This window comes from Lactuca saligna, chromosome 6 (assembly GCF_052625555.1).
Source record: "Lactuca saligna cultivar CGN05327 chromosome 6, ASM5262555v1, whole genome shotgun sequence".
Classification (NCBI taxonomy): domain Eukaryota; kingdom Viridiplantae; phylum Streptophyta; class Magnoliopsida; order Asterales; family Asteraceae; genus Lactuca; species Lactuca saligna.
This window is the reverse complement of record NC_136422.1, coordinates 35666313-35720318: the sequence shown is the minus strand read 5'-3', so window position 1 is coordinate 35720318 and position 54006 is coordinate 35666313. Positions and strand designations below refer to the sequence as shown.

Sequence of the window (54006 nt, the reverse complement as noted above, 5' to 3'; positions counted from 1 at the left end):
GGCGCGCCCTAGTATGCTGGGCGTACACTTGTGTACGCTGGGAGTACTCATGACAGAAGGAAACCTTAATACTTAGGGTTTGAGTGCTATATAAACAACCTTATGAGCTCATAAGCCTCCCTTACCTTAGCATCCACTGTTTAGAGCCAATTTCCCCAACCCCTAGCCATTTACTTGAGTGTTTGAGCTTATAGAGAGTATTTTGAGTGTTTTTAGGAGAAGGTGTTGCATCAAAGAGTTGGAGAAGAAGATCAAGCTTGTAGATATGAATTTGGTTGGTGCCCTAGAAGCTCCAGAAGGTAAAAAGCTTCAAACTTTATACATGCATTTTATAGATCTTGCTATTTTGGCTTTAAGGAACCATTTCTTGCCCCAAAAGTCCTAAAATGGTGCATGATGTGATTTGGATGAAATAAATTGTCCTTCTATACTCTTTAAGAGGCTTTGAGTGATAAAAATAAGGTCCCACTGGCTTAGATGTTCCATGCATGGAGTAGGAAGGTCTTAATGGATTAAGACCAAATATTAAGAGCTTTATGGAGGTCCAAAGTGATAAAGTTTGTGACTTTATGGGTCCTAGGTACATTTGGTCACTGGATTTGTAGTTTGGGCTTAAGTGCTTAAGCCATTAAGCACTTATTAGGGTTTTGGCAAAACCCTGCGTACATCCCGCGTAAATTCTGTATGCCCAGCATACTGGGTCAACCACCCCGATGGTGGTCAACTTCAGGAAGAGTACGCCCAGTGAACCAAAGGAGTACGCCCCGCATACGTCCTCTGTTGGGCTTTTGTTGAATTGGGTTTCGAGATTAGGCCACTTTTGGACTAGTTAGACTTAATGGGCTTTCCGAATAAGGGAGTTTTGGACCAGTTTTGGATATAGATATTAGAATAAGGTCCAAATAAGGATTTAGGCCCAATTTGGTAAACTATGCCAATAATGGGTTTTGCATGAGGACTTTCAAGATTATGGATTTGGCATTGGGCCTTGGCCAAGTAAAGATATTATGTAAATCAAGTTAAGAGTTGAATTTTAAGAACTTTAGACCACTACAATGCATAATAGTAGGTGTAAGACTCATGTATTAAATGAGTTAATTAAAAAAAAATTAAATATAAAAGTCTAAATATTTAAAAACTTTAGATATATAAGACAATAAGAAAAATAACGAATTAGTAAAATTGATTTTTTTATCTTTTAAATTTAAATAAATAAACAAAATAAACTAATGAACTTTAATTTGAGAATTTTAAAATAAGAAGGCAAGTTCATTAATGAAATTGATATTAATTTGTTACTATATTTATTGTAATTATTACATTAAAGTACTATATGAAATTTATTAAAATAGAAAAAACCTTAAAATAACATGTGAAAAAGAAATTAATTTAAAATAACCATAAAATGACATTTGGCAAATTGAATGAGAGTGTGACATGTGGCAAAAAAAAAAAACTTTATTTATTAGAGTAGAAGTATATACTAGGTGAATAAGCGTAAAATTTAACAATATATTTGAAATCTTTATAAATATATGGTTTTTAAATATATCAATGATATTATTGATAACTCTTATATAATAAATCTTATAATAAGTTGATATAAACGTTGTTTGTTTTGAATTATATTGTAAGGTAGACATATTTTAAAAATTATATAATCTCAATTGTCTCAATGACCTCTACGTGCATGTTATTCATTAATAAAATAAAATATAATATTTGGTTTAATGATATTTATAGTTGTTGTTATAATTAATTAATTTTAAAAAATTTATTTGACGAAGATTTTAATTTATATCATTATAATTATTTAAAACATTAAATATTTTTTTTTTGTTTTTAAAGGTAGTAATATAAATTTTATATATAATGTTACTTAAACTATTGTTGTTGTAAGTTATTTAAAATAAGATATTTAGAAACTTTAACTTATTTTAATTTGGTTTCAAAATTTTAAATTTTTTTAAAATTTATTTGAAAAATATTGTTAGTTTCATTGATTGTAATTATTTAAAACAATAAACACTATTTTTATTTTTAAAGAAAACATTATAATTTTTTATATAATACTACTTTTAACTATTTTTATTGTAAGTTATTTTAAACTGTTTATTTAAAAATTCTTAATGATTATAAAAAATAGTTTAATGGTTTTTTTTGTTAATTTAGGATTACAGTTTATGTTTAACACTATAATTTATAACTTTTAACTATCTATAAAATAGTCTCTCGATTTTTTTTTCAAAAGTTTAATTGAAATTTTGATTTAAGTTAAACGTTTAACATTATATTGAAATTAATAATTAATCTTATTTGCAAAAAAATCTTAATTATACAAAAGTTGTGATTTTAAAATGACAATGGCTCACATACGACAAACATATTTAAACTAATAAATTAAGTATAATATGTTAAAAAGTTAAAGTCATAATTTTATAAATAGAAGTAAAATATGATATTTTATATCATAGTTTAGTTAATTTATGATTAGAATTTAGTTTTATATTAATTTAACACTATTAACAAATTTATAATAATTATTAGAAAGAAACTGAAAAATCATGGAGGTTTCAAATGCATATGGTGGAAGTAAAAATGCCTTTTATATAAGTGTGTGTGTGTGTGTGTGTATATATATATATATATATATATACATACACACACATAGATATATATATAGATATAGATAGATAGATAGATGGATAAATAGATATATAAGTACAAGAATCTACCCGTGCGTCGCGCAAAACTAATATAACATGATATGATACTCGGTTTGCATCTAAAAAGAGTCTTACATATAAAATATTATATACATATAACTTTTAATTAATTATTTATTTGAAGCAATACAAAAACAAACAATCATATATAACAAATTTAATTCAATATTAACCACGTCGCATTATAATATGTATTTGATCTAATTTACAATAACGATTCATCTTTAAACAAATTGTTTTATTTATATATGACCAATCAAATTAATTCTAACATTTTATTAAATTTGTATAAAGTAATACATTTTGTGAGTTATATTTTTTTAGAGGTTAATGAACTTAGATTCATATGCACATAATAATATGTTTTAAATGTATAAATAATGAGAAATTAAATATCCTCTTACTTTTTGTTTTTAATTTTCTTCATACTTATTTAAGATGATGACAAGTGTACAAATTTAACATACCATTCAAATTTTAATTAAACTAGGTATAACACACGTACATTATACGGGTTGATTTAAAATATTAAATATTATCATTTAAAAAATAATTATTTTTTAAATAAAATTTTGAAATAAAAAAATAAAGAAACATATTAATTACAATTTAATACCATATTTATTACATTTAATACTATACATATATAAGTAAAAGTATTATGTGGTTTTTTAATTTTATAAATTAACAAAAAACCCATAAATTGACATATGTATATTATTTATTTAAAAAAATCATAAAATGATAAGTGTCAAAATTATTTTCATTTATTAGGAAGGATGTATATATATATATATATATATATATATATATATATATATATATATATATATATATATATATATATATATATATATATATATAGGGAAAAGTGAATACACCGTTAAGGGTATATAAGTTTAGTTACCAAACCCAGCATAATACGTCGTTTTATATTATATATGCATTATAATGTTTTTAAACTTGAACCCCTAACTTGATTACTTTCAAGATTTTTCGAAATTTCACTATTAATTTCCTCTTACATCATATTTTTCTACTGAAACTTTACCAAGCTATACATATTATTATCATCAATGAAAATTATGTAAGAGAAAGATATTAGTGAAATTCATAAAAATCTTTGAAGTAAATCAAGTTAAGAGTTGAATTTTAAGAACTTTAGACCACTACAAAGCATAATAGTAGGTGTAAGACTCATGTATTAAATGGGTTAATTAAAAAAAAAATTAAATATAAAAGTCTAAATATTTAAAAACTTTAGATGTATAAGACAATCAGAAAAATAACGAATTAGTAAAATTGATTTTTTTTATCTTTTAAGTTTAAATAAATAAATAAAATAAACTAATGAACTTTAATTTGAGAATTTTAAAATAAGAAGGCAAGTTCATTAATGAAATTGATATTTATTTGTTACTACATTTATTGTAATTATTACATTAAAGTATTATATAAAATTTATTATAATAGAAAAAGCCTTAAAATGACATGTGAAAAATAAATTAATTTAAAATAACCATAAAATGACATTTGACAAATTGAATGAGAGTGTGACATGTGGCAAAAAAAAAAAAAAAAAAACTTGATTTATTAGAGTAGATTAAATGACACTTTTCACTATCTAAAATATGTAGGAAGGTATTAAGCATAAAAAATAGAAAGATATTTAATTTCTCATAAATAAATTTTGTCAAAACTTACATTTTAATAAAATAAAAACATATTTCAAATCATATAATATATTTTGATCATTTGACATAAGATATCATCTTACATTAATATTTATTTATAAATCATTTTACTTGACCCATAACTATACTTTATCATAGATTGATGGTCAAATCAATATTAATGACTTGATCTTACGAATACATACAAAAAGTTGGAACTAAATTTGATAAATAGTCAAAGTGTGTTATTTATATAAGAAATAAATTACATAAAACAAAGAATCATTTACATAAGAAATAAATTACATAAAACAAATAATCATTACATAAGAAATAAATTACATAAAACAAAGAATCATTTACATAAGAAATATATTACATAAAACATATAATCATTTGCATAAGAAATAAATTACATAAAACAAATAATCATTTACATAAGAAATAAATATAACTTTTTTAAAAATTTATTTAATGAATATTGTTATTTTCTTTTATTGTAATTATTTAAAACAACAACCATTGTTTTTTCAAAGATAACATTACAACTATTTTATATAATATTACATTTAACTATTTTTATTGTAAGTTATTTTTTAACTACTTATTTGAAAATTCTTAATGATTATAAAAAATAGTTTCATGTTTTTTTTTTTTTATTAATTTAGGTTTAACACTATAATTTATAAATCTTAACTATTTATAAAATAGTCTCTCGATTGTTTTCAAGTTTAACTGAAATTTTGATTTAAGTTAACCGTTTAACATTAGATTGAAATTAATAATTTAACTATTTTGCATAAAATCATAAATTATACCAAAGTTGTGACTTAAAAATGATAATATGTTTAATACGACAACATATTTGAATTAATAAGTTAACTATAATATGTTAAAAAGTTAAAGTCATAATTTTACAAATTGAAGTCAAATATAATATTTTAATATTATAGTTTAGTTAATTTATGATCAGAATTTTGTTTTGGCATTAATTTAAAACTATTAACTAATTTCTAATAATTATTAGAAATAAATAAAAAAATGATAGAGGTTTCAAATGCACGTAGTGCAAGTAAAAATGTCTCTTTTATAAATTTATATACATATAAATATAGATAGATATAGATATATAGATATAGAAAATTCATTTGATTTTAATATTGATATAAATAATTGTATGTATTTTTAGTTTATTCGTTTTTACAAATAAATGATTATCAATGGAAATAATATATCACTTTATTCAGTAACCTTTTTAACTCGAAGTTTCTTTTAATAGCCACATGCGAAAAAAACTTTTCATGCATCAATCAATATCAAATATAAAAGTTATTTAACACAACTCATTAGCAATTTTAGACTCACCTTATGCATATTTTTAGTCCCCTGAGAACACGACAATGTACTATCCTCAAGTGAAAAATATATAACATGTTTAGTGGATTTAACTATATATTTCACCAAAAAATTGTGAAGTGAAGGATTCTTGTTTTTAAATAATAAAAGTTGTGATTCTTTTACTAATCATGTTGTCAAAGTTTATTCATTGGTTTGTTACTACTCTTGGATGATGCCCTATATTTTGTATCATATTATACATTTTCATGGAAAATGTTTTGAACATTGTAGCCAAACGTGATATGTTAATGCCAAGTTATCATAATTAATAACAATGTCGAAATTCAAACAAAATCATAAATATATAAATCAATTTTAATCATCTTAAGTAATTCAAAGTTAACCACTTAGGTTGTGGTGACTTTGTAAGATATGTGGAAGATATGTTGGATAATATATTAACTCATATTCAAATCCTATCACTACTTAGCACATGTGGTCATGAAGGTTCTTCTGGAGTGATTCCAAAACATAAGACATAGCCTCATGTTTGCAACAGATAATTAATCAGTGCATGAAACCCTGAAATCCTTGTGAAGGAAGTTTCATTTCTAGAAAAAAGAACACTTCAAAGTTATGTAAACCTAGTTGACATTAAATATATATTACCTTGTAATACGAGGTGATGTAAATTATACCGCTACATATCAACTATGCTCTTATAACATTTATATTAAAGCCATCAAAAGATACTTGTTAAATTTGTTTAAACTTATAAGCCAATTAATGTTGCTTCGAAATGTTCACAGTGACTTCAAATTATAATACAATACAACAATTAAAGTACATAAATCATTATCGTTCTAAGAAACTAATTGCACAAACTGCAATATGTTATGCTAATTTATATGACATGTTTTTTTTAATAATTTAAAATAAATATTCATCATAGATCATATTATGTGACATTTTATTGTATTTATGTTATGTATAAAGTTATTTGTTAATGAAACTTTTTATAAAAAAAAAAAAAGTCAGTGGATGCAAGTAGAAAAAATAGTTTATGAGGGTGGCAACGTGTAAATTTTGATGAACAGAGAGAGACAGTGTTGTAGTCAAAGACTGAAAATCAATTGCACTTTGCCCATATCAATCATCATCAATATATCATCATCATCATCATCAAAAGGACAACACAAAGTCTCAAATCTTCTGCTGCTGCGATCCCCTCCCCTTCATGACCCATCGCTTCAAGAATCGACTCGCTCAACTCTTTGCTTTCTCTCTCCTCACTAATTTTCTCTCTCTAAAAATCCTCCCAACCTTCCGCCAAATCCTAACAAAAACCCTAGATTTTCTCAGGATGGATTCACTTTTTTTCTCCGCTGATGGCGGCGATGACGACTCGATGTTCGGAAGCAGCAGCACCGTCCGTTCAATCCAGAGTCTGTCCGACCTCGATGATGAGCGGCTTTATCTCGTTGATCACATGTGAGTTTGATTGTGGTCCAATTGGTGTTTGATTTGGCAATGGAGTCGTTTTCTTAGTTCAATTTTGTCCTGAGATAAGCGTTGGTTTTTAAATAGGTATATGTGGATTGGTTCGTTGGATTTTCAGGTGGTGGAATGAGACGCGGGAGTCATTGTTTAGGGAAATCGATGGCGTTTTGTACGCCACAAGTTCTTTATTTTCTGATGATTTTGAATCGGAGATTATTCTGGACATGAGAAGAAGTGAAATCGATAGTGATGGTTGCAAGGGAGAAGAACAAGGGGTTTCGGGGCGTGAATATGCGTTGGTCTCGGAGTGGATGTTCTATCGAGCACTTAAATGGTTAGGGTTTTTTATTTTTATTTTTATTCAATGAATTGCTCTTCCGTTTGCCTGTTTGCATGAATTTATTAGCTTTCTGACATGACTGTGATAGTGTGATTCTTATAGAAGATTAGCTGTTGTTGGATTTGCATTATTATTAGCAAGTAGTTGCTATTTCCAATTTCAATTCCCTCTTATATGTAAATATAAGCAAACTTGGATCATTAGAATTCTGTTTTACATTAATAACGCATATAATTCTTAAGTTGCAGCAATGTATTTCAGTTGTTTCAACACTCATATCAAGGTTGGTGATTGAAGCTTATGAGCTGTAGCTCTTAAATAGTTATGGCATTGTAGTACTTGATATCATATGGTATTATCTGTTCAATTTGGTTGTACTTTTAACTTTGTAGTACTTTTATATTCAGTGTTCATGGATAGATGATCGAATAGTAAGTGGAAGATGCTGGCAAACAAGAACCAAGTGCAACTTTTAATTGGAAAAAAAAGGATAGAATATAATTGATGTGTACTACTATGCCAGTGCTTTAAAGATCTTTCCTATTGATAATGATAACAACCAATATTAACTAATGATAAGTAGTTTTAGCACTTCTCTTTACATCATTTCACAAAATAGAAAGATACTTGTTTATACTCGACACTCATCTATTCAAGTTTTGTTATATTTAGAAAGATATGCGACTTCTTTGATGATTGGTAGTACTTCCTTCCAATACTATGCTCTTTCTTTCAGGCATTATGATATGAAGAATGTTGGAAACTTTGTAGCAGTAGAAGATAACAAGGCAGACTTATTTCCTTTACAAATCAGTCTTTCAATTTCTGGAACAACAAATTCATTGGTTGTAAAGATTAGCCAAAAGGTAATATAACTATTTTCTTGCTCTTGTGAATATGACTATTTGTATCGTGTCTTCTAATCCGTGTTTTCATTTAGGGCAATGGGATTGGAGCTTTTGATAAATCCTGCCAAATATTCAATGTCAAGTCTGGCTTGGTGAGTGACTTTTGACTTTTTTTTCTTTGACCTTTGACTTTGTTCAGGTCTTGTGGATGTTATTAAATGATTCCATATGTTTTTCAGGTGAAGATTTGGGATTTTTCAGGGCAAATAACCAAGTTTTTTCTACAAGGCAGAATTCTACCTGATAAATCTGAACTAATGATTGCAGAGGTAGTTTACTTTTACTGAATACCCTTTTATGACGTTCCTATTAAAATTACTAAACCACCCTTATTTACTTCAATGCAGATTTTCTTGGAGTTACAAGTTTATGGTTTATCTTATGATATAATGCAAAAAGAAAACGATATGTCAGTTGAAGACACGAATACTAAAGATATTCCTTCCAGTAGCTCATTGAAGTTGAATGGTCACTCCGAAAAAGTCAACTCATATGTCAGGGTTGACCATCCATTAATTACTAATAACTCCAGTCAAACCTATAATTTGGGTTTGACTGGATTATACAATCTTGGAAACACTTGTTTTATGAACAGTGCTATCCAATGCTTAGGCCATACTTCACATCTTGTTGATTATTTCCTTGGAGACTTCAGAAAAGATCTCAACTTTGAAAACCCACTTGGCGTAAATGTATGTATAGTTTGCATTTAATAAATCTTCAGTTCTTGAAAAGTTGAAATTACTAAAATACCCTTACATTTTGACCAGGGGAAGCTTGCTCTAGCATTTGGAGACTTGCTCAGACAGCTATGGACACCAGGTGCTACTGCTGTGGCCCCAAGGGCATTTAAGTCAAGACTCGCCGGTTTTGCCCCTCAATTCAGTGGCTACAATCAGCATGATTCCCAGGTTGGTCATCCGTAACTTTTATAATCACGAAAATACCCTTATTGGTATAATAATAAATTTTTTGATACAGGAATTTCTTGCTTTTCTACTGGATGGACTCCATGAAGATTTAAACCGTGTTAAAATCAAGCCTTATAATGAGATAAAGGATGTGGATGGAATTTCAGACAAAGAAGTAGCAGATGAACACTGGAGGAATCATTTAGCTCGAAACGATTCCATAATAGTTGACATGTGCCAGGTCAGCTTTCGAATATATTATCTCCATAACATGTTTGAAAGAAGCAATAATATAATAATATTATTTCCATATTTCCACAGGGGCAATATCGGTCAACTTTAATATGTCCTCTTTGCAAGAAACATTCAGTGACATTTGATCCATTCATATATCTATCTCTACCCTTACCTTCAACATCAATGAGAACCATGACATTGACAGTGTTAAGCACTGATGGAACAACTTTACCAATTCCAGTTACTGTAAATGTTCCTAAATATGGAAAGTTTAAAGATCTTATTCAAGCATTAAGCATCGCATGTTCATTAAGAGATGACGAGACTTTGCTTGTTGCTGAGGTATCTAACATAATAATCACATCTAAAAAAAACAATAAGGTTAAAGCTCTTAATCTATATATAAACATTAATTTTTCGAAATGCTTTTCAGATATACAACAACTTCATTATTCGTTTCTTGGAGTTGGATACACATAATGACTCGTTAGAGCTGGTTAGGGATCGCGATTGTTTTGTTGCGTATAGGTTACTTAAAGAGGAAGATTCATTGCCCTTGGTTGTCTTTACTCATTGGCGCTATGAAAGGTAATTTTATTTTATTTTATTTTATTTGAGATAAAAGTACAATAATGCCCTTTGTTTGATGTACATTTATTTAGGTCATACGTTGAAGGGTTGCCTGTTTTGAGAAAGTTTGGGATGCCATTTGTCGCAAGGGTACCTGAATCCACCAATGGTTCAGATATCCACAACAAGTTCCTCAAATTACTCCACCCACTTGTAATGCCCGAGGAGTTTTCTTTAGATTATCCCGAAAATACCCCTGATCAACAACACACTACTGAAATGGATGTTGATGAAAAGGTAGCCGATAATGATGATGATGATGATTCAAAGAGTGAGGGTTTTCTATTCTATCTGCAACAGCAAGGGCATTATTCAGAGGGGCCCACGATTATAATGGATGAACAACCGTTGTTAATCCCGGAAACGCGTATACTTTCCGTTCGTGTCTCGTGGCCTGATGAAATGCTGAAACGATACGATACCTCCATTTTGAGTAATTTACCGGAAACAGGCGGGGTTGCGTTAATTACCAAAACGCCCCCGGAATCGGTCTCGTTGTATAAATGTCTTGAAGCCTTCTTGAAGGAAGAGCCGTTAGGACCCGAAGACATGTGGTAAGATGAATATATTAAATTTTTTCATGATGAGGACGAAATATGTAACGTTTGGTTAACCACAGGGACTGTTTATGTAAATTAATGATATTAGTTATGGTAAGATGAAAAGATGTAATTGGTTTGATAAAATTTCAGGTATTGTCCGAAGTGCAAGGAGCATAGACAAGCTAGCAAGAAGTTGGATTTGTGGAGATTGCCTGAAATCGTGATAATTCATTTGAAAAGATTTTCGTACAATCGGTTTTTGAAGGACAAATTGGAGACTTTTGTTGACTTTCCAATTGATGATTTTGATGTGTCGAGTTATACAGTGGAAAAAGATGAAGATAGCCAATTGGGTTTTCGTTACAAGCTGTACGCAGTGAGCAATCATTATGGTGGAATGGGTGGCGGTCACTACACCGCTTTTGCAAAGGTAATTTTTATTTTTTATTTTTTTTGGATTAATTTTAAAACAAGTTTATAAGAAAGAAAAAATTGTGAGTATATTACATTTTTGTTCCCTGAGTATACTGAGGGACCAAAAGTGTAAATTAGTTGTTTAATTATTTTGTTGGTGTGGTGTGGTGATGCAGTGTGGAGAGGAGTGGTATGAGTTTAATGACAGCCAGGTGTACCCGATTAGTGAAGACCAAATCAAGACATCTGCAGCTTATGTTCTTTTTTACAAGAGAGTTTAGGAAGTTATTGTGGGCCCAATCCCAGTGTAGATTTCTGGCCAATTAATTACATACAAAGAGAGAAAGAGAGAGAGATATAGATTAAATTTTTTTTTTTTTTTTCTTTAAAATGAGGGTGGTGGTGTGGTTGCTAGTACTTGTACATGGTACTTAGATTAGACTTTTTAAAGTTTTTGGAGGTGGCCACCACAATTTGTTTGGAGTCTAACAAGCTTTTTTGCTTGCTTTTTGACAGATGTTTTTTTTTTCTTATAGAAATTGCAACCTTTTGGTTTGGTTTGACTTTTTTTTTTTGTCGACCTTTATGATGGCAGATCGCTTTGAATTGCTGATGGTTATTGTTGTTGATTAGTATATATATTTTTAATTTGTTTTTGAAGTTTTGATCTTATTAGAAATTAGTGTATTTTTCGATTGATTTGAAAAGAAGTGCTCAATAGACCCTATTATTAGGAGAGGAGTATTTATGTTTTTTTACACACTCAATAAATCAATAGCGAAGTCTTGGTCTCACTTTATGGGTGAGAAAAATGTTTTGTATGAATCAAAATGTTAGTTGGTTAACATTGAACATGAAAGTTTTTATAAATAAGGATATTGTAGTGTACATGTGAATATATGATATAGGCTTTATTTATTTCTACCCTACCTCCAATTCTTCCTACCCTCTAATCATTGTTTTTACTAATTAGTTTAATGATTACATATTTTTACTAATCATCATTAGTTTAGTAATTAATTTATGATTAATAGTTTTTTTAATTCACAAATAAATCTATTTATTATAATATTATTTAGTTTATTATAGATAACTTACTAACACTATTTTTAATATAAAAAATATATAAATAATTTTATTTGATTAAAAAATACGACACAACAATAATAAATTAATATTTCACATAATAAATAATAAAAAAAAAGTTAAAAATTAATGTTATTTACAATTTATTTTTATATTTTAAAATTTAGATAACGTATTTAAAATCTATTTTAAAATTAAAGTTTATATTATAGAAAAAAAAACATGCATATGATTATATGATTATGAATAAAATGGTTAACGAGATATGAAAGAAAAAGGAATTGAGCAAACAAAAAACAAGTTAATAGTATTTAATAAGATTGTTACGAGGATACTTACATATAATATGAAATTAAAAAAAAATGTAAGTGTGAGGTTATAAAATGTAATATCATAAAACTAGATAGCCTGTTCAACGATTCCATCAAAGTTTTCTAGCAAGCTTCAGGCGATTTCGTCGACCTTCAGGCGATTTCATCAACCCTCAGACGACCTTCACTCGATTTTTGTCGCTAACAGTGCAATGGTTTCACTCTCATTCTCTTTTTCTCTGACGGTAATGGCTTCATGTGATTTCCGGCGAGCTCCACACTCTCTCTCTCTCTCTCTCTCTCTCTCTCTCTCACTGTTTTGTTTATGGCGACGCTGCTAGGTTGCCCAATGCTCGTTCTTATTCTCTAATTCTGTTTCCGATGACCTTCTTTTTTTTTTTCTCTCTCTCTCTATCTCTCTCTCTCTCTCTTTCTCTCTCTTTTCTCTCTCTCTCTCTCTCTCTCTCTCTCTCTCTCTCTCACACACACACACTATCTTGAATCCGATGGTGGTTAGTGGTGGCGAGCGAACGTTTCAGGTGATTTCTGGTGGTTGTTAGAGGTAGTAGTGAGATACCGGCAATGTTGAAGATGGTGGTTGGTGGACATAGAAATTTGTTAAATTTTTTATTAATTATAATCATTCTATTTTCATTGATTAGTTTATATAAAATGGATCGGTGGGGTTGGAACTCTTTGGGACTCTCCAAAGATGGAAGCACGTCGTAGATTGTCCGTGGCTTAAACAATGAATGTCGTAGATTGTTCGAGTTGAGGTCATACCAACAAAAATTAGAAATTTTGTATGTATAATTTTTAAAGTTTATGTAATCTATTAAAAAAACACCAAAAAATAATGACGTATAATTTTTAAAGTTTATGTAATCTATATAAATATAAATATAAGGGTAAACAATGTCATATTTTAAAAACAAAGGGGTTATTAATGTAAATTTATAAGGTATAAAAAAACATGTATTAACAAAAATTAAATATGTACAATTTCTAAAATTTATGTAATCTATTAAAAAACTAGGTATAAAATTGGTGTTTTTATTAAAAAATATAAAGAATACATAAATTATTAAACAACGTACAAAAAAAAACGATGTATTTTATTAAAACAAATATATGCATGCAGTAAGTATAAAAGATATAAAGCTAAAAGGTAAAAAAAATGAAATATCGACAAAATGCATAGACTTTTAATGGAACATATTTTTCAAAAATAAAAAATAGGGTATTCAATGAAAAAAAGCTGAAGCTATACAAACTTGACATGCATTGGTTAAACTTATGACACAAACAGTGGACTACTAATAAAGTCATTATTACAGGTGTAGGAAAATAAAATCAAGGGTAAGAATAACACGACCCATGATATAACATTGATGCGGTTAAGACATATCTATATGAAACTATTAATGGTTGCAGTTAGGTTAGTCATTGGTGGCATAAAATTAAAAAAACCATCTACCTCTTCTCATAAACAAATCAAAAAACTGTCACATGTCCATTTTCTAGCAAATCATTTTTTTATGTTTTCATCAATTTCTGATTTTGATTTAAAATTATAAGAAAAAAAATTAAATCCTACCCTAATATCATAACATTTTGAAAATTACTGAAGACTAAAAAAATCTCTTAGAGTGTAATGTATCCCACCAATTGAGGGATATATTATTTAAATTTATCTTATTTACCTGATTCTCTTTAATTTTCAAATTATATACATAACATTTTTTTTTTTTTTTTTTCATATTATATACATAACATTTTTTTAATATTTTTTCTATATTTTAATGCCGATCGTGATTTTCACGGGGATACAATCAGTTATAGTTATTTATAATTTTATACCAATCCAACAACTAAACGTTAAATTAAACGGTCTAAAAATAAGAAAAAAGAAAACAAAAAACAAAAACTACATCATAATAAAAAAACAAGTACACAGGGACCATTGTGTAGTTTAACCCTTTGTTTCCTTGTTCAGTAGTTTTCCCAGCCGCATAATTAAATCGCCGTTCTCATCCATCTTCTCCGTGAACGGAATCTTCCATCGCCGCCGTCCATCTTCCCTGAGCAAGTCAGGTAATAACTCGCACAAATCTCCCTCTTTCTCCCCTGAATTCGCTGCTCGACTATCGACAGTTGACCTCCATATTTGTATTTGGTTCTCAATGTTTTGAACCTATATCGAACTAGTCACATAAACCATGTGTAGATCTAGAAATCGAATATGGAAACAAAAAAACTACTCTACCATTCACTATGTGTGTTTTCTCTATAAAGATGTTGCATGCATGCATTGCATATAAGGTGTTTGATAAAATTCCTGACTGAACTCTTCACAATTTTGAAGTGTTAGTGTACAACATCTGCCTAATCTTACATTTTTTATTCTCAAAAGGACATGATCTTTCCCATTAATCACCAAAGTATATATCATATTATTCATCCTTTTGCTGTTTTATTGTTTTAAGATCCAGTTATACCCAAAAAAGATCGAGAAAAATGACATCAACCGAGGGAGACAAACTGTTACTAAGGGGGCTAATGTTCCATGGTTATCATGGTGTTCATCAAGAGGAAAAGAAACTCGGGCAGAAGTTCATAATAGATATAGACGCTTGGATGGATCTTCGGGCACCCGGGCAGTCTGACAACATGTCTGATACAGTCAGTTATACAGACATCTATAGGTATAGATATAATTACATTACATCTTTAACTTATTCCCAAATTTGAAAACAATTTATTTGTGTTTGAAGGATTGCAAAACATATTGTGGAAGGTCCTTCTCAGAATCTTCTAGAATCAGTGGCTCAACTGATTGCAACAACAACCTTAAACAATCTTTCTCGGATTACGGCTGTTCGTGTGGTGGTTAAAAAGCCGCATGTTGCTGTTCCTGGTCCTCTTGATTATTTAGGTGTTGAGATTATGAGATATAGAACCATTGATATGCCTCTTTAAGAATTAAGACTTCTTTAATCTTTCATATTATGAACATAAACTTTTGATGTTCCTTTGGTTTATGTAATATCGGAATGAAATAAGTGTTATGATTTGTGTACTTTTTTTTTTTATTTGATTTGATCAAGTTTTACATTACAATGTCATGTCATGTTAGCAAATTTATTGTTGGGCCTTTTGAAATTTAATGGCTTGTGACATTATATGGAAATTCCTACTTCTGACAAAAAATAACTTTTTTTCTCAAAATAAGCATTAATTTCACATGTGCCTACTATGGCCTTGGAGAACTGTCTTTCGGACTTTCCTATGTATGTATGTTTTTTTTTTTTTTTAAACATTTTTTGTTGTTACATCAGATATCTTTTTTTTAAATCTTTCAACCGGAAACTTTATTTTAACAGTAGAAATATATGTTTTGATGTGGAAATGATGTTTGAAATCTTGTACTACAAAAAGACTTGGAAAAATGTTTTATTGATTAAAAAACTAATCGAAAATAATATATTCTTATTAATTAAAAAAAATTAATGAATATAACTAATATAATTCATCATAAACAATCACAAGGTTTTGTCTTTATAAAATAATACCATCTTAAATATTATTTATTGAAGCTACGTGAATGATCCATTATTTCATTTTTCAAACTTTCGTTAGCTATCAGCCATGTGAATGACCCTACAATTTCATCGTATATTTAATATGCAAACTTTCGTTTGAATAAGGGTAAAGTACAATGTCAAAGAGTTAAATGGAAAGAAAACAGTAGCAATTTTTTAACATATAAGCTAATAAATTGTTTAGATATTTAATATTAATTCTTTTTTACTACTTTGTACTATGTTTCTAACTGTAATGACTAGCCATATATGATTTTTAATATTGTTCAACAACACAACACAACACAACGATAACATATTGTTATTATTTTGCTTAGATTTGTCTTTTTCTCATAAAAAACAGTTAATCCTTCAAAGTCGGTGATTCTTTTTTATTTGTTTGCTTACCTAGTTAACTAATTAACTATTTTTAATTGATGAATGCATGTTAAAATTTTCAATTTTGATTAGCTAGTAAATTGTAGTACATTGGTTTAGATAATTTATTTTAGATAGAGTTTATTTGTGGATTTAATAGTAATTACCCATTTAGAGGAACAAGAAAAGTAACTGATAAAGGTATTGCGTATAAGGAAAATAATACGAATACCACATGATTTACATGAACAAACATTATGCGGTGTCGCATACGACATTTCCTATATTTGGTTGAAAAAGTGATCTCGTAAATAAATAAATAATAATAATAATAATACGAATTTAATTCTTAAATTCACCCATTCATAACAATTATTAATTATATATTGGCTGTCAATATCAAAATGGCCCATCTCTTACCCATGTTAGTTACAACACATCGAATTTAAAATAATACGAATTCAATTCTTATGTTGTGGTATTCTTACCAAGTACACTGATAGGAAAACGACAATAATTATATTTTTATTAGATGTTGTTTGTTAGACCTTTTAATAAGATGAAGATTTGTGTTGGAATTGTTAGACCTTTTAATAAGATGAAGATTTATGTTGGAATTGTTGGGGGTAAAGGGAGGAATGCAGGGTGATTTTTGGAATCAAGAGGTTTTCAGATTCCTTGAAAGATTTTCCGTAATATGATTTTCTGGGATATTTTAAAAGAAAATGATTTATTAACCCTACAATGTTTTGCACATTTGTTTATTCAGTCCCTTAAGTGTTTTTTTTTTTGTGATTTATAGATCATTAGTGTTATTTTTGTCGGATCAATTTAGTCACTTTGGACAAAATGAAAGGTTGACATTGACCGATTTTTCCTTGCCAATGATTTTGAAAAGTCAAAAATTTCTTCCTCTACTTCTTCTTCTCTCTCAATCCGATTCAGGAATTATAAATATATGGAAGAATCAAAAATTTAATCTCAAGCACTGTGAGTCATATTACGGAAGAACACACACTAGCAGTTCGACGGGGGGACTTGTTTCATTGCAGGATGGCTCATGACCCCCCAAATCTATAACAACTGCCTCCACTTTGCAGGTTTGTTACACACTTAAATCTAAAGAAAAAATAAAAGAGAAAGAGAACAAAACAAAAACTTGTATCAAACAAAGCATCCCTCGGTAATCAGTATCACTCAAAGACACACTCGTAGATATCAAGGTATTACTACCACCTGCTGCTAAATGCACATCTACGTTTAAGCTGAACAATCCCTAATAGTAATCCAAACATAAAAATCCATAATTACATGATATATAAACAAAAAAGCTTCAAACAATCGAAATCATACTCAAAACATAACATATGACATCATTATCAAGACCGACTGAGCTTTTACGTTGTCAACGGTGTTGCTGGCATTGCTATTTGGGAGTCGGTCGTGGGATCATTTGGCGGAGTAGGACTGGCGGTGGGAGATGACGTTAGAGGAACATTAAATTGTCGATTGTAAAGATATAGAGAGACGTCGAATCAAGAACTGTGCTAGCAACATGCAAAGTGGAAAATCCATAATCAAGTGTGGCAGAGTCTTCGTCCATCTCACCGGTTATATCGTACTTTCCAGTGTTGTTCGTTGCAACTCGCAAGTGTGCTATTTGGATCCTTCATTGTCTTCAACAGGCCTTTTGGAGTATAAATAGCGAGAGTGTGGTATTGTAACAATGCAACACGCTATGCATTCGACTTTTTTAATTAATTAAAAGCCACAACTGGTAATGGTAGGTTAGATGGACCAATTAAATAGGTCACTAATAATTTTGTTCCTTCATAAAGCACGGAAATAACTTAAGGGACTGAATGGGTAAATGTGCAATACATAGTAAGCATAATATGTCATTTTCCAATATTTTAATTCTATGTTTAGGTATCATGAAATCCATATTAAGGGGATGATCCATTAAGGAACAATTTCAGATTAAAGCAATGATAGGAAATTACGAACTAGAAATTTATAGAAATTGGAATTCTTGATTACTAAAAATAATCGATATCAATATTAGGTGTTTATTATATCCTATAATTAGAATGGTTTACAATATATTTCATGTAACACCCTCTTTCGAGTCGTTTCATAAATCTGGGGTCGTGACCCAAAGATCAAGTATCATAAGGCTTCAGATTTAGGAAAGAGATGCTTTGTAACATCCATCACTTGAGGTAATAATCATTTAATATTTCTTTAATCAATTGTTGGGCTAAGAATTTAATAGATGGACTACTGAGTGGACCATCAGTAAGTAGGCCGTGTAGTTGGGTTGCCCAGAAGACGTACATTGGGCGTATGCGGAGCATAGAGGAGCATTGGATTCGGGGGGCGCATGCACGTATGCGCAACGTACCAAGCATTACACGCAGCGTACATGAGTAGACTCTAAACCCTAATTTTTAGGGTTTAATCCATATAAATACAACATTATGACTCAAACTTTAATCGTCTTAACAACATCTCAACCTCAGAAACCCTCGCCTTGAAGGAGAAAAAAGCAGTTAAAGAAGAAGAACTTGAGTATCTTCAGCTCAAGGATCCGAGATTACACCACCTTTTGACACTCATTTGAGGTAAAAAACCTCCATCTTGCCTCATGAATGCTTAGATCTTTGTTTATGGATTTTTGGACCTCTTTAGGTCCCAAGAATGGATTTTTATGGTTCAACTTCATCTCTAGGCTTAGGGTTGCCACCCTTAGTGATAAATGTGTCCCAATATCAGTAAAGTTTCGATTAGGGATGTCAACGGGACCAAACGGGAGATGGAATAGCTGCCCCCGGCCCTCGCCCCTGAAATAAGTTGTTGCCCCGGCCCCTGGATCCCCCGTTTACATAGTCCCCGATCCCACCCCCGGTTACCACCATCGCCCCTGGTCCCGCCCCCGGTTCCCCCGGTTTATAGGCTTAAAATTCGGATTTTTTTGATAAAAAACTACTTTGTTTTAGGCTAAAAAAACTATTTTTAATAACTTTAAAAGCTTAAAAACTAATCTTTTAGAAACTAAAAAATTAAAACTTTTTCAACACACTTAAAAACCATTTAATCATTACATAATTTGTTTTCAAAATAATAATCATCAGAGTATCCTAGTTTCCAATCATAAAACATAGCAGCAGGAGGAGCGGTACGGTCAGGCCTTCGCCTTCCCTCGATCACCAGAAGTACCTGAAACAACAAACTGAAACTATAAGCCTGAAAGCTTAGTGAGCTACCCCAAAATACCAACGCCATACCAATATAACCATAACATATAACAAATACAGAGCAACATGCATAATGAGCCTTTAGCCTGTCTGGACCGCCTCGCATGGCCTATAGCCTATCTGGACCGCTCCCAAGCCTTCGGTATGATTGGTCCGCCCCGTAGGGCCAACAGCCTATCGAAACCGTTCACCGGGTATGTTGGCCTACATCACAAAGCAGGACCGCCTCAACCCAACCCCAATCAAACAAACATATGCATATAAATATCATATGCTAGCTCATATCATATAACAGGTAAACCTATCTAACATATCATTAATCATAACAACATCCCAAAGATTGGGATACAGACCTAACCGATCACTAACATAACCATATCATCATCCTAACTACCAGGATGTAAACCAATAACATATCATGTCATAATCTAGATAAAATCATAAAGGGGCGACCTTGGTGCCTTAGACCCTATTGATATAGTGAGGATAACTCACCTCGCAACTGTCGACTCGTAAAATAAGCTCAAACTCTCGGATCACTGCCACGAACTCCACCACCTATATTCATTGTAAGCCATACTTGTAAATTTCCAATCTCCCAAAATGTCCCAGAAGTCAACTGGTCAACCCTTGGTTAAAGTCAAAGTCAACTATCAAGGTCAACAATCCATGTTAACCTTAACTCGTCGAGTACCCTCAGCTACTCGCCGAGTTCTATGCATAACTCACCAACTCGTTGAGTCACTAGAATGACTCGTCGAGTTCCTAAGGTTTGTGGCCATAAACTTGGCCAACTCGTTAAGTTTCCCATGCAACTCACCAAGTTCATATATGTCCAACAGTTGGGAAAACCCCATCCAACTCGCCGAGTCACTAATCCGACTAGCCGAGCCCACGACAATCTTCGTCGGACTCGTCGAGTTGACCATGCCACTCGTCGAGTCCCATTCGGTCCTTCATCCATACATATGCTTTTTAAGCCATGCAAATGCTCCATATTGCATATCCAGCTTCCCAAGGCATGCTTATCACGTAAAGTTGCAAAATTTACGTGCATGATGACAAAACTAAGCTTGCAAAGAAGTTTTGCACTAGAGAGAAGGCTCATACTTGCCAAAGCTGATAACTTTATGGATCTAGATGCCAAAGGGAGTCCAGATCTGAAGTTGCAACTTCAGATCTTGACTCAAAGATAAGAAACCTTTCCTAAAACCCACCCAAAAGACATTAAAGATGAAATGAGCCAAGGAGACAACCTAATACCTTCAAGAGAGTGTCATCTGAAGTAGATCTTTGCTTCCCACGAGTTACTAGCTTCAATTTACTTGTTTCCCCAAATGTTTCCTAAACAAGATCCCTCTTCCAAGCTGTAACACACCAAAGAAACACACACACACACACACACACGATTTAGGGTTTAAGGGTGCCAAGGAAATGTAAAGGGGAGGCTGGGGGAGGCCAATGATCATTTAAATAGGGTGCAATACCCTGTAATTTAGGGTTTCATCTACCAACTCCTACTCGTCGAGTCCCATCTTGGAATCGGCGAGTAGGTCACTAAAACAACTGGACCAACCCGCTGCTACTCGACAAGTAGGGCAACCAACTCGTCGAGTAGACCTTGAAATAAAGAAAAATTCTTATCTAAATCAATACCTGAGAATCGGGGGATTACAATTCTCCCATACTTAAACTAGACTTCGTCCTAGAAGTCTACTGAGGTGAACAACGCCGGGTAGCACTCTCGCATCTCTACCTCCGACTCCCACGTCCACTCGGATCCCCTCCAATGTTCCCACTGCACCTTCACCAAAGGTATCTCCTTGTTTCGCATAATTTTCTTCTTCCTTTCCAGAATGGCCACGGGTCTCTCCACGTAATTCAGGCGCTCGTCGACCTAAATATCATCCAACGACATCACTGCCTCCTGATCCATAATGCACTTTCGCAACTGCGAAACGTGGAAAGTGTTGTGAATCCGGCTAAGCTCCTCCGGTAGCTCTAGCCTATATGCCACCTTGCCCATCCTGGCAATGATCCTGATGTTGGATTATTGTCTAAGTCCGTAACTATATTTGGTATGTACTTGACCCGGTCACGCATGGTCCTTTTGGGTTGCCTTCACCATAGCAACTTGACAAGGTAATTTAAGGAGAGAGAGGATATTATGATTTGTTAATATATTATAAGATTGATATACTAAAATAGAAATCATATTATTTAATTAATATTGGTCATAAATCAATTAGGAATTAATTTGGTGACTAAAAGAGATTAATTAAATAAAGGGGTATAAACTGTCAAATGTATGATAGTTAAGTTTTGGGCTAAGGAAACCTAATGGACCAAGGGGGATGAAATTATGATGAAGGATCATCATATTTTCGTCCAAGGGACTTATTCCAGAAGGTTCCTTGGGCTGCTTGATGACTAAGTTATCCATTAGGGTTTTGACTGAAACCCTAGCATCTAGCAGTATAAATAGGGACCCCTAGCTCCCAAATTCGGCCACTTGCTTCCAAGGAAACCCTAGGGCTGAATTTAGCATCCTCCCACCTCTCTCATATAATTGCCTTCTTGCTTGTGGTGTTTGTAAGCCATTAGAGGAGTTAAAATTGTGACTCTAAGCTCCAAGAAAGAAGAATCACGCTTCCATTGAAGAGGTAAACATCTAGATCTGATTCTATATGTTAGTTTTTGTTATATGTATGCTAGATTAGGGTTTATAAGTCTTGGATTCATTGCATGAACAATAGAGAAACCTAAATCCAAGCATTAGGATTTATATGAGCACATAGGATTGTTCTTATGCATAAAACCCATCAGTGGTATCAGAGACTTGATTGGTTTCTGTTGTATATGATGCTTTAACTGTTTGCTTGCTGAAAATTGTTTTTTTGTGCTAACTGCTTGATGTACTCGACGAGTTCCAATGTGGACTCGACGAGTTTAGCTGTCAGACAGAGGATATTTCGGGATTTTGTTGTTGTTTTGTCATGGGATTAATGCCTAAATCGTTTTTTGAAGATAAAATATGAATGTTATAGTAATTGAATGATTATCCATGTCAAAACAATAGATAATTTCAAATATTTTGAATAATAGTTTATTTATATAATAAATATGGATTATTTATATTATTTGGTAATTATCTTGTAACTAAAATTGGATGAAGTCAAATATAGATAATTATGAAATTAATTGTTTAATTTAAATTATTTGTTATTTGATCCCTTTTGTTTTGAAAAGTTCAAAAATTGTCCTCAAGTTTTGAAGTTTAAATTTTATGATTAAAAGTTTAATTTTAAGTAATTTAAATTTCAAACCCTTAGAGTTTTACAAGTTTAAAAATCAACCCTATACTATTATATTATTACAAGATTAATATATATATATATATATATATATATATATATATATATATGTATGTATAAGATCAAAGCTAGTCTTATCGCTAGTAGACCTCATTCACGAAGCCGAACTATAAGGTGAGTATAAGGTTGCTGCCTATAAAATGGCGGTTAATGTGTGTACACTCACACCCACCGCTTGCTTGATTGGTGGAGGGTCATTTGCCGAATGGATAGGATAGGGCACTTAATACCTCATTACAAGTATATGTTGGATTAGTGTCTAAGTCCATAACTATTTTGGTATGTACTTGACCCGATGGTGCATGGTCCTTTTGGGTTGCCTTCACCAAAGCAACTTGATAGGATGAATTATGGAGAGAAAGAATTAAATATGATTTATTAATATATTATGAGAATATTATATTAAAGGAGAAATCATATTTTTTAATTAATATTAGTCAAGAATTAATAAGAATTAAGTTTGTGGCTAAAAGACATTAATTAAACTTAAGGGACTTGAACTGTTAATTGTATAATAGTTGAATATTAAGGTAATGGACTCCATATTAAAGGGGGTGGACGAATTCTATGGGCAAACCCATTAGAAATCATCCAAAGGCCTTTAAGTAAGGGGTTCATGGGTTGCTTAGGGCCTAAGCATCCAAATTAGGGTTTCCTTGTTAGATAACCCTGATAGCCTCACTATTTAAGGATCCCTTGGGCACCAAAAACGGGGGAACTGAATCCTTAGGGTTTCTACATGTTTTTGAGTGTATCCTTCCCTTCTCTTCTTCATCCTCTTGCTCTTGGTGTTTGTGAACCATTAGAGGAGTGATATTTGTGACTCTAAGCTTTCTAAAGTCTTTACAAGGAGGATTTGAGATTGTTATTGCTACATAACAATCAAGGTATGATCTAAACCCTAATTCATATGTTATATTGATTATCATATACCAGATCTAGGGTTTATAGTCTTGGATGAATTGCATGTACAATAGAGAAACCTAGATCCAAGCATTAGGGTTTGCATGAGCACATAGGATGTTCTTATGACCAAAACCCAACAGTATAATGAATATTGCAAAGTAACTAACATGTTTTTACAAATTCCCAATCTTAGTTACTTTAGGGAAAAATATGAAAATGATGCTATTCCATGGAATTACACTTTGTACCCTTGTCAAATGTTAGTGGAGCGTGTGTGGTTAACCAACACATTAATTTAGGATTGACATTGGTGGCAAAGGGTGGCTCGATGTTTATCATAGATCAATGGAGCGTGCATGGCTAACCGACACATTGATTAGATAGAGACATTGAGTGCACCATGTTGATTCGCGTGGTTATTCTCAACTTGTTTGTGATCCTCGGCATCTCAGTCGCAAATTTTAAGTGCATATCGATATTTAAACATGCTATTGAAAAGTTCAATGAATCTCAAAAGATCTAGGAGTTTTCAAATACATTTAAAACTTAATCTCTGTTTTGTTTTTAATTGTGAGAATTAGTGAATTGTCATTCACTTACCTTCAAATTATTTACTTTTAGAGTACGACATCCCTTTCTAAGTTGTAAATAATGTTGTTGGGTCCTAGCCCTAATTTCTCATTTGGGTGTTTAATTAGGGACTCATTTCTAATCAAAATTTGTTCCTTTTTCTTTTCAGATGTCTGGTAACAACAACAACAACGCTTCTGGGTCATTCTCGCTGATGAACCTATGTCAAAAGGTGACATTTGATGGCTCAAATTTCAATGAGTGGATGAGGTACATTCGCATGATCACTCGCTACGAGGACAAAGAATATGTCCTTGATGAAAAGCTTGAGAAGATCATCCCAGATATTGCTACTTCTGAAGAGTTGGCCGCCTTTGATGCCCACGAGCGTGATGCTACAAAAGTTCATTGCATCATGCTAGCCACCATGAACCTTGGACTCCAAAAGTCCTATGAGGACATGTATCCGTATGAAATGAATCAAGATTTGCTGGACAAGTACCACCAAAGTGCGAGGTAAGAACACTATGAGATCATTACTAACATGATCACCGCTAAGATGGGGAGTGGAGAATCCCTAACCTCTCATTTGCAGAAAATGCAGAGGTATGTTGATTGTCTTCTCAAACTTAATATTAAGTTTGATGAGGATTTGGCTATCGACATAATCCTCCACTCCTTGCCTTCATGCTACAACCAGTTCAGAATGACCTACCAGATGAATAAGGAAGAGTTCTCCTTGAGTAAGCTCCAAGGACTACTGAGGACTACTGAGAGCAACCTGAAAGACAAATCTGTTTCACCATCCCCTATTGTGGCTGCTCCCGTGTTGCCAATTGGTCAAGGAAAGGGAAAGAAGAGGAAGGCTCCATGTAAGAGCCGCCATAAGGGTAAGCCCCAAGATGGTTCCTCTTCTAGTGGAACCAAAGCTTGTTCGGTGAAACCCTCTTCCGACCCCAAAGAAATAGAGTGCTATTACTGCCACTGGAAATGAAGTTGCCCTAAATATCTGCAAGACATAAAGGATGGGAAGATTAAGCCCACCTTCGCAGGTATGTATTCTCTTAAATATAATAACTCGTCATTTGCTACTTCATGGGTTCTTGATATAGGGTGTGGTTACCATATTTGTTATGATTTGTAGGGCCTAAGAAGAAGTAGGGAGATGGAACATGGGAAGATAAACCTGATTATGGGAAACAGAAGATTGTCGCATGTGACGAGAGTCAGAGTTTATTCTTTAGTGTTGAGTAATGAGTTAGGGTTAGATTTAGAAATTTGCTGTTATTTGCCAGATATGGCAAGAAACATTATTTCATTTTATGGATTATTTAGACAAGGTTTCAGATATTCTTTTGATAATAGTAATGGTTCTATTAATGTTTATTTGAATGGTGTCTTTTATTTCAATGCATTACCTTGTAATGGGATTTATGAATCTGTGATGGTTGTTGATAATTTAGGAAATGATGTATTGAATATTGATTCGTCTACTAGCCTAGACAAAGCATGCTTTTGGCATTGTTGCCTTGGCCATGTCAACAAGAAACGCATAGCCCAAATCCAAAAGGATGGAGTGTTGGAGTCATTCAACCTTAGGGACGATGACACGTGTGAATCTTATTTGCTTGGAAAGATGACCAAGTTACCCTTTACTGGCACTTGTGAAAGGGTGAGGGTCTATTGGATCTCATACACACCGATGTGTATGGGCCCTTTAGATCAACCACAAGGGATGCTTACCGCTTTTACGTGACTTTTACGGATGATTATAGCAGATATGGATATATCTACTTAATCAAGCAAAAGTCAGAAACCTTTGAAAAGTTCAAAGAGTTTAAGAATGAAGTGGAGAATCAGCTGGGCAGGAAAATCAAGATGATTCGGTCAGACCAAGGAGGAGAGTACCTAAGTCTTGACTTTCATGACTATCTAAAAGAATACGGAATTGTTTCGCAATTGACGCCTCCGAGAACACCACAATTGAATGGTGTGACTGAGAGACGTAATCGGACCTTGTTGGATATGGTTCGTTCTATGATGAGTTGGGCTTCGTTACCAATAGCTTTATGGGGGTATGCCTTAGAGACTGCCACCTACATCCTTAACTTAGTTCCCACCAAGAAGGTTACCAAGACTCCTCACGAGATGTGGACAAGGAAAGCTCCCTCGTTGGCACATATTAAGGTTTGGGGTTGCGAGGCTTTCGTAAGATGAGAGAGTCACGACAAGCTCAAACCTTGTAGTGAGAAGTGTTATTTCATCGGATACCCACAGAAGTCTTTTGGCTATCTTTTCTATAGACCGAGTGACAATGTTGTCTTCGTTGCTAGAAGAGGAGTTTTCCGAGAAATGGAATTGACAAGCCAAGAGGACAGTGGGAGGAAAATTGATCTTGAAGAGATTCAAGAGCAAATCGATGAAGGAACCTCTAACACTGGCACTCAACCCAAGGAGGAAATTCCCGTTGAACCCGTTGACGAGTCCTTATCTATTTGATGTTCTAGTAGGGTTAGTGTTCGACCCCAATTTTATGGTTTTCATATTACTACTGAAGGGGATACGTTTATTAGTGATGAAACACTAAGAATTTGGATGAACCTAGCAGCTACAAAGAAGCCATGGCAGGTCTGGAGTCTGCTAAATGGAAAGAGGCGATGGACAGCGAGATTCAGTCCATGTACATCAACCAAGTTTGGAATTTGGTTGATAATGTACCGGGTCGTAAGACAGTCGGGTGCAAGTGGATCTTCAAGAAGAAGACGAACATGGATGGGAAAGTGCACACTTATAAAACGCGATTGGTTGCGAAGGGCTTTACTCAAACTCTCGGAGTTGACTATGATGAGACCTTCTCACCAGTTGCGAAGATAAATTCTATTAGGGTAATCCTTGCAATAGTTGTGTTTCATGATTATGAAATCTAGCAGATGGATGTGAAAACCGCTTTCCTTAATGGAAAGTTGGCTGAGGATGTGTACATGAACCAGCCAGAGGGTTTTGTCGATGCAAAGCATCCAAATAGAGTGTGTAATCTTGAGAAATCCATTTATGGATTGAAACAAGCGTCTCGCAGATGGAATCTTTGTTTTGACGAGAAAGTTAAAGAGTTTGGCTTTCTGCGAAGCGAAGATGAATCTTGTGTATATGTCAAAGCCAGTGGGAGTATAGTGAGCTTCATCGTATTGTATGTTGATGACATACTATTCATAGGAAATGATGTCCCAACCTTGCAGGAGGTCAAGTCCTGGCTTGGGAAATGTTTCGCTATGAAGGACCTCGGAGAGGCTGCTTATATTCTGGGAATAAGGATAGTAAGAAACAGGGAAAAGAGACTGATAGGACTCAGTGAAGATACATACTTGGATAAGGTACTAAAGCGTTTTAATATGGAAAATTCCAAGAAAAGGGAGTTGCCAATCAAAAGCAATACCAAGTTGAGTAAGACTCAAAGCCCGAGTACAGAGGCATATATTTCTGATATGAGCCGAGTACCTTACACTTCCACAGTAGGCTCTATCATGTACGCTATGAATTGTACTCGCCCTGATGTGGCCTTCGCCTTGAGCATGGTCAGCAGATATCAAGGGAATCCTGGTAGAGCTCATTGTATTGTAGTTAAGAATATTCTTAAGTACCTACGAAGGACCAAGGAATGGTTTCTAGTCCTCAGTGGGAGTGATGACTTAAGGGTACAAGGGTATAGTGATGCTAGTTTTCAGACGGATCGGGATAGTTACCGATCGCAGTCGGGCTGGGTCTTTACCCTAAATGGAGGAGCAGTGACTTGGAAAAGTTCCAAGTAGGAGACCGTAGCTGATTCAATGTGTGAATCAGAGTACATTTCGGCAAGTGAAGCGTCAAAGGAGGCTATATGGTAGACTAACTTCATTGGAGACCTTGGAGTTATGCCATCCATAAAGAAGCCGATGGAACTTTTATATGATAATGAAGGGGCGGTTGCCTTAACCAAGGAACAGAGAGATCATGGTAGATCTCGACATATCGACAGAAAATAGCACTTTATCAGACATCGGGTAGAAGAGGGACTCCTCGTTGTGAAGAGGATATCGTCAGAAGAAAACCCGATAGATACCCTTACGAAGGGACTGAGTAGGGTCAAACACTTGCAACACGCTAGGAGCATTGGGCTGAAGGATGATATAAGTTTGGATTAGATAGATTAGAAACGTGTAATATATATTTTGTACTTGACATTTTGATGAATAAATAAAGTTGTGTTATTTATGAGTAAAGCTACTATCTTGTGTTGGTTATTTATCTATTGTTTCAATTTTGCATGTTTTGACTTCCTGAATAATAAGATTATTCGAACAGTCCACATTCATTCATATTTTGGAAGTAGGTGTGAATGAAGACTGTCATGAATTGTTTGTAGATTGTCTAAAAGGTTTTGGGCATAGCAAAGTTTGCTGCAAAGTTCATGAGTGCTTATGAATATGATTTGAGCATTGGAATAAACCCACGTTTGCTGGTATCACTTCATGGTGTTTTACCTAAAGTGACCACAAAGCGATAATATCATATAGTCTTAAAACTTAGAGATATGGTTATTGTTTACTGATTGGTTATGCGTTGATGATGTGTAAACACATTAGTAACTTGATGTTATAAAACACGTTGTTGTGCATGATTTAATTGGTGAAGAATAGATGCATATGAGTCGAAGTTAATCTGTTCCTTTTATTATATGAGAATAAAGGCGATATCTTGGCCACTTGATGATTTGGTTTGACTTATGTGCTGGGCCCGGTCAGAATGGAGTTGATGTGTTCAACTAATTCTATGTCGAATGAATCGGAGATCGAGAAACAAGTGCTGGACAATAAGTATTGTCAGCATGATATCTAGAACAGAGGATTATACGATCCCTTCTCTGAAGGACGAGTTACTGATCAGAGTTGACAGCGACGTGCAAGAGCTACAATTGCAAATCGGATCCTGAAGTCATATGTGAGATATAGTTACTAGACTTATCCAAGTGGGAGACTATTGGATTAGTGTCTAAGTCCGTAACTATATTTTGTATGTACTTGACCCGGTCATGCATGAGTCTTTTGGATTGCCTTCAACAGAGCAACTTGACAAGGTAATTTAAGGAGAGAGAGGATATTATGATTTATTAATATGTTATAAGATTAATATATTAAAAGAGAACTCATATTATTTAATTAATATTGGTTATAAATCAATTAGGAATTAATTTGGTGAATAAAAAAGATTAATTAAATAAAGGGGTATAAACTGTCAAATATGTGATATTTAAGTTTTGGGCTAAGGAAACCAAATGGACTAAGGGGGAACGAAATTATGATGAAGGATCATCATATTTTCATCCAAGGGCCTTATTCCAGAAGGTTCCTTGGGCTGCTTGATGGCTATGTTATCCATCAGGGTTTTAACTGAAACCCTCGCATCTAGCAGTATAAATAGGGACCCCTAGCTCCCAAATTTGGCCACTTGCTTCCAAGGAAACCCTAGGGCCAAATTTAGCATCCTCCCACCTCTCTCATATAATTATCTTCTTGCTTGTGGTGTTTGTAAGCCATTAGAAGAGTTACAGTTGTGACTCTAAGCTCCAAGAAAGAAGAATCAAGCTTCCATTGAAGAGGTAAACATCTAGATCTGATTCTATATGTTAGTTTTTGTTATTTGTATGCTAGATTAGGGTTTATAAATCTTGGATTCATTGCATGTACAATAAAGAAACCTAGATCTAAACATTAGGGTTTGTATGAACACATATGATTGTTCTTATGCATAAAACCCATCACCTGAATGGCCCAATGTAACGGGGACCTAATTTCCCCCTCTTCCTGAAGCGAATCACACCCTTCCTTGTTGATTTCTATCGGGAGTAAGTTTGTTACTAGATTCTTCAAACTCTGTGTTTTGAGTATCACGAAACTGGGAGACCTCGGAGGAGAACATTGGAATTAGGTTTTTCAGAACCGTTTAAGAAAACTACATGTATTAATTATAACAAAAATGTTCTTGTAGAAGACGAATTTGGAGATTTGCGGAGTAGAATTGTAGCGGTGCATGATGGAATTGGAGATAAAATAGAATTGGGTGTAGTTTGTTTTAAATGTTGATATATGTATTTATGTAGGTAAAAGTTTAAAAAAAATCTATTTTTTTCTCTTTGATTGGTCAATGAAGAGAGAGAGAGATCACGAGTTCAACAACCTACCAAATGAAGAATCCAGGGTACATCTCTGGCCAAAGAAGTGTTACCACAACTATATCGCCACCTATATTTTGGAAGCCGCAATGGATACATCCACCATCCACCAACCTTATGGTTTCAAACATGTGTCATCGCCCCACAATTTGCACTTGACATCATCGTAATAAGAAACTTAGCTTTTAGTTCATATGCATTCATACATAATTATAAATTATATAAAAAAAACTTGATGATTGTAGAAAATATATATGCATATCTAAAATTATAAATTATACAAAAAATCACCATTCTAATTCATGTTTTAAAAATGTTATGACTCATCATGTCTAAAATTATATATTATACAAAGAATCACCATTCTAATTCATGTATTAAAAATATTATGACTCGTCATGTCTCGTGCTTGATATTGTCTTCATGTTATACCTGACTTTATTTAAAATCTTAAAAGATAATCACATATTTTAATTATTTTATATGTCAATATAAATATTTTTTATATTAGAAAGTACATTGAAAGTTGCAAATTAGATTCAATCTTTAAGGATAACTGTTTACTTCTCGTATATTTGTCCCAAACCCATGAAGTTGATCCAATTACCAAAATCACACCAAATTAACTTTTATTTTATTTTATTTATTATTATTTTTTAATAGCATTTTAACAACTAAAATATTATTAACAAATATACAAAACCTGATAGGAAATCTGGGAAAAATTCCTAAAATTTTGGCCAAGTTTATGATTTAGTCCTAAATTAAATTACACTTATGAAAAAGGCCAGATTACCGGCTATTACATTCTGTTTAGCCCTAGGAACCGGTAATCCTTATAATAGCTGGTTACCCAGCTGGCTCGTCCTTACCACCCTTCACTAACCTCCCCGTCATCTACTCCTCTTCTATAAAAACCCTTTCTTACCCTCCATCGAAGTAAAATGTTACCTAAGAAGAATCAAAGGTAAGAAAATCCATGTGGTTCTCCAATATCTTGTTTCCCTTAAAATATTTGATTAATTTTTGTTTTGTAGTGATAATGGAGACAGTAGATGACTTCGATACCATTGATGTGGAATTGGATGAGTTTTTCAAACACAAACAAAGAAGTCGATGCAAAGATGAGTTCCTAAATACTCTCACAGACGAAGCGCTTGATGAATGCACCATACCTGAGATAAAACTAAATGATTTTGAAGGAATGTCGGAAGATGAAGCACCGCAGGAGAAACAAAGTGATAGTAAGGGTGACGATGAAGACAAATTGCAGTTTCAATACTCAACCCATGATCCAAAGGTGAAATGGAATAATATGAAGCAAGTTCTTGGAGAGAGGTATGAATCACCACACCAACTAAAGCTTTGTTTGACAAATTACTCTATAAGTAGGGGTTATCCAATTAGGTTCAAGAAATGTGATAGTGTAAGGCTTGTAGCTGTATGTGTAAGTGACCCTGAGAAATTTCAATGTCCCTTTGTTGTAAGGGCCTCATGGATGAGCACTGAAAGATCATTCCAAATCAAAAAAATGGTTGTTCAACATACCTGTGTTAGGAATTTCCATAATGCTAATCTTATGGATCCCACATGGATAGCTAGGCAGTTTCTGAAGGAGATGATTAGGAAACCAAATATGAAATGTAAGCTATTATTCAAAGCAGGTTCCATTGCAAGGTTTCAGGTCAAAATGTTATAGAGCAAAGTGTAGGGCAATTTATTTAATAGATGGAAAGTTGAGTGATCACTATGCAAAATTTTAGGATTATGGACATGAGCTGACGAGGTCCAATCCAGGGAGTACAATTCAAATATCTATCACTGTAAACCCTGATAACACTACTACTTTCCATAGAATGTATACATGTTTTAAGGCTATCAAAGAAGGATGGAAAGTTGGTTGTCGAAGAGTTATAGGGCTTGATGGGAGTTTTTTGAAAGGACAATGTAAAGGTGAGCTACTAACTTCCATAGGGAGGGATGAAAAGAACCATGTGTATCCTATTGCTTGGGCAGTAGTTGAAATTGAGAACAAGCCCAACTGACAATAGTTCTTGGAACTATTACACGATGACCTGGAATTACAAGGAGGATTGGATTTGTGTGGTATTTCTGATCAACACAAGGTAATGTTTTTGATTATCTCTTTTTTTTCATTTCATTTATACATGTATCAAGCATTTAATAATGAATTTTTTTAATGTAACTGATAGGGTCTTTTGGAAGCTGTAACGGTTGTATTGCCACATGTAGAGCACAGACAATGTGCAAGACATGTGTATGCAAATTTTAGAAAGGTCTTCAGTGGTATAAAGTTCAAGAATATTTTTTGGACAGTTGCCAAGTCAACTGTTGAAGGAGACTTCAAATTGAATATGGAGAAGATCAGATAAGTCAATCCTACTGCTTATGATTATTTGATGGCAAGGGAGCCTAAATCTTGGTGCAGGGCATTTTTTAAAGGTGGAATGGCATGTGAGGCTGTTGAAAATGGAATGGCAGAGTGTTTTAATGCCATCATACTTGATGTCAGAAAGAAGCCTTTGTTGGCCATGATTGAGGAGATTAGACTATATATGATGGAACTGTTATTTAACATGATGCAAGAAGCACGCAAATGGGTGAATAATGTGTGTCCATGACCTATTAAGAAAATGGATGAGTTTGCTTTTGATTCCAAGTAAGTATTATAAAATTAAGACAATGTATGAGTTTAGTATTGAGACTCAATATGTATACTAATTAAAAATGTTAATGTGTTTACAGAAGTTAGTATGTTCATCCTAGTGGTTTGAATGCCTTTGAAGTGAGAAATGACTTCCACTCATATGGAGTGAACTTAGAGGGGATGTACTGAACATGCAGACTTTAAGAGTTGTCTGGGATCCCCTGTGTCCATGCCCAAGCAACCATAATTTACACACAACAGGATTTAGATACATTCATCAGCACATGGTTTGGTAAAGACAAGTTCTTAGCTACTTATGAGTCTAACATCCTTCCTGTTAATGGCAGTAATATGTGGGAACCAACACCTTACACCAAACCACTACCACCTGTTGAAAGAAGGATGCCAGGAAGGCCTTGTATGAAAAGGAAAAGGCATGTCTCTGAGCATCAAGACAGGTTCTCCCAAGTCTCCTCTAAGGGTAGAACTGTCCAATGTCAGAATTGTATGCAAATGGGGGACAATAAAGTGTCTTGCAAGAATCCCTCATTCAAACCAACACCAAAGCCTAAGAAGAAAATAGGAAGGCCAAGGTTGAATCCAGAATTGATCAATTGCACAAGACTTGGGAGAGGTGGTGGAAGAGGTGGTAGAAGAGGGGGTAGAAGTGGTGGAAGAGGGTATACCAGTGTTTATGAAGAAGGTGAAAGTTCTGGGAAAAAAGAACCTAGGATTGAGACTCAATTTGTCACCCAAACAACACCTAATGTTGAGAGTCAATTTATCACCCAAACAGCACCTATTGTTGACAGTGAACATGTACCAGAAACACACGAAACAGATGTTAAGATTGATGATGAAGGTGATGGTCTTGATATGGATGGTCTGGATCAAATACTGCATGATTTTAGTTACCTTAGAGAATCAAAATACAGTGAAGCAGAGATCCTTTTGTGTCTTAATATCAGCCAATCACAACTTAAAGGATTTGATGCTTTGCTTCACCAATCCAAACAAGCTGCAAAGGTATATTTTATAACATTGAGAGTGAATTTTATTTTTCAATAACATAACTAACTTGTGTTTTTTCCCATGTTAGGATGTGCCTTTTGTGAGAGAGCATGTACCAGAAACACAGGAGGACAATGATGAAAACAAGGAGGAGAGTGACTATGAAGAATCACAGGTGGACAATGATGAAGATGGAGCCGAGGATGATGAAGAGGGAGTTGATGATACTCAAGTTAGGGTTAGAACTCAAGTCAAGGTTAGAAAAAGAAAACCTTCTGAAAGGATCACTGAAAACATGTTGAAGAAAATTGTGGTTGACAAGAAAGGAATAGGAATGCATTTAGAAAAACTTCTTAGTTTGGATTAGATTGGTTAGGATTTAAGTAGTTATATGGGCTATTTGGGCAAATATGTTAGGAAGCCATTTTGGTAAATTTGTTAATATGCCATTTCTTTTGTAAACAATATACAATATGGCTCTATTGTTAACACTATGGGTAATTTTGGTATGTTTTGTTGATGTATAAGTTACATCCATTTTGGTCATTATGTTATATTGAAAAACATCATTCATTTGCTTAAACAGTAGGTATCCATAAACCAATTTTTCATTCAACAACATACAACTTACATCCAACTGCCATTTAAAAGTTTTACAACAACTTAATGCTAATTCAACATAATCCACACAATCACCAACAAACACAAAAAAACCCAATCTTCCATTTTTCACCTTCACCTTGTACAGGAACCTCTTGAATGCCATTGTTGTGAAAATCCACAGCTTCTTCCACAAATTCTTCAACGAACTCATCGTCTACTTGAATGCCATTATTGTGAAAATCCATCAACATGTTTCTGTACCGGTTGTTTGGTAATGGGGGACTGACTCAAGCAAAATACTTGCAATCTTTTTCCTCATCCCGTTATATAGGAAATAAAACCTAATTGGAAGAGATTTGAGATGTAATTAAAGAGGATTAAGGGATACTTACCCGAAAATTAGGGCATCCGATGAACCTCCTGCCAGGGTTTGTTGGCCTCCATGATGTCCACTTACCAACGGGATCTTTACAAAAACATGTTGCCCTTAATGCTTGCCTTCGTGATCGGATATTGCTCCTGCTTCCCACTGAGCTTGAAGATGCCATTTTAAAGTTTTGCTTCGATGGAGGGTAAGAAAGGGTTTTTACAGAGGAGGAGTGGGTGACGGGGAGGTTAATGGAGGTGATAAGGACGAGCCAGCTGGGGTAACCGACTATTATAAGGATTACCGGTTCGTAGGGCGAAACTGAGTGTAATAGCCGGTAATCTAGCCTTTTTCATAAGTAAAATTTAATTTAGAACTAAATCATAATCTGGACCAAAATTTTGAAACTTTTTAACAGATTTTCCAACCTGAAAATAACATATACCAAATAAAGGAAAATAATATATTTCTACTTAATCCTCAAATAAGTAACAAATATTATGATCAAAACATCGGGTCATGCTTGATTGCTTTCCATTTGATGTTTCATATCCAATTCGAGTGTACGTAATTTGAACACATCATCAATATGCAAAATTGGTGGTGCTAGAATTATGAAAGCAACTTATAACATTCAATTTACTGGGCCATGTTACTTGTTAGAAAAGATGAGCAAGTTAAATTCTTTTAAAAAAAAAGTAATTAGATTGATATTTTACTAGATAGTTATAACAACATAAAATATCCATTTTTTTTTCTAAAAATAAGCAACCAAAAATAAAATATAGACAATCTTATCTTTATACACAATCATATTTTTACCTAAAAGGTAAAAGATAACTTAAAAGAAATAGTTGATACAATAAAACAAACATACCCACAAACTTTATTTTTCTTTTTAGTTAGCATAGATAAATGGCAACGTTTTTTCATTTATATATTAAAAATTAAAAATGTCAAATCATTCAAAAAAACAAATTGCCACTTTTTTATAAATTCTACAAAACGAATTAAAAAGAGGTCTTATTCGATCTTAATTCTTACCGTCATTAAGCTTTTATTTTAGAAAATAAACTCATAATTCATAAGGTATTTCATATTACTTTTATGAAAACTAATTTTTTTTTTACATCTTTAAAAATTTTATAACTAATTTTATCGAAATAAAAACTATGTTTTAGCTGTTGGTTACCATCTACTAAATCGTTGCCTAGCTGTTAAAAATGCCAATAATCTCTTCCCTTATATTTTTCGTAAAAGTAAACATTTTCAACAATATTTTAAATTCAAAATTCATTTAAATAATAACTATTTTAATTATTAACACCAAAAGTATATATAACAACTAGGAAGCAATGAAGAAATCCATCCCACATAGTTTACAGCTGCAAGGCTGCGATTATTCTGAGTCAACTCATCATCGTCCCAAGCTTCCGAAGTTGACAAGAACACGCAGTACTTTTATTAATAATATTCACACAATTACAACCAATACAACGGTGCTTCGGGTCCCTCCGATGATTTCAAGAAAACCCCACGTTAGGTATCCTTCTTGATCATCTAAAATTATTTGATCTTGTCTCCTTTTCATCCTCCCAAATCATTTACTTTTTTCTTGAGATTTTCAATTTTGTTGGGTTCATAAACATAAACCCCCTCTAATTCTACTCCAAATAACTTCATGTTTATCTGAAAGTCCGAAACTGTAAGTTCGTTTCGTCGATCACATCTCAATTCTGTATCAGAATACAATCACAAGTTTCGAATTTTCGAAGACGTGTTTTAATGGTTTCGTGAGTTGTGGATTGATCGAGATTTCAGATTATGGGTATTGTTTTATTTCGAATTTCCTAAAAGGGTAAATGAGATTGTTCTTCAGCTTTATTTGGGTTTACAGTGAATTCCCCTATTTTTGTTTGGCCAGAATCGGCAGTTCGCCAGATTTTTCCTAAAAATGTTGATCGAATCCATTAATTCTCGACTAATTTGCTATTTTGAGCATTACCCTTTTCACGATCGAGTAAAATTTGTAATATTTCGCATATGAGTGTCGATAAAACGATCAAATTTTACTCATTTTGGTTATTCTTGTTTCCTTTATGACTGTTTTTCTGTTAATTTCTTATGATAAATTTGTAATTTTTCATGAAGGGAAGGCTAGATTATATATGAAAATCGTCATCATATCATACTTCTGATTATTGCTGCTGTGAGATACAAAAATGGAGGGAAAAGAAAACATAACTGAGTACAGAGATAAACTGGACAAAACACTAAAGTCCGATGATCTTTGCAACGTGGAATTCCTCAAAAAGCTTGTTGAAAATCAAATATCAAAATCATCAGAACATGAAGATCAAGGTTTGTATAGTTATTATAAATCATTCTCAAAGTGTTGATACTTGATATGTATATTAATTGAAATATTTCGTATAAAACAGATTATAGTGATAATTTAGTTCAAAAAAGAACCAAAGACGTGGCCAATTTCATTGGTATGCTTAGAAGCACTTCAGGAAGTGTCGATGAAGTATCACATAATGGTTGGAAAGTACGTTTTTTTTAAAAAAAAAAAACATTTTTATTGATTCTTTTCATCTTTTATGTCAAATTTGTTTGTTTAGTTGTTAACATTTCATTTTTGTCGACAGATAAAACACGATAATCAAGATTGCCGTGTTATGTATAGAGAGGGGCCCACAGGGACTCCCTTTCATTCATTACTAGCAGAAGGATACGTAGATGGGCCTCTAGATGTTTGTAAGTTTGATCAAAAAAGGATTTGACATATTTGCCCTCATGAAATATCTCTCTTAACATATACATTTGAATGTAGGCATGTGCATATCATGTGAGGCAAGCCTCTACCCAAAATGGTGAGAAAGTTTTCAACTTTTCAACTTTTGAAACATTTCAAGCAAATCATCTTTCTTTTAAATGTTTCAAGAACGAATGATTTGAGACAAAATGTGACTAAAATGATTTTTGTTTTTCAATTATATTTCGAAAAGTTTTCAAGAATTTAAATATTTTTCTCAGGTGGCCTCAATTTAATATCCCGACTTTTAAGGTTACATCTTCGGAAATTGTGAAGAAGATTAGAATGGGTGAACAAATATCTTTAGTGAGGTTTGTTAAATTACATAAAGTTTTAATTTTTTTAAACTTTGTATAAGATCTTTATTCATGGATTTTGATATTTAAATTTATATGTGGAAGAAAGGATGAAGCTTTCATGGCCATTATCAACAAGAGAGGCTTTAGTTCATTATGTTACAATTGATTACTTCCAAGATGGCCTCATTATAGTGCTTTTAAACTCGGTAATTGCTTTTAAATATGTAAATTTTTTTACTCAATTTGCAAAATGACTAAAATACCCTTTCAGATTTCTGAGACAGAGATCATTGATGTAGACACTCATGGGTTTACTAAAGATGGTATACCGGATGTTGAAAATGTTACAAGGATAGATATTGTAGGAGGTGTTGCTATACAAAAAGTGAGCACAAGTAGAAGCTATTTTCGGTAAAGATTTGTTTTTTTTTTTCTTTAAATTGTGAATTTGATTAAGAAAAATGTTTATATAAAGTTTTGATTTTTGTAGGACGATTGCAAACATGGATATAAAACTTGATTTTGTTCCTCCAACAATTATCAACTTTGTTTCAAGACAACTTATAGGAAGCGGATTCAAGCTCTATAAAAAGGTGTAGTTTCTTTCAAGAAACTTTACAACAAATAAACAAACAAAATTGACACAAAAGATTGAGATCAAATTCATGCTAATTGTATTTTCAACAACAGGAAGTTGCTTCTGTGTGCAAAGGTGATGAAGATTTTAGCATGGCTTTAAAAGATCCATGTTATCATCGAATTCGTGAAGCACTTTATATAGAAAACAAAGAATCAAATGGGGTTTCAAAACAAGAAGACATCAAGATTGTTCATGAGATTTTAGAACCACAAAAAGATGAAGATATCAAAGAAGTGAAAACTCAAAACCCCGTTTGTGAAATCGAGGAGATTGAAGAAAGTGAAAAACCACATGAAGATAGTAATAATGGGAAAGAACTAAATGATGATTCAAACAAAAAGATTATTGTTGGAAGAAAACAAGTTATTATAAGTCCAGAAGTGAATCAAGCTTTAGGAACATTGGAAAAAGTTATTTCTATCTTTAGAGAAATCGGATTCAATCCAAGATCCATGTCTTTATCCCGTTTTGCTAACAATTTGTTTGCTGATCTTGAAGATAAAAAATCAAACGATTCGAAACGTTTTGTAACACAAGTCAACAACAAGTCAACAGTAAAATCCTCACAAGAATCAAGAAATGGTTTTTCTGATGATGAAGATACACCGAGTTCTTTTTCTTTTGTTATAAATGAGGCGATAACTTCAACATTAGCAGAAAAAGATGGCATTAATGGAGAGGTGAAGAACATTGATGAAAGTGGTATTTCACAGAAAAAGATGAAGAAACAAAGATTTTGCTGCATCAGCTTCACTTCTGGAGGTGTTGGTTGATCTATTGTTATTTGAATCTATACGGGTTTTATATACGTATAACATATTCATACATGATACATTTGTCTGGTGTTTTTATAAATAAAACTATGGTAGAATCGAGGATTTCTTTTCGGAAAGTTGTAACTATAGATTATTATTGTTTTATTTTATTTTATTTTATATGTTGTATTGTTTAGATATGAAAATATGAAAGATTATGAGGAAAAGTGGTTGTGTTTGTACTTTGTATTGATGGAAAGGGGCAATGTTTGTGAAGTTTGTAAAGGATAAACTTATGTACCACATGACAGAAAGTGATATTATAGGAAGAAAACTAGGGTAAAATGGTCTTTTTGGATTTAATTGATTTTGATCTTTAAACTTTAAAGGCATCAAAAACACCACAAACTCCGCATGGGTTTTGCTTCATCAGGGTTTTAGATCGATCTCTCTCAAAATGTTGAGAAACCAGCTCAGAACGCCATTGACAACCTTCATTCGGAAAACCATACCTCAATCCATTTCTCTCCAATCACTCGAAGAAAACATCACCCAGTTGAAAAATCAACCAAATTTCTCTACCCCCAGTCCCTGTACCTTCAATACTAACGCACAAACAAGGGTTTCAAGGAATCCCCAAATTCACCTCATATGGAACTCCGAATTTCGTGGAAAAAGTTCCGGTTTTTGTTCATCAGCATCTTCCACCACTTGCTGCTGGAATTGTAAGAGTCAAGGGCCGTTTCTGATTTGTCAATCTTGTGGGAGCATTCAAGCTGTCGATCATTCAGTTGATTACTTCAACATTTTTGGGCTGTAAGCGTTTATAATGCCCTAATACGCGTTTCTCTGATCGAATTTTTGATAAACAAACTTGGAATTCATTTGAGTTGTTTATATATAATCACCGAGTAATCATCTGTTCGAAGTTCATCGGAATTTCGCAATTTTCTTAGCGTTTTAGACTCCATTAGTTACTATCTTCATATGACAGAGATCGGAAGTTCGACATTGAAGCTGGAAGCTTGGAAGGGAAGTATAAAGACTGGCAGAAGAAGCTTCACCCCGATTTAGTTCACACAAAATCCGAGGTCTGTGAACAACCAATTGCTTGCATTCGAACCATTGTTATTATTATTACTTCACACATTCGTTCTTATCGTTACGTAGGAAGAAAGAGAGTATGCAGCTGAACAATCTGCTAGGGTTATCGATGCTTATACTACACTCCGTAAACCATTATCAAGAGCAATTTACATAGTAAGTAAATGATCAATTCAAATACACCAATTAACTGGTTTTTAATCTTCTTTCTTTTACCCATAGATGAGGCTTGAGGGTGTTGAAGTAGATGAAGAACAAACTGTTTCAGAACCAGAATTGTTGGGTGAGGTAATTTTGAGATTTTGGATTTTTTTTTTAAAATTTTGTTGTTCCCATTTTCATTTTGGGACCCACAATTGAATTCATGTTCTGCTCCTAGATCATGGAAATTAGGGAAGCCGTGGAAGATGCCAATGATTCTCGAGCCCTAAACCAGATCCAATCCAAGGTAATAATGTTTGGTAAAAACTAACTGATAAACTAGATGACAAATATGTAATGATATAAAATGACATTTTCATATATATAATTAAAAACTAACATATAAGGATATATTTGGAAAACTTGTGGAAAAAGCCGTATTAGTTATCAATAAGTTATCTCAAATAGCTAGCTTTTTAGCTACTTTAACTAGCTTTTTGTTCGATCTTTATTTCTTGTAGATGGATGAAAAATTGAGCCATTGGTATAATTCTTTTGCAAATGCTTTTCAAAGTAAAGAGTATGATGATGCTATAAAATCAATCCAAAGAATGACATACTACCAAAGGGTGAAGGAAGAGATTGTTAAGAAGCTATAGATTCGTGTTTTTGCCTTTCAAATGGGCTTCAAGAGATCAAGAAAAACAAAAGAAAATTAAAGTGAGTAAAGAAGATGCTGGATGCCTTCTTCAGTTTTTTTTTTTTTCCATTCATGTCAAGAAACATGGCTTATGATAGATTTACTATTGAGGGTATTTTGGTCTTTTCAACCGTGGCAAGAGCAAAATGAATTAATTGACAATCATTGTATTTGGTTTGTTCTGTATTTTGTAAGAATTTAAGAACAATTGATTTTGAATAAATTATAGAAATGGATCAACCTTTACATTATTTTCATATTTTGTAAGAAAAAAACTATAAAACTTGGATGTATGATTTTGAAAAAATATGAGGGTAGTAGCTCAATAAAAGAAACTCAAAGGGTTGTGAAGTTAAACCTCAAAACTGTAGGGGCTGATTTGCAATTTATAAAAAATATTCTTTAGCGAAAAGAAAGCGTCTGGTTGGTTTCCCTTGATATAGACCGACGTTTCTGGATTGTGCGGGAAGCAAAAGAGAAGGAAACATGGGTTGGGTATGGAAGGACGACGACGATGATCAGAACTCCGGTGAAATCACCGAATTCAAAGGTTTGAACCCTAGATCTGATGCTGTGTGCTCGACGAGGAAGATTATCTCTTCCCAGTGCAGAACGGAGGAGGTAGAGCCTGGTAAATTCATCAGAAAATGCGAGAAAACCGAGCAACTTCTCAGAGACTCCGTTGGAAGGTAATATTTTTTAATTATAGTTTCATTTCCGTTTTCCGATATCATTGTTCTTGATGAATATGATTTTTAGCCATCATCTGTTGGATTTGTGATTTTGGTAGTTAGGGTTTTATTCGTACACGTTCTGCTGTTAATCTAGCTATAATCTGTTTTAAGCTATACAATCACCGAGAAATTGAAGGTGTGGAAAGATTGAATTTAGGACAATCACACTATAGTTTTGAGTTTTGGTATGATACCTTTTCCATTATCTGTTCAGACGATCTGAAGTGGTGCAATCTAACAAGGAATACACAGAAGAAGATGTGACTGAACAGATGACAAAAGGATCTTTTTTCCCCATTCAGTCATCACAACAACCTGCTACACCATTTGATTTCCCTGGGTTACGCACTGATATAGAAGCAATTGAACGAAGTCTGTTTGGGAACATGAATCGTTTCTTCGAGGCTGCTGAAGGGCTTTTTGGTCTTTTTGGGGGTTCTCCTCAGCTACACCAAGGAGAAGGAGATTCAAAATCCATTTTCGGGTCTCCTTCTCCTCCTTCTAGTCTGTATGATGGGTATTCCAAATCTTCAGAATCAACTGTACCCATTCAGTCTCACCCTCCTAAAGCTGTTAAGCCCAACACAGGTGATGGAGATGTTGATCTTTCGGGTTTAGCAAGAGATGTTTGAATGATATGGTATGATAAAATCTTGATGGTTGAGTAAGGTTTTTGATCAAACTTTATAAAAACATTCATAAGCTAGTATAGATGTGATCTCGTTTTTATGTCTATTTCTGCTGTGGATGTTTGTTGGACGCTTTTTAAATGATATATAGATTTGTGGGTTTTTAATTGTTTTATGTGGAAATCAAAGTCAAAAGTCAAAAGTCAAAAGTCAAGGGTATAGTAATGAATTATGATTATGATCCACTTTGTGTGGACTCACCTAATTGTTACATCTATCGATTAGGCAGTATGGCATGATTGGAATCGAATCATCTTTAATGTTTTTCTTAAGTAATATGTGATGATCACAAAGTTGTTTGAATCCTTAAAACTTTCACTTTGAAGGTTTTCTCCAATCATCATTTTGTTGTTTTACATCAAGATCAAATTGTTTAACACATCTGGTTTGTATTGGTTTTATATCTAGTGGGTTTGGAAAGAAAAATAATTCAAATTATCCCAAAATGTAGAGGAATGTGGAGTTTTCGATTGATCCTCATTGCTACATGAGAAAGCAAGCAAACAACATATAAAGATTAATATAAAGATTTATCTGTAGTCAAACTACAATATAGCATATATGAGTTACAAACCAATTCAAGGTTTATTTATTTATTTATTATATTAAATCGATATTAGGTGTAGTGTAAAGATGCTTTTCAATCAAATGGTTGAGAATTCAAGTCTCATGGCATCTGAGTATCAGTTGATCTCCCTACTAATGGCATTACCAATTTTCATGGCATACTAGCTAATTGTAATGTAATTGTTCGATATGTAGTTGTAGTATGTACTTTTTGATGATTTAACTTTTATGAATATATATTAGAAACAATTCAAACAAACAATACATCAATTAAGAAAATGTTAACTAAAAATGATTATATTAATTAAAAAACATAAATTCATAATTTTTCTCTCAACATGAATATTTTTCTAGTAACTAGGATTTTTGTCGGTATTAATATAAATTAAAAAAAGAGACTACGATTGTTGGTGGCAAATGATGAGCTTATGATCTAAATAATATATAATGAATTGCAATTTAAAATATCGCTTGTCAACCTACAAAATTTTGTAACCATATCAAGAAAATCAGAAACCTCATAAACAATGGCTAACCAGAAACTTTTATAAGGGCTAGCACAAAAAAAAAAAATCCAAATAAAAGATAATAGGATAATTTATTATTAAAAAAATATGATTTAATTAAATATAACTAGCCAAAAGTCTTACATTTTAAAGTTGATATCTTCCCTACCCATTTATAGAAAGTGCTTCATCACTCATTGCATCTTAAGATCCATAAATGTTTTTTTTCTACACTAAACATTGTTCAGAAAATCATAACTCATTTTATTACATAAGTTGGTCTTAAAAAGTTTTATTATGGAAAAACATCTTTCAACGTTTGTGATTGCAAGAGGCAAAACCAAAATCAACTTTAATAACTTATCAACAAAAAGAAAAAAATGATGTCCCATGATTTCCACCATCAAACGAGAAAGGTCCACATAAAATGTTACTATTAATATAAAATATTTCACAAAAAAGAAACATCTTTAAAAAAAATCTATAATGTCGTATTTTATGTATATAATTTAATGGGGGATTTGGTTATATGGTAAATTGCATGTTTGAATACATAATAATAATTCAAGAAAAAATAACAAGTTGGTACTGTAGCCTTATCCTAGTGAACTAAACAAATTTGATATTATTACTATATATCATTAAGCTAACAAAGGGAAATGGCCGAATGGCCTTGTGGCTAATTAATTCTTCTAGTAACTGCATGTTCTAATTCCAACCGAGTCATTAGAAAAAAGAAGTCAAATATTTTTAACTCATGTGGAAAGAAAATGAGGGGTAGCACGTGCTACCCTGACAATAAGTTAGTTCCGCCACTGCTCATAAAATGGGTAACTATAATCGTAATAATATCTATCATTGAAAAAATCTCCTTCAAAGTGAATGCTATCATTGTGATAAAAACTTTCATAAAATGATCGACTTATAAACTCAAACCAATTTGGTGGACTTTGAACGAAAGAAGTTGAAAAGACCCCTTGAACAATGTTTAGATCGATTTATAAACTCAAACCAATTTGGTGGACCTGTTATTCTTTCCAGAAAAACTAACATACTGAAAACATCTGTGAAAAACGTGTGAAACGTTGTTTTTCTGGATGCTCAATATGTATTGAAAAGAGCCCTTGAAACTTTATCCTTATTTTTTTCCAATAAATTCACACGTTAAGTACATTTAATACATTAGATGAGAATCTCACAATCTTGTGAGGTGTTTGCGAGCAATTTATTTTCAATAGATTAACTTCATGGATATAACCAACTATCAATGTAATCTTTAATAATGTTGAATTAGAAAACGAACTATTGCATCAACAAATGTAAACCGACTCCTCATAAGAGGCTTGTTATTTGCCAAATAATGAACCAACAATACATAAACTAGGAAATATATATTTTCTTCTAACAAAATATAGTAAAATTATGGATATTCTAAACATACTCAATGATGAACCAACAATACATAAACTGGTTATCAGTACCAACACTGGTACCAACAGTACCAAATTCCGAATTTCGTAATTTTAGAGTACCAGTATCATTCCATATGTTTAAATTCGGTACTGGTACCGGTAGGACACCAGTACAAGATCAAAATTTGATCGTACTAACTGCTCATCCCTAATAATGAATGATTAACAATTCGAAATGCCAATAATCACATTACAAATATTATACATGAATCACATTATAAATATTATACATCTACCTACATATATAATCTCAAAACTCTTAAATAGGTCGATACATGTAGCCTCAACTTTTTAGAGATTATATTTATACATTATGATCACATGTCTGCATGATTGAACTCTACGCATGGAACGAGCAAAACATTAATACTCGCAATGAAAAAAAAAAAAACACTTTGTGTCCAAAGAAACTTGCCTTTGAGCTCGTTCTCATATCTTCGTGATTATTGTGGTTATTTTGTTAAACTCCTAAATAATGTGACTTTGTGGCGATATATTTCCAGTTTATATAAGCATTTTAGTGAATAACTCATGGACTATTCTAGGTAATTGAGACTATTTACATGGGGCCAAAGGGGGGTCGAAATAATTCAATACCCGTTAGATAATAACTTATGATGTATTTAGTTGATAGTCATGGAATTTGGTTGTTAGTCAAGTCATTGATAAACAAAATTGAAATGAATACAAGGTTTGGAAGTTAAGAATATGAATCATTTGGTGTTTAAATTTAACATTCAAAATCCATTGTGATATATGAGTATACAAGAATTAAGCTGTCTCCGGCAAAGGCGGCCGGCCGCCGGCCGACTTAGTTATAGACATCCTATCCATATGTTTATTATTTGTCCAAATTAAGGTTTATATATGAATATATATAATATATATAATCATTAGTTGTTGGATTATTTCTAGGTAAATGGAAGGAGGGTAATTTTGTCTTGATGTTATTTGTTTTTTAATTATTTAATTTAATTCGATAGCAGCCGTTTGTCAAACACCCAAGTCGTGCAAGTGCTCCTCCACTATAAATTATATTATTATATACTTATTTTTTATATAAAGATAAATATGACTTTATAAAGTGGCTGTTCTTTGATTCGAAAGAAATTTATTAAAACAGAAAGTGCTCGATCGGTATGAGATTGCATTTCATTATTCTGTTGGTATCTTAATGATTGATTTGTGAATATAATAATATACTTCATAATATAATGTAAAAATTGGCAATTATCTTAATTAGTGATAAAAATTAGTAACTTAATATCATCCGAAATTAGATTCCAAATGGTTAGAATTAATTATTCCATCAATTGACGATTCTTACGATATTCATATTTCATCCAAAAAAAAAAAACAGCTAAGCAAGATCCTTAATCTAGTCAAACAACTAGTAACTACTCAGCCGTCTTACACAACAACATATTCAAAAACTTAGAACATGCAAAAAATCTATTTTTGCTTTTTTATATCTTTAAACTTTATATGACATTTAACTTTCTAATTTGGTTTTAAGTGTTTGATATGTCTTTTAATGAGTATTGTAAAATGTAAAGATTGAGTATAACTCAAATGATTTGATACCATAATCAGAAGTGATTCGTTTTTATAGCCTCTTCTTTGATTATAAAAAATCAAATATTTTTCTATTTTTCTTCTTAGTTTACATGATAACAAATATCTTAAAATATTATTAATTTTATCCAAATACAACACATAAATTAAAATAGAAAAAGGGAATCATGCAATTTATATAAATTGAAAAAGAAAAATGTATTAATATGATATGAAGATATGTATAATCATGTGTGTGCCTATTGCCTAACGCGTTTGAAAAGATCCCAACTGAAAAACCCGTCACTTTCCATCATTTCCCTCGTCAATTTCTGCGACCTCCACGCTTCTCACTCGCTCTCCGCCGTCCTCCTATATATAAACACGTAAATGACTCGTCCACGAGACACATTCAAACTTCTCCTTTTTTCCAAGGCTACTACTTGTCTAAAGAGACCTAGTAAACCCATTGTAAGTTGCAGATTTTCGATCATATTCATACCCACTATTCTTTCATCATTTCTTTCAAATTCCCACCACACCCACCTCCCAACTTCGATTTTTAGTGAAAAATTACACGTCTTTGAACCTTTTTATGGGTACTTCGGTTTGATTTGTATAAGAGCTTTATCTGATTCGGGTGATTTGCAGTTGCACACCAACTGTTTGTTCAAACGTCTACACACCGATTCCTTTAGTGAAAAGGGAAGTAGCTCATAGTATCGACTATTTGTTGGTGTGTAGAAGGATTAGATTGAATTTCAGATGGGAAATGTATGTGTATCATGTTACTCAAAGGATGGATTCTTCCAATCAATATCACATCCATACTGGTGGTCTCGATCACCTGATATGATCTACTACAAAAACGAACAGCTTAGCAAATATCCACCATCAACACAGCAAGATCCAAAACCTCCTACCCCTACTCAAAACACACCTCCAAAACTAGTGATCATAGCCAAAAACGACACCAAACCACCTCCACCTCCACCTCCACCCATAGTTTCATATCAAGAAATCAAAATAGACATAAAACAATCCCAAAAGGAAAAAGCTTCAACAAATCCAAACCCCAAAAAGCAAAACAATGTGAAGAGAATGTTGAGTGCAGGTTTACAGGCTGACAAAGTATTGAAAACAAAAACTGGGCATCTGAAAGAGTACTACAACTTAGGTCAAAAGCTAGGACATGGTCAATTTGGTACGACTTTTCTCTGCATAGAGAAAACCACAGGAAAAGAATTCGCATGCAAATCAATCGCGAAAAGAAAGTTGTTAACTGATGATGATGTGGAAGATGTCAGGAGGGAAATTGAAATCATGCATCATTTATCTGGAAACCCTAATGTGGTTTCAATTCAAGGGGCTTATGAAGATTCAGTTGCAGTTCATTTGGTTATGGAACTTTGTGCTGGAGGCGAATTGTTTGATAGAATTACCAAAAAAGGACATTATTCAGAAAGAAAAGCAGCTGATCTTGCTAGAACTATTGTATCTGTGATTGAAGCTTGTCATTCTTTAGGTGTTATGCATCGTGATCTTAAACCTGAAAACTTTCTTTTTGTTGATGAACATGAAGATTCTCCTCTTAAAACCATAGATTTTGGATTATCGGTTTTCTTTAAACCAGGTACTTTTTTAATCATTCATATCCTTTTCTTGAATATTGTATGTTTCTTGAATGTTTATGTTAATGTATTTTTGAATTATTGTATAGGTGAAACTTTTGTAGATGTGGTTGGAAGCCCTTACTATGTTGCCCCTGAAATTTTGCTTAAAAATTATGGTCCTGAAGCAGATATATGGAGTGCTGGTGTGATTCTTTACATTCTTCTTTGTGGGGTCCCACCTTTTTGGGGAGGTAAGTCTAAAGGAATAAAAGACTAATAAGTTAATAACTTATCAAATACTCTAAACTTTCTTTTTAGTGACTGAATTTATGTTCTTTTTTTTCATGATAGAATCTGAAAATGAGATCTTTGAAGAGGTTTTGAGGGGTAAACTCGACTTTTCCTCAGATCCATGGCCTAGTATCTCTGAAAGTGCTAAAGATTTGGTTAGAAAAATGCTCATTAAAGACCCCAAAAGACGAATAACAGCTCATGGTGTTCTTTGTAAGTCTTGGTTGTTAAAAAGTTTCCTATAAAAGAAATTAGTATTCTTTAGGCTTCTTATTGAACATTATTTACGATTAGGCCATCCATGGATAAGTGAAGATGGTGTTGCACCAGATAAGCCTCTTGATTCTGCTGTTTTGAGTCGTTTAACTCAGTTTTCTGCCATGAATAAGTTCAAGAAAATGGCTCTTAGGGTAACATTTTCAAGCTCTTTAAAAAAATGCAGATAAATTCATAATCCCACTTTAAAAATGTAATCTTTTTTCAAACCCATTTTATGTTTTTACAGGTTATTGCTTCAAAACTCTCGGAAGAAGAAATTGCAGGATTAAAACAAATGTTTAAGATAATAGATACAGACAACAGTGGTTATATAACTTTTGAAGAACTTAAAGCTGGACTCAAACGTTTTGGTTCTAATCTTACGGAGTCTGAGATTTATGATCTAATGCAATCTGTAAGTATTACTAATTCATCTTTTGGGCAAATTACTGAAAAACCATTATATTTTGGACATTTTTGCATGATGATATATTAGGTAAAAATGGTTAATTTGGAAAAAAGTTTGAAACTTTACGTGTTTGTTTGGAAAAAAGATTAAGTATTAGTGGTTAAACTGCAAAACGGTTAAAGTATAATGATTTTTTTTGTAGTTTATCATAATCTTTTTGCCTTTCTTTGTTGCATTTCTTGAATTTTGATTGATTATAATGAAAATGCAGGCGGATATTGACAATAGTGGTACTATTGACTATGAAGAATTTGTAGCTGCAACATTGCATATGAACAAAGTCGATAGAGAAGATCATTTATTTTCTGCTTTTTCATATTTTGATAAAGATGGAAGTGGTTATATCACACTTGATGAACTACAACAAGCATGTAAAGAATTTGGAGTAGATGATGTTCATTTAGAAGAAATCATCAAAGAAGCTGACCAAAATAACGTAAGTTTTTCACTAATCTATTTATCCAAAAACTAATAATATTTACATGAATTGAAATTCATTTTGTTGTTAATTTGTAGGATGGGCGTATAGATTACAATGAGTTTGTTGCAATGATGCATAATGGAAGTGATATTATGAGGGTGAAGCCATTGAAGGATGATTTTAATATGATGTTAAGGGAGCCGGTTGCGGTTTGTTAATATGAATATTTATATTTATTTGATTTTGTAATTAAATGTTAAAAATGGCATCTGACTTTTGAATGCTTCAATAGTCTATGAGGTGTTGCATTTTGACTTATAGAATGTACTATTGTTCTTGTATACACGTGAAATGAAAAGATATAACAAAGAGAAAGAGTTGACTGACTATGTTGTTGTGGGTCTTAATGTGTTGTGGATTGGGTTGTGATCGATGAAAACTATGTATGTACAAAGTTTTATGATTCGTTAGATGATATTATAAGTAGTTGATTCTTAGTGAAAATATTGTGACTTTTTTCTTAGGATGATCATTTTTTTGCTATTTCAGAACGTTAGTAATTATTATGTTTTATTAAATTATACATTTAACTCGTTTCGTATAAGTCTATGGTTCTATGCAACATGTTAAGCTCATCCCATGTGGAAACGATAAATCGTCTGGTCTGGATGGTTTTACTTTTGGATTCATAAAAACATATTGCGACTTACTAAAGGAAGATATCAACGACTTCGTTACTTTTTCAGTTTCCTAAAGGATACAATAGGCTGTTTGTTGCTTAGATTATGAAGTTTCAAGTTCCTTTTGTTGATGATTATAGGCTCATTAGCTTATCGGTTGCTTGGATTTTATGGGTTTTGGAGAAAGATGGTAGAGTTGGATTCAAGCTTTTTTAAGCTCGGCAAAAGCTTCGGTGTTAGTGAATCAGAGTCCTACTAAGGAATTCCATATCGAGAGGGGTATTAGGTAAGGGGATCCACTCTTTCTTTTCTTGTTCATTATTGCAATGGAAGGGCTCCATGTCGCACCTGAAGATGCAAAAGTACATAATCTTATTTTGTCACATCTTTTTTATGCAGATGATGTTTTGTTTCTCGAAGAATGGTCTACGACAAATATTAAAAATATGGTAATGGCGCTTAATTGTTTTTACCTTGTGTCGGGTTTAAAGATGAATCTTCACAAATCTAATATCTATGGTATGGGGGTTCGGTGTGATCAAGTAGTGGGAATGGTGAGTGTTACCGGTTGTGCTCCGGGAAAACTTCCATTTAAATACTTGGGTCTTTCTGTGGTTGAAAATATGGCTCGTATTTAGAGTTGGTAGGGCATTATACTATTATCTATAGATGGTCGTGCTATGCTTTTGTCATCTATCATTGGTTCGTTGGGTATTTACTTCATGTCTTTGTTTTTTATGTCAGTTCAAGTTAAAAAGGAGCTTGAATCTCTTAGAGCTCAATTTTTTAGGGTACGGAAAACGGGGCTCGGAAAATACATTGAGTGGCATGGGACTTAGTCATTGCTCCAAAGGACCACGGATTAGTAGTTTACATTGTTTCAATCACTCTCTTTTACAAAAATGGAGATGGCAATTCCTTACATAACCGAATGCGTTATCGGTAAAAGTTATTAAAGCGTTATATGGGAGTTGCTATTTTCCTTATTTGGATTGTAATAACCGAGGGGGTGGGGTGTGGAGCCGAATTTTAAAGTCGTGTTATGCATGAGAAAGGGGTGATCCCTTTTTCCACTTCTTTTCGTAAAGTGGGAGACGGTTCAACTATTTACTTTTGAAGAGATATATGATGTGAAGGTGTTCCTTAGGCCCTTCGGTTTCAAAGGCTTTTTTAAGTGGATAGAAACCCAAATTGCTTTGTTAAGGATCATTGTTAGGATTCTCAATGGGTTTGGGGGTGGTCTCGCGAGCTGAATCAAGGTGTTGAGACTTCTCAATTTTTGGAGGTTCGGTCTCTTGTAGAAGGGACCCGATTGGGAACAAGTCAAGATAAGTGGTGGTGGGATTTGGAAGATGATGACAACTTTACTATCAAGAGCACTAGACGGTATGTTGAGCAATTAATGCTACCGGATGTAGAGAGTGATATGATTTGGAATGTTTACCTTCCTAGGAAGGTAAATATTTTTACTTGGCGTCTTCTCATGGATCGCCTTCCTCTTAGGACGAATCTTGTTAATCGCGGAGTGGATGTTCAGTCGGTTCTTTGTTCGTCTTGTAATCGGATGGGGATTTCGAATTAAAATGAAGAGAATTGTACTTCAAGTGGTTATTCAGACAACGTGGTGGGTTCTTTGGAAGTTTTGGAATGATTTGGCTTTTGGAAATACTTCATGTCGTAAGGAGTTCATTATTGATTCGTTTTTGTGGTTTTGTAACAAAAATAGAAAATCACGGATGTCTTGGTCCGGGTAGTTATGAAACCTTTTACTTCTTTTGTAATGTTCTTTTTCTTCTAGCTTCTTGTTGGTTTTTTGAATAAATTTAAGCAGTTCAAAAAAAAAGCTTAATCGGTTGTCAATACAAGATTGTGCCAAAGATTCTTGCTAATAGACTTAGTCAGGTTCTTTCGTCGATTATTGGTAAGGTAATCGTATTTTTCTTAAGAAGCAACGAATTTTTGATGGTATGTTGGTTGTTAATGAGGTCATTGATTGGGAGAAAAATAATAGAAAGCGAGTTATGTTTTTCATGGTTGATTTTGAAAAAGCTTACAATATGTTAACTTGGGAAGATTTGTTAAAAAACATGTAAGCTATGGGAAAGATAGAGAGGCTGGATCAAGGCTCATTCAAAATCATATATGGTGTCTATATTGGTCAACGGTTCTCCTACAAAGAATTCTTTATCAAGCATGACCTTAGACAATGCGACTTCCTTTCTCCTTTTTTATTTCTTGTTGTGATAAGGTCTTCACATAGCGATAAAATAGGTTTGTCTTAAAAAAAATTCAAATCAGTTGTTGGTTTGCAAGAGATAGAGTTGTCCCATCGTTTTTATGTGGATTATTCGTTTATACGCCTCTTATACTTCGTTTCATGTCTTGGCATTAACCTTTCAAAAAGTTGTTTATTGGAGTTAGTGTTACAAACGAGGAGATTAATGGCATTGCTAATGTTTTGGTCTATAAGGCAAATAAACTCTCTTTTATTTATTTGGGAATTCAGTAATTCCATAAATATTCGAAATTGAATGTCGATTCTTTATCTTACAGAGGCCATTTAGCACTTTTATATCGAACCTTGGATTGGAAGTCTTGGTGTTTATTATTTTTCTCTTTTCCAGTTGCCTAAGTTGATTTTTGAAATCACTAGAAAGTGCTCTTAGTAAAGGGGATCATGTCTTAAATTCAATGTTCGACTTTCTTACAAAGAACCATGTGGACAAAACGACCCACAAGGCCATGTCCCTTCATCTTTA

General features: G+C 33.0%; 6 protein-coding genes across 13 annotated transcripts; all 6 read left to right on the top strand.

The window, feature by feature from the left end:
- Positions 1–6884: 6884 nt before the first annotated feature.
- On the top strand, positions 6885–11784 carry LOC145000419 (ubiquitin carboxyl-terminal hydrolase 8-like). Of its 2 annotated transcripts, none has more exons than XM_078959644.1 (13): positions 6885–7228; positions 7356–7571; positions 8314–8443; positions 8518–8577; positions 8665–8754; positions 8833–9177; positions 9256–9396; positions 9467–9637; positions 9718–9975; positions 10067–10221; positions 10296–10817; positions 10956–11235; positions 11396–11784. In XM_078959644.1, the coding sequence occupies exons 1-13, from the start codon at positions 6975–6977 to the stop codon at positions 11498–11500; spliced, it is 2727 nt and encodes a 908-aa protein (XP_078815770.1). In that variant the 5' UTR covers positions 6885–6974; the 3' UTR covers positions 11501–11784. The 2 variants fall into 2 exon arrangements, with proteins under 2 accessions (XP_078815770.1, XP_078815771.1); XM_078959645.1 differs by having other exon boundaries at positions 6988–7228; positions 7325–7571.
- Positions 11785–14557: 2773 nt separating this feature from the next.
- LOC145001254 (dihydroneopterin aldolase 2-like) lies at positions 14558–15695 on the top strand. 2 transcript variants are annotated; one of them, XM_078960620.1, is made up of 3 exons: positions 14558–14710; positions 15103–15321; positions 15391–15695. In XM_078960620.1, the coding sequence occupies exons 2-3, from the start codon at positions 15134–15136 to the stop codon at positions 15593–15595; spliced, it is 393 nt and encodes a 130-aa protein (XP_078816746.1). In that variant the 5' UTR covers positions 14558–14710; positions 15103–15133; the 3' UTR covers positions 15596–15695. The 2 variants fall into 2 exon arrangements, with proteins under 2 accessions (XP_078816746.1, XP_078816747.1); XM_078960621.1 differs by having other exon boundaries at positions 14559–14710; positions 15109–15321.
- A 21195-nt stretch (positions 15696–36890) lies between these two features.
- LOC145000086 (polyketide cyclase/dehydrase/lipid transport superfamily protein) lies at positions 36891–40230 on the top strand. 6 transcript variants are annotated; one of them, XM_078959233.1, is made up of 10 exons: positions 36891–37079; positions 37693–37897; positions 37978–38087; positions 38188–38296; positions 38373–38412; positions 38576–38665; positions 38760–38859; positions 38925–39064; positions 39144–39246; positions 39344–40230. In XM_078959233.1, the coding sequence occupies exons 2-10, from the start codon at positions 37759–37761 to the stop codon at positions 40064–40066; spliced, it is 1554 nt and encodes a 517-aa protein (XP_078815359.1). In that variant the 5' UTR covers positions 36891–37079; positions 37693–37758; the 3' UTR covers positions 40067–40230. The 6 variants fall into 6 exon arrangements, with proteins under 6 accessions (XP_078815359.1, XP_078815358.1, XP_078815361.1 ...); XM_078959232.1 differs by having other exon boundaries at positions 37688–37897; XM_078959235.1 differs by lacking the exon at positions 36891–37079 and adding an exon at positions 37241–37364 and having other exon boundaries at positions 37688–37897.
- A 156-nt stretch (positions 40231–40386) lies between these two features.
- Positions 40387–42244, top strand: LOC145000088 (DNAJ heat shock N-terminal domain-containing protein). Its single transcript, XM_078959238.1, has 6 exons — positions 40387–40864; positions 41043–41139; positions 41219–41308; positions 41375–41440; positions 41532–41600; positions 41815–42244. Exons 1-6 carry the CDS (start codon positions 40506–40508, stop codon positions 41950–41952), a joined length of 819 nt encoding a protein of 272 aa, XP_078815364.1. The 5' UTR covers positions 40387–40505; the 3' UTR covers positions 41953–42244.
- Positions 42245–42427: 183 nt separating this feature from the next.
- LOC145000089 (Mal d 1-associated protein) lies at positions 42428–43523 on the top strand. Its single transcript, XM_078959239.1, has 2 exons — positions 42428–42682; positions 42942–43523. The coding sequence occupies exons 1-2, from the start codon at positions 42480–42482 to the stop codon at positions 43357–43359; spliced, it is 621 nt and encodes a 206-aa protein (XP_078815365.1). The 5' UTR covers positions 42428–42479; the 3' UTR covers positions 43360–43523.
- Positions 43524–47851: 4328 nt separating this feature from the next.
- On the top strand, positions 47852–50954 carry LOC145000085 (calcium-dependent protein kinase 26-like). Its single transcript, XM_078959231.1, has 7 exons — positions 47852–49148; positions 49236–49379; positions 49480–49632; positions 49714–49829; positions 49925–50092; positions 50358–50582; positions 50663–50954. The coding sequence occupies exons 1-7, from the start codon at positions 48281–48283 to the stop codon at positions 50783–50785; spliced, it is 1797 nt and encodes a 598-aa protein (XP_078815357.1). The 5' UTR covers positions 47852–48280; the 3' UTR covers positions 50786–50954.
- The last annotated feature ends 3052 nt before the right edge of the window (positions 50955–54006 follow it).

Bases quoted from the DNA above. Each gene is read 5' to 3' on its own strand.
- LOC145000419 (XM_078959644.1), top strand. From the start codon at position 6,975: ATGACCCATCGCTTCAAGAATCGACTCGCTCAACTCTTTGCTTTCTCT. The intron at 9,976-10,066 runs GTATCTAACATA...AATGCTTTTCAG, and splicing joins AGACTTTGCTTGTTGCTGAG to ATATACAACAACTTCATTAT. The intron at 10,222-10,295 runs GTAATTTTATTT...ACATTTATTTAG, and splicing joins ACTCATTGGCGCTATGAAAG to GTCATACGTTGAAGGGTTGC.
- LOC145001254 (XM_078960620.1), top strand. From the start codon at position 15,134: ATGACATCAACCGAGGGAGACAAACTGTTACTAAGGGGGCTAATGTTC. The intron at 15,322-15,390 runs GTATAGATATAA...TTGTGTTTGAAG, and splicing joins AGTTATACAGACATCTATAG to GATTGCAAAACATATTGTGG.
- LOC145000086 (XM_078959233.1), top strand. From the start codon at position 37,759: ATGGAGGGAAAAGAAAACATAACTGAGTACAGAGATAAACTGGACAAA. The intron at 38,666-38,759 runs GTTTGTTAAATT...TGTGGAAGAAAG, and splicing joins GAACAAATATCTTTAGTGAG to GATGAAGCTTTCATGGCCAT. The intron at 38,860-38,924 runs GTAATTGCTTTT...ATACCCTTTCAG, and splicing joins TTATAGTGCTTTTAAACTCG to ATTTCTGAGACAGAGATCAT.
- LOC145000088 (XM_078959238.1), top strand. From the start codon at position 40,506: ATGTTGAGAAACCAGCTCAGAACGCCATTGACAACCTTCATTCGGAAA. The intron at 41,309-41,374 runs GTAAGTAAATGA...TTTTACCCATAG, and splicing joins TATCAAGAGCAATTTACATA to ATGAGGCTTGAGGGTGTTGA. The intron at 41,441-41,531 runs GTAATTTTGAGA...TTCTGCTCCTAG, and splicing joins AACCAGAATTGTTGGGTGAG to ATCATGGAAATTAGGGAAGC.
- LOC145000089 (XM_078959239.1), top strand. From the start codon at position 42,480: ATGGGTTGGGTATGGAAGGACGACGACGATGATCAGAACTCCGGTGAA. The intron at 42,683-42,941 runs GTAATATTTTTT...TTATCTGTTCAG, and splicing joins CTCAGAGACTCCGTTGGAAG to ACGATCTGAAGTGGTGCAAT.
- LOC145000085 (XM_078959231.1), top strand. From the start codon at position 48,281: ATGGGAAATGTATGTGTATCATGTTACTCAAAGGATGGATTCTTCCAA. The intron at 49,149-49,235 runs GTACTTTTTTAA...ATTATTGTATAG, and splicing joins ATCGGTTTTCTTTAAACCAG to GTGAAACTTTTGTAGATGTG. The intron at 50,583-50,662 runs GTAAGTTTTTCA...GTTAATTTGTAG, and splicing joins AAGAAGCTGACCAAAATAAC to GATGGGCGTATAGATTACAA.